Source organism: Chrysemys picta, chromosome 13, assembly GCF_011386835.1.
Source record: "Chrysemys picta bellii isolate R12L10 chromosome 13, ASM1138683v2, whole genome shotgun sequence".
NCBI lineage: Eukaryota > Metazoa > Chordata > Testudines > Emydidae > Chrysemys > Chrysemys picta.
Window position 1 is genome coordinate 9521700 of NC_088803.1, and position 69343 is coordinate 9591042.

The window sequence follows — 69343 nt, forward strand, 5'->3', positions numbered from 1 at the left end:
TTACAGCCAGCTCCCGCTTGTTACGGAAGACTTTGCAGAAAGTAGCTCGTCACAGCCATGAGGCCTCGTGGCTGAATTTCCTGTGCACACAGCTCTTATGGGCTGGTCAGACAGGAAGGGTTGGTCACTCTTCCTGGGAGGAGACCGGGTCAGTGGCTGAGGTGAGAACCCAGCTCAGAGCCCCAGGGAAGCAGCTCAGCATGGTGCTAACTCTCCTTCCGCCTGTTCTGGGTAAGTGACCTTCCCCTGGACAGCCTCTGTTTGCATCTCTTGTTGAGGAGAACAGAGGGGTTTGGGATCCAAGACTCTTGGGTTCTATCCCTGGCTATGGGATCTTGTGAGGTAGTGCCAGGAGGGCTGGGATTCAGGATCTTGGGTCCTATCCCTGGTTCTGTGAGGGCAGTGGGGTCTAGTGGGTTAGAGCAGGCAGGGAGCCAGGACTCCTGGGTTCTATTTGATGTTCTCTCTCTCTCCTTTTCTTTAGCAGCCCCATCCTCCCTTCATCCTGAGCCCCGGAACGCTCATGCCCTCCCTTCCCTTCTCTCTTACAGCCGCTCTGCAGAGTGTCCCTGATTACAGGTAATATCTCATGTTGCTCCACCCCCGCCCCAGCTCTTCCCGCCCAGTTCCGCCCCCTCTGCCAGGTGTGTCGCTTCCTTGCTCCTCTCCCTTACCCCTCAGCCTCCTGCATGCCACGAAACAGCTGATGACAGCAGTTGGGAGGTGCGGGAAGGGGGGGGGGCAACGATCTACGAGGCCTGCTGGTGGATGGGAGGCACTTAGGGAGCTGAGGGGGAGCTGATAAGGGGGCTGACAGTGGGTGCTCAGCACCCACCATTTTTTCTCCATGGGTGCTCCAGCCCCAGAGCACCCATGGACTTGGCGCCTATGCTGGCAGGGGAGTGGGGACTAGTGAGTTAGAGCTGGGGGACTGGGCACCAGGACTCCTGGGTTCCATCCCCAGATCTGGGAGGGAAGTGGGAACTCGTGGGTTAGAGCAGGGGAGGGTGGAAGTCAGGACTCCTGGCTTCTAGTCCCCTCGCTGGGCAGGTCACTGGCCATGGCTATGCCTCGGTTTCCCCTCTGCAGGCTTGTGGTGTTGTCATTTCACATGGGCTAAAGTCTCGGCCACCCTCCCATAACGGCAGGGTCCGGGGAAGGGTAAACACTGTTCTTATTATCCGGCAAACCCCTTGTTTGGCCCGACTAGCTCATCATTCTTGTGGTATCAACACCATCTTGCTGTCAGTGCACTGATGTTATCTACGGCTTCCTCTCTGTTTGTCGGCGTAGCTGTTTCACTCATTTCCCCCAACGTGTTTTCCATCATCGCTGATTAAACCTTCCCCCCATGGTGCCCGTGCTGTGACCCAAAGACCTCGTGATGCCAGCTGATAAAGGGATCCCCTGGGTTCACCAAAGAACCCTCCCGTAAGGTATCTAGTGAAAGCCTGTTGCACTGGTCATCGTAAGCATTGCGACACGTGTATGGAAAATATGGAGAGAGTTATGTAGCTGTGATGAAAATGATGTTCTCTGGGTCACTCCACATAGTTCTGGCAGGCAAGGAGATGCTTAGGTCACACTGGCTGATCACGCATACACGGAGTCTTGTATCGTTCATGCTGAAGGCCCATTGGCGGGCTGAACAAATCAGTGGATGACACAGGATGGAGGGGGAAAAAACGCCACCGGGGGTGAAGCAATGAACTTTTGGGGCTACAGCTGGGTACACATGAGCCTCCCAGGCGTTCCCTCAGTCTGTCAGGACAAGCTGCCAACAGCTGAGAAACTGGATCAAATCGGAATCAGTCCCTGGTTGAGCTAGGAAAACATCCCATCTTGATTGAACTGGTCTAGATTTGTTAAACCTGTATGCCAAGTACACTTCTACCCTGATATAACTCAACCCGCTATAACACAAATTCGGATAGAACATGGTAAAGCAGCACTCTGGGGGGGCGGGACTGCACGCTCCGGGGGATCAAAGCAAGTTCGATGTAATGTGGAGGGAGGGGTAGCTCAGTGGTTTGAGCATTGGCCTGCTATACCCAGGGTTGTCAGTTAGAAATTAATGGAGATATCCTATCTCCTAGAACTGGAAGGGACCCTGAAAGGTCATCAAGTCCAGCCCCCTGCCTTCACTAGCAGGACCAAGTACTGATTTTTGCCCCAGATCCCCAAGTGGCCCCCCTCAAGGATTGAACTCACAATCCTGGGTTTAGCAGGCTAATGCTCAAACCACTGAGCTATCCCTCCCCAAGTTCAATCCTTGAGGGGGCCATTTAGGGATCTGGGGCAAAAAATCTGTCTGGGGATTGGTCCTGCTTTGAGCGGTGGGTTGGACTAGATGACCTCCTGAGGTGCCTTCCAATCTATGATTCTATAACGCAGTAAGATTTGTTGGCTCCCGAGGACAGCGTTCTATCGAGGTAGAGGTGTATAAAAAGCTAAAGGGTAAAAACCTAGGGGCAGGTGTGGGATTAATTTGAACTGTAGCAGCCCCTTGGTATCAGATGTTGTCGGGGCAAGAAAGGAAGTTGGGGAAAAGGGAGGAGGTGTGTACCCGACAGGTAATGAAAACTGAGCAACTAAAAGCGCAAAGTATTAACCAGGCTGCAACCCAGGACAAGTTGCAGGACTTCCAGGCGGAAAAGGGCGGAACGCACTCGCCTGGAAGCAATGGCTAAACAAGTACCAGTCCTTCAATGGCAGTGTGTCCATAAAAAATAAATTAAACAGTTAAAACGTCAGTCGACCGTGAGTTCGGTCCGGGCGGCGAGCCTCACGGGGGAGGATTCGGGTGACTCTTGTGACTGGCTTTAATCTCTTCCTTTGTCAGGATCGTCAATTTTGTGCAAAACCCTGTTGCACCCCTATAGCGGCCCTCATTAAGACTGAGGAGAGGTCCAGCGGGTGAAGGGGGGGAGGTAGTATGTACAGCACCCCCATCTACGAGGAGAGCACCCTGTGGGGTGATTACAAAAAGGAAAGTGACCAGGAGGGGTGGGGCTAGTTAAAAAGCCCACCCTCCTTGCTAAATTGGTAGTAAAACGAAGCCTGTGCCCATAGAAAGAAACAGTGCAGCAAAAAAAAAAAAAAAAAAGAATTGGTCCCAGACAAGCAGGCAGGCAACAAATAAAAAAATTAAAAAACAGCCTTAAGGGCATAGTGGCAAAAGCAAAAAAAAAAAATAAATAAAAGGCAAACATCAAACATTTAAATCCCTAAAATAGTACTTAAAATGGTAAAATCTAAGTTAATTAAGGTGTCATTTAAAAAAATAAGCAACTAATTTAAAATAAAATAAAAAATTAACTCTGCAAAGGCTAAAAAAAACCAAAGCAGTAAAATGTTATAAAAGTATTAAAAAAAACAACACCTTAGTTTCTTTGCAGCTATTCTAAAGGAAAATGGGCCCTTTTCCAAAGAAATGTCTGTAAATAATCCAGGCAATTCATCTGACGAAGTGGGCATTCGCCCACGAAAGCTTATGCTCCAATACATCTGTTAGTCTCTAAGGTGCCACAGGACTCTTTGCCGCTTTTTACAGATCCAGACTAACACGGCTGGATACTTGATACCAGGCAAAGAGGTTATCTTAGTAAAATCATTGAACTATAAACAAGTTAGTCGAATCTGATAAAAAACCACTCCTGGTGTGTATAATCTTTGTGTCATAGGTTTAAAAAAAAATGGTGTTGTTTTAAATAACACCACTAAAATCCATTTAAATCTTCCATTCAAAACCGAGAAACACGTTTTGCCAAACACAGGTAACCAGTGTTGTTTAATTTTGGTATTTAGCATTTAACCCTTAAGGTAACTCAGTGCTTTACAATATTGAAAATGCTTTAAACTACAAACCAAAGTCGTGGCTGCAGCAGGACAGTCAAAGCCAGAAGAAGAATAAAAAAAATTAAATCTGTTTAAAAAAAAAAAGCAAATAAAAGTTGTAGTAAAATATAAATATATATATATGCCCCACACTCATCTTCAGGTGGCTCTGTGTAATCAAACTGTCACTTTGCCAAAGGGAGCCACAATAGGTTGTGGGTTTTTTTCAAATCACTGTGTGTTTTAAAAGCAAAAGTTAAAAGTTATAAATAATCAAAACTCTGGTAAAAGTTAATTGTGTCCCTTTTAAAACAAAGTCTCTAAGCTGCTAATAACCTTCAATCCAAAAGCAAGCTAAAAAGCATCTGTGTTAATGCAAACTACCATAAACTAATAAAGGTTAAAGCCATTAAAATCTGACCTGCCTATAAAACAAACATGGGAAAATATGGGGGTAATTCCTCTGTTTTGCCTGCAATCAGCAACGGTATTTGTAAAATATATATATATATTTTAAGCAAAAATCTGCCACCCCTAAAGGGGTAAAAACATGTTCTTTTTGTCTTCCAAAAAATCAAAAAAAGCTAATACCAGCTAAAATGCAACCCAAACAAATACCATAGATCTACTGTCACAATAAAAATTATGTTTTGTGTTCTGTGTTTTATCCTGGTTGTTTGTTTTTGTTGCTAGCATGGTTGTGTATCAAATGCTGCAAAAAAACATCCTCCGGCAGCAAACAACATATTAAAAAAAATTAGTTTTAAAGCAAGAATTATCCATACTGTAAATCTAAAGGTAATTAAAAATAAATGAAGCTCTTTGTCCCAGCTACAGAACAGCCTAATACAAAAACAAATAAAAATCAAAAACATACTGCTATAGCTAGAGAATGTACTAAAATGTAAATACTTGCTTTGTCCACCTTAAAACACAAAATGTTTTAAGCACTATCAAAAAACACTAAAGTTTTAATACACTTGTTAAAGCAAAGCAAAAAATTACTGTTTAATACTTATCAGTACAAATAAATGCAGTATGTTTCTAGCATAGTAAGGCCAAACCTTTTAATTAAAAAAAATTGTTGTTAAAATCGCAGACCAACAGGCTCTAAAAGCAAAAATATAAAAAGTTAGCCCACTCCCCATATTACACATAAAATCCTTCTGGATACCTCGGACCTCGAGCCAGTGGGCTGGGGAGGGGAAAAAGCTATTAAATACCAGAGGTTGTACCAAGTGGACTCCTCAAAAGTGGGTGTGCTTGTCCTTGCCTATTGCTCCAAAGCCCTGTAGTAAAAATATTTCACTAAAATCCTGTATGTAAAATCAATTAAATAATAAAACCAAAATATTGTATAATAAGTAATGTGTATGTATTAATTCCTAAAAAAAAGTTTTTAAAAATAAAAATGTTAGCAACCCGCTAGTAAATAAATGTAAATGTAATGTAACTAGACCTCTACCCCGATATAACTCTGTCCTCGGGAGCCAAAAAATCTTACCGCGTTATAGGTGAAACCGCGTTATATCGAACTTGCTTTGATCCACCGGAGTGCGCAGCCCCGCCCACCTGGAGCGCTGCTTTACTGCGTTATATCCGAATTCGTGTTATATCGGGTCGCGTTATATCGGGGTAGAGGTGGACCGTGTTTACCAATAATCACATTTATTGTTTACCACGACCCAAAAGTCTCAGCTTTGCCCAGTTAAAAAAAAAAGCTATGTAAAACCCATACGCTGTAAAGGCCGCTTTAAATTAAAAAAAAAGGCCAAGTGTAAAAGAATCATTATTAAAAACATAAGGGAAGGTGCCTTAAAAACACTGCATAGTCCAGATACACACAGCAGGGCCATAGCAAAATACCTGGTGGGTGGCCCCAAACCTCCCCTAAATCCCATAAAAACAAACCCTGTTCCTCCTGTTATAGCCTAAAGTAAAAGTCAAATAAAAAGCCCTTTAGCAAGCAATAGCAATTACTAATTTTGGAATGTAATATAGTTGTTGTAACCTCCTAAACCAGGCAAGCAACATTCATAACAAAAGCCAGGGAGGGCTGTAGTCAAACAGGGGAGGGATAGCTCAGTGGTTTAAGCATTGGCCTGCTAAACCCATGATTATGAGCTCAATCCTTGAGGGGGCCATTGAGGGATCTGGGGCAAAAATCTCTTTGGGGATTGGTCCTGCTTTGAGCAGCGGGCTGGACTAGATGATCTCTTGAGGTCCCTTCTAACTCTGGTATTCTATGATAACTTTAAAAATATTTCATCAGTGCCTCAGTTTCCCCAATAAGGTGCATGTATGTGGTTCTCTTTGTTTTCCTTTTGCTTTGTTAACAGGACAAGGCAGTAATAGCGAGAGCCCAGGGACACCCTGAAGAGGAGTGGTAAAACCGCTCTTGCTGGTGCAGGCCTGCAGAACCCTTCATTGTAATACAATGTATGTATGGTGGCAAATTTTATCAATCACCAAATGGGAGGCAGTCACCTAGCATTGGACAATCATTTGCCTTTAAAGCACTTCCAAGTCCCAACCTTCCTCCCCAATTGTACTGGGGGTGCCACCCTCCAACTTGCCCTCCTTACCCAAATGTGGTTCCCCCCCACCCCCCAGAAAAGGCAGACCCTAGTGGGCTCCTTGTAAAACAGGGCCAATACGTCAGCTAGTATTTAAAATATTCAGCAAGGGGCCATCAAAAACAAACGGTTGGAACAATTAAAAAAGGCCCTAAAACTGGTCACAAGTGCAAATCTCACCCACCCGCCCTCCACCACACTGCCAAATTGGGCCTCCACACGTGGGATACCGTGCGGGGATTAATTAAAACCAAAATTAAGGCCGAAAACCAACTAGCATGAAATTCGGTGTGCTCCCCGCTCCTACAATATTTAACCCAACAAATCCTTAGCCTCCAGAAGAATGTGCTCCATAAAGCCCAAATCATCCCCTGTAAAATCCATCCCCACTCAAAAATTCCCCCCAAACAATGGCCTTTTCGCCACTTCTGGAGGCTCCCTAATTGGCAGTGCACCGCACAGCCTGTTCCTTCACAGCTTTTGGCCCCATGAAAGACGTGCGGGCCCTGCCATGAAAATCAGCCGGGCCTCTGGGAAGGCTGCCTCTGCGAGTGGGTGGTCCATCGCGACGTGTGGGAGGTGGTGGCTCCCCCTAATGACAGGGCTAAGCGATATGGGCTGACTGCGTCCCCGGGCTATCAGCACATCTAAATTGCAAAGGGCAACACCTGGCAGCTCTGGCCTATAAAGCCCCCTCAAATGGTGTGTACCGAGAGGGCAGTGCCAGGCTGCTTTTATAAGGTAGGTCCAGTGGTGAGCTGGAGCCAGTTCGCAAGAACCGGTTATTACATTTAGAAGCCGGTGTAGAACCAGTTCTTAAAGGGGCGGGCGAGTGGGCAAACTCCGGTCCGCGGGCCCACCTGAGCTCCCAGCTGGGGAGGCTCCCCCGGCCCCTCCCCTGCTTCCCTCCCGCAGAGCCCCAGTGCACCGCGCTGCCGGTGCCGGCGCCAGCGCTCTGGGCAGCTCTGCAGCTCCTGCCACTTTGAGCAGCATGGTAAGGGGGTGGGGCTGTGAGCTTCAGCGGCTGTGCGGCATCCTTACATAGCAGCATGGTAAGGGGGCCGGGCCGGGGCTGGGAGGAGGGGTTGGATAAGGGGCAGGGAGCGGTTGGAGGGGGCGGAGGTTCTGGGGGGGCCGTCAGGGGAGGGGAACAGGTGGGACGATGGGTAGGCGTGGGAGTTCCGGGGGTCTGTCGGGGTGGTAGTGGATGGGGTCGGGGCAGTCAGGGGACAGGGAGCAGGGTGAGTTGGATAGGGGGTGGGGTCCTGGGAGGCAGTTAGGGTGGGGGGTCTTGGGAGGGGGTGGTCAGGGGACAAGGAGTGGGGGGTTGATGGGTTGTGGGTTCTGAGGGGGCAGTCGGGGTCAGGACATGGGTTGGGGTCAGATGGGGGGGGGAGACAGGCACGTGGGGCTCGTACTCACCGCGCGGTTCCCTACCGGGTCTTCGGCGGTACTTCGGCAACGAGGGGATGGGGTGTCTTCACTCACTCCGGGTGAAGTACCTGGAACCGAAAACCCGGAACGAGTGAAGACCCCCCCCCACCTCCCCGCCGCTGAAGTGCCGCCAAGGACCCGGTAGGGAACCAGTGCTTAGGATTTTGGGAGCTCGTCACTGGTAGGTCAACACCTCTGCTGGGACGGGGAGGCATCGAAATATGCCCCCGCTAAGGCCCATGTGTTTACCAATACCTCTGCCTGTGTTTGGAGAACCACCTACCCCAGTGTGCCTCTCTACTTACGATTAAAATCACAAACACAACAGTGTTTTTTTCAGTGCATTGGCCCACTGTTGTGCAACAAATTGTTAACATTTCTAACTATGTGGTGTTTAATTTTTCAGAAATTACACCCAATGTTTTCCTGCCCTTAATGCACACCCGGAAACGACTAACCGTATTCCAAACAGATGCCTCCTCCTTTACAATATTGAATCTAAAGAAAGCTGCCCTTGCCACAGCCATTCGAGTGGGGCAGCTATACCAGCAGGGGGACGTGTTATGCTGTGTTACTAATAAAGCCAAAAGCCATTATTGGCTAGTGTATGCAATTGTTGCTGTTTTAATAATTTGGTGCATGCTGTATTGCTGCTTATGTAGAAGACCAATAGTAACCCTGGCCACCGTATCGGAAATGCTGCTTCGTGGTCAAGGGGGGGGGGGGGGACTGTCACACCCCCAGGGCCCCCTCTCCGTAGGGAGCCCCCCGGGAAGGTAAATCAGCACGGTATATTGCTAACGCCGTGGCAAGCGGAGGGTTAAAGGGGTGTAAGTGGAGAGTGAAAGTTTCCTCTGTAAGTAGGAGAGGCCGAAGGGGGGGGAAACGAAAAGCAAAGAATGGGGTAAACTCAACACTGCCGCAGGTGAACTCAGCCCAAAAATAAAACGCTGGCTCCCGCCCAAGGTCACGGCCCACAGCCAAGAAAAATGAGGGCCCCATAAAAAAAAAATTCTCAACTAAACAACCACAAAGCTATAAATAACGGCAAAACCAGTAAAGGCCAAAACAAACGAAAAACACCCCAGTCTTCGAAGCCAAAATGTCTTAGAAACTGGGGAGGCCACAGGCCTGTGCAAACTGGTCAACAAAGCGCCGGAAAAGAGGGCCCAAAACAAAAACACCCCCAAAAACTCCCAAAACTTAAAACCCTCCTAAAAGCTAAAGCAATTTGGAGAACACAGCAGATTCTTAAACGCCCTGGGCCCAGGACAGCACGCCTGTCCACCTTCCCCTTCTTTTCTTCTGACGTTACACCCAGACCTGGCCAAGTCTGGGCAGTGCGTATATAAGTAGAAAAGTGGGTTAGGGCCTGGGGGCATTAACGCTTTCTTTCTTCCCCTGAGTGCCGTGGGAACGGTCCCAGCACTCTCTGCTGTCATTTTATTATTTTATCAATAAAGCTTTAACATGTAAACCCTTGGTGTGCCTGCCTCGTCATCTCCTCCCCCCAAAAAATCCTGCGGCATCAGCCTAATCAACTAACGTTCCAGGCAAATTAGTAACACAAATCTGTCACATTGGGTTCGATTGCAGCTCTGGGAAGGAGTAGGGACTAGTGGTTAGAGCAGAGGGCTGGGAGCCAGGACTCCTGGGTTCTATCCCCAGCTCCGGGAGGGGACTGGGGTCTAGTGGGTTAGGGGGAGGCTAGGAGCCAGGACTCCTGGGTTCTAATCTGATTCTGAGACATCCCTCACCTCAGTGCAGGGGCTGACCTTGGTGATCTCTCAAGGTCCCTCCCAGCCCTACATTTCTATTCATGCGCTGCAGGGCTGTCCTCAGGCTACCCAAGCAAACCAGGGTGAGGGAGGTCAGTGAACGCTATGGGAAGTGACGGAGCTGAGTCAGTGCTTGCCGGCAGTGCTGGCCCCAGGGCAGCACTAGGGGGGCGCTGTGCTGCTGGGAGTTGGGTGGGAGGCTCAGTAGGGGGCGTTTTCCCCTCGCAATCAGGGGATGCCATGATGCAGGGAGCAGGCGGGTGACTCAGCACCCTGGGAGCCTCTTTTCCAGCCTCAGTGCTGCAATCACATAACTCAACAGGAAGCCAGGACTCCTGGGTTTTATCCCCAGCTCTGAGTGGGGAGGAAAAGGGGTCTAGTGAGTTAGAGCTGAGGTCCGGGGCTGGGAGCCAGGACACCTGGGTTCTACTGCCGGTTCTGGGGGGGCAGTGGGGTCTAGTGAGTTAGAGCAAGGAGGGCTGGGAGCCAGGACTCCTGGGTTCTCTCCCCAGCTCAGGGTGTGGCAAAGATTTTAAGGATTAGATCAGGCCAGCAGGAATCCAGGGTTTTCTGCTATCTCAAGTCTCAGCACGCCTGGCAGGGGAGTTGACAAGGGAACAGACATTGCCTGAAGCACCCAACCCCAGCGGAGGACTGAGGCGTGTGTGGGTGGAATAGCCAGGTGTGGAGTCTCGTTCAGGAACATCGGTGGGCAGGCCACGGACTCTCCCGCCAGCACGTGCCAGCCGGGGCTCGTCGGTGTCCCAAAGAAGGAGCCTCAGTTTAATAATTACAGACGCAAATGTTCCACGGTGGCCTCATTACAAGGGGTCTCCCTTCTCTTTCCATCGCTGTGCAACAAGGTCGGGGGCTGCTGAGGGCTCCAAACAGCAGCAGGAAACACCCCTGGCGAATGTAGGTGAGTCCCGCTCATGAGTATTAACAATACTAATATCAGGAGGAGGGGTGGGTTGGGGGTGCTAGGAAAACAATCCCTTATTTTTGAAATACCATGTTGGCAGAGAGGCCTGAGATCTCTGAGAGAAACCTCTATAATAGGATCATTTTCCATGAGCTGGGAAGGGGAGCCCAGGACTGGGCTAGCAGGGGCTGCGGGTCGGGAGTGAGGGGCACCGGCAGGGCTGGGAGGGGCAGGGCTGGGCTAGCAGGGGGCTGCGGGTCGGGAGTGAGGGGCACCGGCAGAGCTGTGGGGGGCAGGGCTGGGCTAGCAGGGGGCTGCGGGTTGGGAGTGAGGGGCACCGGCAGGGCTGGGAGGGGCAAGGCTGGTCTAGCAGGGGGCTGCGGGTCAGAAGTGAGGGGCACCGGCAGGGCTGGGAGGGGTAAGGCTGGGCTAGCAGGGGCTGCGGGTCGGGAGTGAGGGGCACCGGCAGAGCTGTGGGGGGCAGGGCTGGGCTAGGAGGGGGCTGCGGTCGGGGAGTAAGGGGCACCGGCAGAGCTGGGGGGGCAGGGCAGGGCTAGCAGGGGCTGCGGGTCTGGAGTGAGGGGCAGAGGCGTGTGGAAGCTCTCAGAGCCCTCCAGTTTTTCTCTCTCAGAGGGCTGCAGGGGCCTTATCAGCCCCCAGCACCCATCCTGCGCTGTCATCTTTTCCCTGTGGGTGTCGGGAGCGGGCGGGGACAGGAGGAATGACAGTCTCCAGAAGCCACTTCTTCCAGCTCTGGGCGCTCCGAGGTGTGTCCCCACCCGCCCACCCCTCCCTGGGAGCCTACGGGATCGGCTGGGGGGATCCTGCCAACCCCGCCTGGCTGCTCCTCGGCCCAGCCCTGTGCTCCGGGGCCCCGTTACTCAGCGGCTCCAGTCCAGACGTGCCGAGCTTCCAGCCAGCCCCCACCCGCCTGGATTGGAGGCCTCTCAGTGGGGTACGTTGGGTTGGGAGTGAGGGGCACTGGCAGAGCTGGGCTGGCAGGGGGCTGTGGGTCGGGAGTAAGGGGCACTGGCAGAGTTGCGGGGGGGAGCCCAGAGCTGGGATAGAAGGGGGCTGCGTGTCAGGATTGAGGGGGCATTGGCCTATCTGCGGGTCTTTCTTTCTTTCTGGAAAATACACTTTCAGTTTCTAATCTGTCTTCTCATACAAACCTCCTGTGTTCTTCCATCTATCCATCAGTCTATCCCCATAAACACCAGTCTCTCTTTCTTACCATCCATCCATCCCCATACGCTCTATCTATCTATCTATCTATCTATCTATCTATCTATCTATCTATCTATCTATCTATCTATCTATCTATCTATCTATCACTAGATGCCACTCCCTCTGTTGCATCTCAGCCCTTCTAACTTCATCTCCTCCCTCCCCCACAGAGAAATCTGTCCTGGCCCCACGCCCGATGCCACCATGAACAACTGCCTGCACACCTCAAGCAATGTCACCCTCCTGACGTCCTCGGTCTCCAGCATGACCGGAATCGTTTTCCTTCTCCTGGCCGCTCTGATCGGACTGCCGGGCAACCTCTTTGTGGTGTGGAGTATCCTGTGGAAGATGAAACCCAGCAGCCGTTCGGTCACCTGCCTGCTGGTCCTCAACCTGGCCATGGCTGACGGAGCCGTCCTCCTGCTCACGCCCTTCTTCATCCTCTTCCTCACTTTTAAGACCTGGTTCTTCAGCCTCGCCGTCTGCAAAGGCGTCTACTACCTCTGTTGTGTCAACATGTATGCCAGCATCTTCATCATCATGCTCATGAGCGTGGACCGCTGCTTGGCCGTCAGCCGGCCCTACCTCTCCCAAGCCATCCGCAAGAAGCGCCTGGTGGTCAAGATCTTGGCCGCCCTCTGGGCAGCGGCCATCTTGTTGGCCGTCCCGGCCTTTGTGTATCGCCAGCTGCTGTCGGACCCATCCGGGTGGCAGATCTGTGAGCCGTGCCATGCCACGCCGGGCCTGGCTGTCTTCCACTTCACCATGGAGACAGTGGTGGCCTTTGTGGTGCCCTTTGCAGTCATTGTGGGCTGCTACTCCACCATCTTGGTGCGGCTGCGGGGGCGGCGGTGGCACCGCCGGGGAGCACGGACAGGGAAGCTCATCGCCGCCGTGGTGCTCTGCTTTGCCGCCCTCTGGGTGCCCTACCACGTGGTCAACGTGCTGCAGGTGGCCTCCAACATAGCCTCGGGGAGGGCAGCGGAGATCCTGGGCCATGCGTGGAAGGCTGGCCGGGCGGGGGCCACCGCCCTGGCCTTCCTCAGCAGCAGCATTAACCCCGTCCTCTACGTCTTCGCCGCCGGGGATCTGATCAAGACCTCAGGGGCCAAATTCATTGCCCAGTTCTTCGAGGGGGCCTCCGGGGAGGTGCACAAGAAGTCGCCCTCCCAGAGGGACCTGGACAAGGACACAGTGGCAGGGGAGGGCGTGGAGATAGGGCAGCTGCAGGCAGGAGGGGAGGGGGCCAAGCAGGACGGGGCCGTGGGGCAATTGACACCCCCTGGACAGGGTCCATACCAAGCTGCATCCCCTTAGCCCTCACTGATGCAGTACTACTTGTTTACTGCCCTTGTGGGTGCTTTCCCTTTAAGGGTGGAGTTTCTGTCTGCCAACATGGTTTCTCATGGATACTTGCTCTTTAAGAGCAGTGTTTTACTGTCAGACTCCTGCTCATGGACACTTTCCCTTTAAGAGCAGGTCCTCATGGACACCTCCCCTTTAATTTGCTCTTAAAGGAGAGTTTCTCGCTGCCAAACATTTCTCACTGCCAGATTCTGGTCTTTGTGGATTCTTCCCCTTTAAGAGCAGAGTTTCTCACTGCCAGACTTTGGTCCTCCTGGACACTACCCCTTTAATTTGCTCTTAAAGGGGACTTTTTCATTGCCAAACATTTCTCTCTGCCAGATTCTGGTCCTCATAGGTGCTTCCCCTTTAATTTGCTCTTAAAGGGGAATTTCTTACTGCCAAACACTGCTGCCTTGCATTCTTGTGCCCCTCCTGTGTCATGGGACATGCCCTTCACAGGTGCAGTTTATCCCTGCCAGACTCCATCCAGCATGGAGACTTGTCCTTTAAGAGTGGACTTTCTCATTGCCAGACTCTGATCCTTAGGGAAACATCCCCTTTAAGGATACTGTTTCTCACTGCCAGAGTCCAAATTTCAGGGTTATTTTCCCTTCAAAGGGCATTTAAAGGGGAATGTCTTCGTGCTGGACTCCCATTCCCATGCTGTATTAATGGGAGCAAACTGCTGCCTCCTTGTGGTGAAATGTGGGCATTGCGATTCCAGGTCATAAACAAGAAAGACATAGGAACTGCCCCATGGCCCCGCCGGGTGGGGCCCAGAGCACACGCCGCTGTCCCTTGCCCCATGGACTCATACGGTTACCAATTGTAGGTGCCGTGAATACAGAGCAGCACCAGATCTGCCCAATAACCGCCTCTTATCTCACAGGCAGTGCAGAAGATAGGCCAGGCCAGCTCCTCACCTGATGTAATACAAAGGTTGTTATATGGGTAGCACTACTCAGTCGATGTTCCTGGGGGTCTATCCCCGGCTCTGGGAGGGCAGTGGTGTCTAGTGGTTAGAGCAGGGGGGCTGGGTGCCAGGATTCCTGGGTTCTATCCCTGACTCTGCCACTGATCTGCCATGAGTCCTTAGGTAAGAAACTTCCTCGCTCTGTGCCTCAGTTTCTCCTCCCATCCCTTGTCCATTTAGTTTGTAAATAAGGCAGGGGTTGGCTGTCATTCTGAGTCTGAGCAGCACCCGACACAAAGGAGGGCCCCTGATCTCGGCCGGGGTCTGTGCAGCACCTGACACAATCTGGGCCCCGATCTCGGCCGGGGTCTGTGCAGCACCTGACACAATCTGGGCCCCGATCTCGGCCGGGGTCTGTGCAGCACCTGACACAATCTGGGCCTCGATCTCGGCCGGGCTCTGTGCAGCACCTGACACAATCTGGGCCCCGATCTCGGCCGGGCTCTGTGCAGCACCTGACACAATCTGGGCCCCGATCTCGGCCGGGGTCTGTGCAGCACCTGACACAATCTGGGCCTCGATCTCGGCCGGGCTCTGTGCAGCACCTGACACAATCTGGGCCTCGATCTCGGTCAGGGTCTGTGCAGCACCTGACACACCAGGGAGGCCTGATCTGACTCAGGTTTATGCTGGTAGTACTAAAAATATCATCCTTTGAATTCGTGGCCTGATACCATCTTGTCTCTCAACCGCAGGGCAACAAGATCTTTGCTCAAAAAACACCCGCATGAGGCGATGGGTTGAGGGTTACATACCATCAAACTCATTCTTTAGTCGGTAGATCTGTAGATAAATCAATCGTTGGTGTGTTAACAGCCCATGACTATGTTACATGGAACTAGTTGCAATAAACCACATCATAGGTGTGGAAAATTCATTTGACACCCAGAGTTTCTGTTCAACTTCAGGAAGTCATGAAAAGCTTTCAAATGTTTATTAGTTGGGTTGGGACAATGAAAGGTAGATTCGATCCCTGCCTCTGGGAGAGAGGTGGGGGTCTAGTGGGTTGGGGGGAGGGCTGGAAGCCAGGACTCCTGGGTTCTATTGTGGCTCGGGGAGTGGGGTCTAGTGGTTAGAGCGGGGAAGGGGGGGCTGGGAACCAGGACTCCTGGGTTCTATCCTGGCTCGCTTGGGGAGTTGGGTCTAGAGGTTGGGGGTGGGGGAGGCTGGGAGGCAGGACTCCGGGGTGCCAATCTGCTTTTGAGGCATCACAAACTTGAATGCAGCGGCTGGATTCGGTGACCTCTCAAGGTCCCTCCCCACCCCACATTTCTACTCTTCTAGAAATGTGCAGGGCTGGGCCCTCCTCAGCCCACACGAGCAAACAAGGTGAAGTAGGTCAGTGAGTGCTATGGGAAGTGACAGAGCTGATGCATGTGAAGAAGTGGGTTTTTTACCCACAAAAGCTTATGCCCCAAAAAATCTGTTAGACTTTAAGGTGCCACCAGACTCCTCGTTGAGCTGATTCAGAGCTCGCAGTCAGTGTTAACCCCAGTGCGTCGCTGGGGGCGCTGTGCTGCAGGGAGCAGGGTTGGGGGCTCACTAGGGGGCGCTCTCCCCTGGCCGTCAGTGCTGGCCACAATGCACCAGTGTGGCAGTAGAGCCGCTGTGCTGCAGGGATTGAGGAGGGGTGGGGCTCATTAGGGGGCTCTCTCCCTCACAATCAGTGCGGCACTAGGGGGCGCTGTGCTGCGGGGAGGGGGCTCAGTAGGGGGCGCTCTCCCCTGGCAGTCAGTGCCGACACCTGTGCAGCACTAGGGGGTGCTGTGCTGTGAGGAAGAGGCTCATTAGGGGGCGCTCTCCCCCACAATCAGTGCGGCTCTAGGGGGCGCTGTGCTGCAGGGAGGGGGCTCAATAGGGGGCGCTCTCCCACACAATCAGTGCGGCACTAGGGGGCGCTGTGCTGCAGGGAAGGGGCTCAATAGGGGGCGCTGTACTGCAGGGAGGGGGCTCTCCCCCCACAGTCATTGCAGGGTGTGTGACTCAACAAAAAGTGTGATCATCATGTGGGAACCTGTTCTCCAGAATCAGGGCTGAGGTCACTTCACTCCCTGATCCAGGCCAGGGCTCCGGGGAGGTGGAGGGGGAAGGGGGACAGAGGTTTCCAGCTTCCCTTTCACCTCCCTCCCAATGGGCTCCACTCTGGGGAAGTGGGGAGGGGAAGCAGAGCCAGACGCCTGGGTCCCAAGAAGCCTGGTCCCTTCTCCCTTCCCCCTAGGGTGACCCAACGTCCTGCTAGTAGGGGGCTTTGTCTTCTACAAGCAACTACCCCCTCCCAACCCTGAAAACAAAGTGTCCCCATTTCTCCCACTTGCTTTTAGGTCACCTCCCCCGAGACACCCAGCGGGGCGGATCTGCCTGTGGGTTACCCAACGCTGCTGAAGCTTCCGCTGGATGCTTGTACCCGCTGACTCAGCCCCCTCGGAGCAGCCAGACAGCTGGGGTGGCTCTGAGAGACGCCCGACAGCTGACCCGGCTGGAGGAAGCTTGGACTAGAGCAAGAAGGTCCTAAGGATTAACTGTAAGCATCGGTTCATGCCAAGCTGGGGGGGGCAGGGCTGGGCCAGCAGGGGGCTGTGGTTCGGGAGTGAAGGGCACCGGCAGAGCTGGGGGGCAGGGCCGGGCTAGCAGGGGCTGTGGGTCAGGAGTGAGGGGCACCTGCCAGAGCTGGGGAGGGGAGCACAGGGTTGGGCTAGCAGGGGGCTGTGGGTCGGGAGTGAGGGGCACCTGCCAGAGCTGGGGAGGGGAGCCCGGGGCTGGGCTAGCAAGAGGCTGCAGGTTGGGAGTGAGGGGCACTGGCAGTGCTGGGGGGTGGGGCAGGGCTGGGCCAGCAGAGAGCTGTGGGTCGGGAGTGAGGGGCACTGGCAGAGCTGGGGGGAGCCCAGGACTGGGCCAATAGGGGCTGCGGGTCGGCGGCAGAGCTGGGGGGTGTATTTGGGGGAATCACATCATCTAAATCAGTGGAGGTCAGCTGGGTCACTGGGTCCTGTGGTGCTGCCAAACTCCTGCCAGCCCCATTGCCCTCCAGACCCCTGTCGGCTCTTTCACTGGGAGGTGTCTCCCTCTCCCCCCTTCCCGCAATCTCCCCCCCCCCCCTTTCCTGTGAAATGACGGGTGGAATTAGTGCCGAACGGTGCAAGCGCAGGGAGGAAGTTGCCCCATCAGCAACCCACATTGTCCTCAGGAAACCATACACCTCTTCCCGCCTTGAGAGCCACCCCTCCATCCCCCTGCCAAGGGGAACTCAGGACGGATAGATAGATAGATAGATAGAGGGGGTGGATATATATGGGGATAAATAGATGAGTGGGGGTGGATGGAGGGGGGTGGATAGAGGTGGATAGATGTACACGAGGATGGACAGACAACGGGGTGGGGTGGATGTGGAGATAGACAGGGGGTATGTGGGGATGGATATGTATGGAGTAGATGGCGTTGTGGATGGATGTGCATAGGGATGGATAAGCAGAGGAGTGAGGGAATGGAGGGGTGTGAATGGGGATGGATAGACAGAGGCATGGGGGGGATGGAGGGGTATAGGTGGGGAATGGAGGGATGTGAATAGGGATGGATAGACAGAAAAATTGGGGGGAAGGAGGGGTGTGAATAGGGATGGATAAACAGGAGTGAGGGAATGGAGGGGTGTAGTTGGGGGAGAGTGTGAATGGGGATGACTAGACAGAAGAATGAGGAGGTTGAGGGGTGTATAGGGGGATGGAGGGGTGTGAATGGGGATGGATAGACAGAGGAGGGGGATGGAAGGGTGTAGGTGGGGGATGGAGGGGTGTGGATGGGGATGGATAGACAGAGGAGTGGGGGGGGTCAAAGGGGTGTATAGTGGATGGAGGGGTGTGAATGGGGATGATAGACAGAGGAGGGGGTATAGAGGGGTGCTTATGGGGATAGATAGGCAGAGGAGTGGGGGGATGGAGGGGTGTGTACGGTGTATAGAGGGGTGCTTATGGGGATGGATAGACAGAGGAGTGGGGATAGAGCGGTGTATGTGGGGGGATGGAGGGGTGTATAGGGTATAGAGGGGTGCTTATGGGGATGGATAGACAGAGGAGTGGGGATAGAGCGGTGTATGTGGGGGGATGGAGGGGATGCATATGGGAATGGGTAGAGCGGTGTGGGGGGGAGGCAGGGCTGTATTTTGGATTATGGAAACTGAGGCAGGAGAAGCACTATAAAGTCCTTACTGTAGTTCTCACTAACCTTCCTGTCCTCCAGGCCCTTCTCTCACCCTGATGACCAACGCCACCTTCAACACCACTGCCCAGCCAGGCGCGCTGCCCCCGTTGCCTGGCGCCAAGCTGGGGCTGACCGTGCTCTCCTTGGCCTTCATCCTGGGCTTCCCCGGCAACATCTTCGTGGTGTGGAGCGCTCTCTGGCGTGTCCAGAAGCGTACGATCACCTGCCTCCTCATCCTCCACCTGGCCTTGGCCGACTGCGCCGTGCTGCTCACTTCCCCTTTCTTCCTTCGGCTCCTAAGCGCCGGGAAGTGGGAGTTCGGCTCCGTGGTCTGCCAGCTGTGCCACTATGTCTGCGGCGTCAGCATGTACGCCAGCATCTCCCTCATCACCCTCATGAGCCTGGACCGCTGCTTAGCTGTCACTAAGCCCTTCATCTCCCAGAAGATCCGGACTGCCATGGTGGTCAGGTCCTTGGTCTTGGCCATCTGGATGGTCTCTTTCCTCCTTGCCGTGCCGGTCATTTTCTACCGCAAGCTGGTGCTTAGGGGCAGGCACCTTCTCTGTGACCTGTCCCATCCCACCATTGGCCACCTCGTCTTCCACAACCTTTTTGAGACCCTGACCGGCTTTGTGCTGCCCTTCACTGCTATCATCTGGAGCTACTGTGTCATCGGGCGCAGGCTGCAGGAGACCCGCTTCCGGCGGAAGCGCCGCACCAACCGGCTCATTGTGCTGATTGTGGCCGCCTTCGCCCTCTTCTGGCTACCCTTCCACGTGGTGAACATCCTAGACGTGGCTGGGGCACTGAGCCACTCCAAGAGACTCATCATGGCTGGGAAGATGGCCCGGCCCACCCTGACGGCCCTGGCTTTCTTCAGCAGCAGCGTCAACCCCATCCTCTATGCCTTTACCGGTGGTGCCTTGATCAAGTCGGCTGGCATAGGCTTCATGGCCAAGCTCTTTGAGGGGACGGCCTCAGAGATGTCCAGCACGCGGGTGGGGACGGGGCGGACCATCCAGCGGCGCGAGGAGGCCAAGTTGGAGATGGTGCAGGATGGGAACCCAGAGAGTATCACCCTTTCCACCAACCCACTGGAGTAGCCCTCAGCCTTGTGGGACAGGCACTCCGACAATCCCACTGCATCCACCAACACCCTGGACTAGCACTAGGGCATGTGGGACAGGAGCTGCAACAATCCCACCGCATCCATCAACATCCTGGGCTTACCCTGTGTCCGTGTGGAACAAGGATTGGAAAAATCTTCCTGGGAAGCCCAGAAGACGATGGTGCAAGGCCCCAACTGACTCCTTCATGGAGTGATGGTGAAACTATTAAGAATTTGCTTCTTATTTGGGGGTTGTCCTGGTCTGAACAACCTGCCCACAACACCCATTTTTCCCTTCCTCACCGGCTGTGACTTTGCAGGAACAAACCCAGGCTCCAATATCTCCACCCTGACACCAACGGGGACTGGCCCAGCTACACAAGGAAAATAATTGGACTTTGTGTAAATATGGAAAAGGGACTCAAGCCTGAATGGGGACAGATGATTTAGGGAGTCAAGGCGCTACCATTGTACTGTGGAGAGGAAGTGGCCTGTCTGCTCAGGTGGTGGGGAAGTGAAAGTTGGAGGGGTAGAGAACGGTTGCGGGTCAGAGGCAGATGGTGGGGGAAGAGATGGAGAGAAACAGAGTGAGGGCGAGAGGGGTGGAGAGAACGTTGAGAGGCTGAGGCTGGGTGAGTCCATGTCTTCAGGAAGTTACAAGAGGTGCTTGAGGCTGCACTGACCTCATCCGAGAGCAGGACCCCTGTTGTGCCAGGCTCTGCACAAACCCACAGTGAGACACCCCCTGCTTCTAGGAACTTGCAGTCTAAATGGGCAAAGACAGGATTATTATCCCTATTTTGCAAATGGGGAAACTGAGGCACGTGGGAGGTGCAGCGACTTGTCAAAGGGGATATAGGGAGTCTGTGGCAGAGCAAGGAACAGCATGGGGGTGTCTAGGGACCCAGTCCAGGGGTCTGAACCACAAGACCATCCTTCCCCTAAGTCTATTTTCACAGCCAGATAAAAAGGGAATCTGGGATTTCACCAGGGAGCTTTTGTACCTCCCATCTGAGCTGTGTGGTTGGCTGCTCCCAGTGGCCAGCTAGGGTACTGCAAGCCGTCGTTCCATAGTGATGCCACTAGGAGCAGCTATTTTAAGCTCAGGCACCTGCTTAGACCCAGGGTAGTAAGTATGTGAGTCATCCCTGCTAGGGGGCGCCAGCTCAGAGCCAGCCCCGACTTGGCGGGGGGGACGACCGGCTGGCTTAGCGGGTGGGGAATGGGACACACGGCCTATCCCTGCTAGGGGGCGCTGGCTCCAACCCAGCCCTCAGCGTGCGAATTCACCCTCTGTGTTATCTTGCTTAATTAAAGGAAAGTTTCTTTGTAGCCTGTTACCATCGCTGGCCCAGAGAAGCTGTGAATCCTTCATACCCGCGGTAGCGTTCTGGTTGGTTCTGTTGTCGTTAGCCCTTAGACCCACTAGCCCCTGCTGCTGCCCCCTGCTGGAGGAAATGAGCCCTGCTGTGTGATGTGTGTGTGTGTCCCTGCTGCAGGGGATCAGACCTGCAGAGAGAGAGAGAGAGAGAGAGTGTGTGTGTGTGTGTGTGTGTCCCTGCCCGGGGGAGGGGGGGGAGAAACCTGCTCAGTTTGTGTGCGGCGAGTAACAGATAGCCACAGAGACGCCGGTTACAAATCAGTAATGCTGTGTATTCCTACATGACCTTAAATAGAATAATTACATCCACAAAAAAACTACGTGAAAAGACCATTACCAAAGTCCGTTTTGCACAGGCCCCCCTGAATTTGGGCATTTCCTCCCTTGGGCATGCTCAGCTTTGTAACCTTAATAATATTCTTTTAATGTAGCTTTTGTGGGTGATTTCCTGGGTTTTTACAAAAGCAAACTGAAAAAACAAAACCCTACACAGAAATCCCCCCATGTGGCATCATATTGACACCCACATGGCTCCTCAGCAGGGCTGGAATCACTGGATCCACCACACAGAGATCTGCAGAATAACTGGTAGCAGTAGTAGGTTGTCATCCTCTATGTGGCCCTGCACTAGAGGGGAACAAGCGTCGGTTGCACAGCTGTTTGCTCCTGTACCAGTGCCTCGTCTGCACTCAGTCTCCCCACCCCAGCACCTCCTGGCTCCCAGCCCCCCTCACCCCACTTTCCATTTCTCTCCCTGGCTTCCAATCCCAGGCTCCTTGTCCAGCCAGACCCAGTGTCCTCTGAGGTCAGACTAAATGATCTATTGTCCACTTCTGGCCTAAAAATCCCCCACCCCAGCAGCTCCCAGCCCCACTGTCTCTTCTTAGCTCCCAGTCTCCTTCCCCAGCCAGTCCCAGGCTCCCTGCCCAGACAGCCCTAGTCTCGTTGTCCAGACAGCCCCAGTCTCTTCTTGGTCCCAGCCAGTCCCAGTCCCTTCTCAGCTCCTAGTGCCATACTCTGCCCACGTCCAAGCTGTGCCCCCTCCCCTGCCCTCCCAGGCTCCTCATTCCCCTTGCCTAATTCCCCCCACCCAATTTTCTCCCCTCTTCATTCAAATCAGGCAGCGTCCGTCTCCTGGGCCCGGCAGAGGGGCATTGAGAGCAGAAATGAGCCAAGAGCCCTGCTCCCAGTGCTTGTCCTCAGCATCATCTCGGCCCAGTGCTGCAACTGCAGGGAAAGCCCTGCTGAGCCTCAGGTACGGAGCGAATCTTCAGAGGCTCTTAGCTGCCAAATTGCCAAGTTCCTGCTCGGATGCAAGGGGCCACTGGGGCTGCTGAAAGAGAAGCTCGCCAGAAGTCCACCTGGGCAAAACAGTGGATTTTTCACTAGCCTCGCCCTCCGAAACGGCTGAACGTATTCGTCTCAAACTTTCCAGAAAAAAACAATCAGTCTGAGGCAGATACCTGGCGTGGGAAATTTCAGCCTGAGTTCAGCAAGATTATCAGAAAACAGGGTCTTATAATGGGAGCTGCCAGGCAATCAGTAGGCTGACTAATGGCCCTGCCTATATTAAAACTATAGGGAATTCCCCCTACACACACACACACACACACACACACACACACACACACACACACACACACCTCTCTCCCTCCCTACTCTGCACACACAATCCCCCCTTCAACATCCCCCCCCAGGCTCTGGCACACCCTGGGGAAGGATGATCTTCCCGGGGAAGCCAGTTCTGGTCTCTCCGGAAACTGCGGTTTCCTGCCACTGATCTTGGGTAACAGGAAGCACATAAACACATGAGGCTGAGAAAACAGCACATCCGGGGCCTGGAGGCTGGGGGGGTGGGCGGCCTTCAAGGAAGAGGGATTAAAGGGGAAGAGGGGGGACTCTCCTTATCTAGCTCCCCCAGACCCTCACTGAGGGAGATCATGTTATTCCGAGCTCTCCATGTACCCCCATATTAACTCACCCATCCTGACTCACCCAGCTCTTCAGGGGTGTCATTCCCCTCTGAACCCCATCCACCTCAAACCAGCCCCCCCTTCCATGCCTCCTTCAGATGGGGGTCATCACCCTCTGAGCCACCCCCCAAAATCTCCCCCAGCCCTTTGCTTGTCCCATTGTAAAAGACTGAATCTAGGCATCAAGTCGTGACATGAGTGGATGAATGCAAAGCCATCAGTCTCCTGTGCCGGCTCCCCCGAGTGCTGGAGAGGAAGTACTGCAGTGGGACGGAAGGAGACCAGCCCTCTGTAGGCTGGGCTGTGTCCATTTGTCCAGGGGGGAGCTCTCAGCTGAGCATGGGGGCCTGCAGGCCACAGCGGGACAGGTCAGTGCAGACGTAGTAGGTCCGTAGCTGGCCTTTGCCCTTTACCTTGATAACCCCACGGAGATAGCAGGTGTAACCCAGGGTCTCCAGGGCCCTGGCTGTCTCCTCTGTGACCTGGGGGGAGGAGGAGTAAAGGAGAGAAGGGAGAAAATTAACCTTGTAATTTCAGCAGCCCTCCTAGCTCCCAGGTTGGGGGGATTCTGGTGCTGCAAGCTTCCCACAGCGATGCCATGGTCCCTGAGTAGGTCGTGACAGGTAGGGCCGAGGTGAGGTTGGGGACCACACTTCCACCCTGCTCCCCCCACTTCCTTCCCTCCAGTGTGAGCTGTGAGCTTCCCCACTGCATGCCCAGCGAGGGACCCAAGTGCTGTGAGATACCCCACAACAACGCCCCCACGACAGTGCTGCCAACTCCACATAGCAGGAAGTCACCAGACTACCCCTGAAAAGTTGCTAGATGTAGGTGTTTAAGCACTCAAAAGGAGTCAAAAATGTCACCGAACAAAATTTCCAGAGAATTCAAGAGAGAACTATACACACACACACACACACACGAATTACACACACACACGTATCACACACACACGAATTACACACGCACACAAATCACACACACACACGAATTACACACACACACACACGAATTACACACACACGAGAATTACATACACACACACACAAATTACACACACACACGAATCACACACACACAAATCTCACACACACACACAAATCTCACACACACATGCACGAATTACACACACACACGAATTACACACACACACGAATTACACACACACAAATTACACACACACGAATCACACACACACACACACACACAAATCACACACACATGAATTACACACACACACATGAATTACACACACACACGAGAATTACATACACACACACACACGAATCACACACACACACACATGAATTACACACACACACGAATCACACACACACACGAATTACACACACACACAAATCTCACACACACACACACAGGCGAGTATAGTCACAAAATCATTCACAAGCAGCTCAATAGTGTTAATCAAATCCATTCCGTGCTCTTCTTACTATGTTCTGCCGCACACCAGCAGCACTACACCAGTACATTCTCATCATCAGGAGGGTGCCCCCTGCTCCTTGGGAAGGAAACTGCAGCCCTCTGCTCCTTGGGAAGGGCGCTCTGCACAGGGCAGCCCAGGTCGGTTGGGGTTGGTTCATTTCAGCTGAGCCTTGTCTTGCCAGCCTGGATTTGAGCCGACAGGTGAGTGAAAGGGAGAGCCCAGAACCAGGGGGAAGAGGACATTCGCCTGACCTGACCTCAGCGCTGCAGGGAGCCAAGAAAGTAGATTTAAAAACAAAAGTCTGCTAGCCAGACCCCTTCCCCCCGCTGCCAGGGTTCCACTTCTGAAACCATCTGGGCAGCTAACCCCAGGCCACGCCAGGGGAAGGAGTAAAGAGGAACCAAAATTAAGCCAGTTCCACTTTTGATCCTGTAGTAAGGGCTTCATCCCTGAAGGCAACGGAGCTCCCTCGCCCTATTGGGGCACATGGCCCCATCCCATCCCACCCCATCTTCCATCCGTGCGGCTCTCCTCACTGGCTGCCCCACCCTGCTCACTTCATCAGCCGGCTTTCTCTGCACCCCAGGGTGCGCTACCTACGACGGAGCAGCGAGAAAGAACACGTTGGATACAAACAGGGCCTGGCTAATGTGCTGCTGTCACCAAAGTGCACCTGGCTTTAGCTAAGGATTTAATTAGCTCCACAAACTTCTTTTCCTCGCCTGCAGATTATAGTGATCTCAGCCCAAGAAGCCCTGGAATGCGATTCCTTCCGAGGACGTGCTCAGTTGAGACATGATGACATTGACGGGGTGTGCAACAGAATGTAGTAAGAAGAGCACGGAATGGATTTGATTAACACTACTGCTTGTGAATGATTTTGTGACTGTACACATTGGTGACGTCTTTCTCTGAATGCCACTGCAATTGGCAGTGAAAGTCACTAGATTTGTCACTGGTCACTTGGACACTTATTTTCTCGCTAGCGAAACCAAAAAGTCACTAAATCTGGTGACAAAGTCGCTAAGTTGGCAACATGGCGTCATTCCTCATACCTGGATCTTCCCCAGCACCCCAGTGCTCTCCATGCGACTCGCCACATTCACCGTGTTTCCCCAAATGTCATATTGGGGTTTCTGGGCTCCGATCACACCAGCCACCACGGGGCCATGGTTTATACCTGGAAAGGAGGTGGGAAGGTGGGAGAGAGACAAATGTAGGAGGATGGGGGACACAGCTAGTAAGATTTCTGCAGGGTGAGACCATGTGAACATTTCATGAGAGCCTCAGAAATGACCTGGCATGACATAGTCTGTTGGAACAGCCCTGAAATCCCAGCATCGAACATCAACATCCCAGCTCGGCACCCCCAGAATTCCAGCACCCAGCGTTGAAATCCTGACACCCAAATACCAGACACATTCCCCCAAATCCCTACATTGCTCCTCCCCAATCCTAATCACATATCCCCAAATCAGTCATCTGAGCAGGGTCAACACTGCTCACTGCGCATGTGGTCAAGCGGGTGGGGTCATCACTGGAAATTGGGGAAGCACGGCCAGTCGGGTGAGGTCAACGTTGGCCATAGTTGGTGTGCCCAATCTGCAAGGCCAATGTTGGCCATTGGCCATGGCCAACCAGCAGGCCCTGCATTGGCTGTCAGCCATGGTCAACCAGCAGTATCAACAATGCTGGCCACATCCAATGGACAGCAAAGGTTGCAGAGCCTGGGGGTGATTGTTCCTGCATCTAGGTTGGAGGGAACTCACCCACACGGAGTTTGAAGGTGTTGAAGGAGTGTTTGTTGATGATATCCAGCTTGGCTATCAGGGCCACCGCGAACTCCACCATGATGCCCAGGTGGGTGTAGCTCCTCTCGGCATCCTGAAGGGTAAACCCCACCACCACCACAATGGGAGAGGAGGAAAATCCACCAGTCACAATCAGGGAACCAATGTCTAATCCCACCCACAACCAATGAGAAAGCAGTCAACCCACCATCAGGGCATATGTCCAGGAGATGAGCAAGGGTCTGAGAGAGATGGGACACAGGGTAAGCTCAGGAGCTGTCACCCAGCCCCAAGGGGTTCTGGGAAACTGGGAAACACTTGGCTGGAGCTCCAGCAAGCAGAGAGAAAGGAGGTACCTGCTGGTTGTCCTGGCCAGAAGTGGCATTTAATCCCGTAGCTGCCATGTAGGTGCTGCCAATGGTCTTGATCTTCTCCACGCCACTGAATTTTGGCTTCGAGAGCAGCTGCAGGATGAGAAATAACCAAGTCATTGGTCCATTCAGCCCCTTCTCACTCCCCCTACTTGCCCTGGATTGGATCCTCAGCCCAACCAGCTCTATTGAGACAGCCCCCCTCTGCCCCAGATCAGCCCCATGACCCATTAACAATGTGCTGAGATGCTGCCCGCTTTCCAGTGCCCCGATCTCATCTGAACCCCCTCAGACCTCGTCAAAATCCGCAATGATCTCATTGAGCAGCCGCAGACACTCCAGCCCTTCGTGGTTGACGTTGGACTCGGAATAGAACTCCTTGAAGTCGGGGATGGAGGCGAAGAGGACACAGACACAGTCATAGGATTGATGGTAAAGGTCCTGGATGGGAGGGTGGGGGGGAGAGAGAGACAGCGCGTCACTTTCTGATAACTTCACACAGAGTGTGGACACGGCAGATAGACGCAAATCAAACCACAGCCAAAACCCACCTACCACAGCCAACCCTACCACCAACCAAACCCAACCACCCCCAACCAACACCAAACCTGTCCAACCACCACAATCAATACAGACACCCGAGCCAGCCAGATCCCACCACAATCAGTCAACTCCAAACAGCACAGCCATCAGCACAGCCATACAAACCCAACCACTGCCAAACAATACAACCTACCAAACCACATTCCCACAGTCCAGTATAGACCCCACCTCCAACTAACACACATATCCAAACCCAACCAACGTATTGATCAGCACAACCAATCAAAGCCAAATATCCCCAACTAACACAGCCATCACACACTTACCCAACCACCCCAGTCAACACAACCCACCACAGTCAGCCAACTCCAGCAACACCCCCCTCACCACAGCCCGCCAAACCCAAACACCCCCAACTAACACAGGCATCACCGTAGCCAACCAAACCTAAACATTTTCAACCAACATAGCAGTCATGAAACCCATCTAACTAACCCAAACACAGCCCACCCCAGTCAGCCAGCAGAGCCCACTCCAGCGAACCAGCTCCAGCGAACACACCTACCATCACAACCAACTAACACAGTGCACTGAAGCCAACCAACACAGTCAGTGAAATCCAACCAGCCCCCAACCAACACTACCCCCCAAACCCAGACAACCCACCCATCACTAAACCCAACCACCAACCAACCAGCCCCAGCTACACCACAACCCAAAGCAAAACCCCATCAGACCACCATGATTTATCCCAACCACCACATCCTCCTGAACCCATCCATCACCTTGCATGTAACAAAACCCAACACAATCAATATTACAATCCACCGAACCCAACCACTTCCCCATTCCACAACATCACACCAAAAAGATTCCACTACACCATCACACACAGACCCCACAAGAGCAATTCAACAGCAGCTGTTGAGATGCTCAAACCAGCCAATGTGATTCGGTAGCTCAAACTCATTCAAGTTAGACCAGATGCAAAGAAGGGCTGCAAGGATGATTGGGGGAATGGAGAGCCAGTCTGACAAGAGGAAAAAGAGCTGGGCTTATTTAGCTTGAAACCACAGGCTGACTGCTCTCTGTAAATACATCGGGGGAAACACCAGGGACAGGGAAGAGCTCATGAAACTAGAGGACAATGCTGGCACGAGAACAAATGGGATAAACTAACCAGGGAGCAACTGAGGCTGGAGAAGGTAAGAAGGTTTCTGACCATCAGACAAAGGAAGTTCTGGAACAGCCTCTAATAGGAGTGGTGGCGGTGGGAAAACCCTATAGTAGAGTGAGGATGGTGCTCGATAGAGAATACAGGGCTATCTGAGGTAACAGGACCCACATTTGGTGACCCAGGAGGCCTTTTCCAGTCCTACGGTCCTAAATCCCAATGATTTCAATGGGAACTGAGTGTCCATATGTTGGCAATCTTAGTAAACTTATATGGACACACGCCATGTCAGGATCTCAAGAATGAGACCCAGGCATCCAGGAGAGTTCTCCTAGGGGCCCTGCTGTTCTCAGCACCACAGGTGAGGGAGTAGCATGGGGAATGGGACCCATGATCTGCGGGACAACATCCCCATGGGTCCCGCAGCTCTCAGCCCCACAGGGGGAGTGGGATGGAGAATGGGACCCAGACATCCACAATGACATCTCCATGGGTCCTGCAGCTCTCAGCCCCACAGGGGGAGTGGGATGGAGAATGGGACCCAGACATCCACACTGACATCCCTATGGGACCCACAGCTCTCAGCCCCAGCGAGACGGGACCAGGATGGGGAATGCAGAGGTCACCGATTCTTTTCCCCCTCAATGCATAATTGGCCAGATGCATTCCATGGTATTTTTTCACCTTCCTCTGAAGTATCAGGGATTGGCCACAGCTGGAGATGGGACATTGGATGGGGTGGACCAGGGCTCTGAGGTGGTTCAGAGAACCCTCCGTCTAGATGCCTGGCTGGTCAGTCTGGAGCACATGCTCTGGGTCATCAGATTTGTGGTGGGGAAGGAACCTCCCCCAGGTCAGATTGGCAAGGATCTGGGGCGAGTTTCCACCTTCCTCTGAGGCATGGGGTGTGGGACGCCTGCTGGAATCACCTGGGCTCGTGTCACCCAATAAATTCCTGGCGTTGCCGGGTCCTTGGGCATCAGCAGCACCTCAATCTCTCCAGTGGTCACAACAGTTTAGCCTCCCAAGGACTGAAACGCTTTGGTCTAACCCAAGCTGGGCTCAGTACAGGGGTACTTGGGTGAAGATCCATGGCTTGTGCTCCACGGGAAGTCAGACTAGCTAACCTAACAGTCCCTTCTGGCCTTAAACTCAGGGAAATTCTATGAATCATTAGCCCACTTCCTTCTGGCTGCAGTCCCCAGCTTGGCCACCGGGTGGCAGCATTGGAGAGTTGAATGGCGGCAGTCAGAAATTCCCCTGTTAAAGGGGAGGCACGCAGCTGGGCTGACCTCGTTACGCCGGTTCTGGCCGATGAATTGCTGCGCCACGTCGGCCGGGAGCACATTCTCCAGCAGGACACGGTTCAGGTTCTCCATGGTCTCGATCTCCTCGCGCTCCTTCTTGAACTTCTTCTTCCACAAGAAGTCAAGGCGGCAATAATACTCATTCTTCGAGAGAGACATAGAGGGGCCCAGCCCATTAGGACCCCCCAGTAATGGAGAGGGGCAGTTCTCACCCTAGTGGGCCCTGCACTTCCCAGCATCCAGTAGGAGTGACTGGGATGGGACCCAGGCATCCAGGATAGCATGCAACTCCCAGCACCTGGGGGGAGAGCCTGGGACAAGGAATGGGACCCGGGACCCAGGCCCCTGGGATGGAAGTGCAGGGCACTCACCTGTAGGGGCACTGCAGCTCCCAGCACCAGGGAGAGAGTGGGACCCAGGTGTTCGGGACAGCAGCGCAGGACACTTTCTTCTAGGGGGCTTGCACCACAACAGACTGGAATGGGATATTGAACCCAGGTGTCCTGGATAGCAGTACAAGGTGCTCACCCCCAGGGGCACCGCAGCAGGACAGACTAGGATGGAGAAGGGACCCCAAGGGAAGTCCCCAGTGGGCCTTGCAGCTCTCAGCCCCACAGGGGGAGGAACTAGGAGGGGGAATAGGACCCAGGTGTCTGGGATGGCAGTGCCTCACCCCTAGGGGGCCCTGTGACTCACTTGTCTAGCCAGGGCCAGCAGAGTGAAGAAAAAGACAAAGAAGGAAACGGCTCCCATCAGCTTGGGTTCCTTCAGGACCCCCGGCCTGCGGACAGAAGGAGAGAGACCAGGTAGCAGAGAGAGGGTTGCCAACTTTCCAATTGTTGACAACCAATACCCCATGCCCCGCCTCTTCCCTCGAGGCCCTGACCCTCCTCCATGTGTTTCCTTGAAACCCCGCCCATGCCCCTGCAAGCTTTTTCCCTCGAGGCCCTGCGCACTTCTCTGTCTCTTCCCCCAAGGCCCTGCTCCCTGCTCGCTCCCCTCTCCCCTCCACTTCCTCCTAGCTGGATCATCTCCACTGCCTCCCCTCCCTGGGCTCCCTCTGCTCCGGAGCTGCAGTCTGACGCGGAGCCTGCCTGCCTGCCTGCTCACAAGACATAGGAGGTGGCCCTGGCTGAGCAGGGGCTGGCACGGATTGATGACCTGGCACCTCCTCTCCCGGCCGCCCGCCAGGGCTAACCGGACTTGTAGTGTCCAGTCAGTACATCTTTCCGGTAGAAAACTGGGCATCTGGTAACCCTAAGCGGAGAGCAGACCTGGGCCTAGCTCGGACCTGCTAAGCAGGACTGCGTTGTGTTTGAGTCGGAGACTTCTGGGTTCTGCTGGGGCAGGGGCTAAGCAGGGGGCGCTCTACCCTGGCAGTCAGTGCTGGCCCCAGTGCGACACTAGGGGGCGCTGTGCTGCAAGGACCCAGGCGGGGGCTCAGCAGTCAGTGCTGTCCCTAGGGGGCGCTGCAGGGGCACCTCCCCAGCGGTTACCTGAGCACGGTCTGGTTGGGGTAGAGGCGCCCGACGTAGCAGTCGGAGAGCCAGGCGTGGCTGCGGAGGAAGAGGACATTGTAGATCACCAGGCAAAGCGTCAGCATCAGGAATTTGAGTTCAAAATTCATGTGGAGGAAGAGTGAGCAGGAGAGGAGTCCCAGGATGCAACAGTAAACGTAGTACTGGGGAGGCAAGGGGGAGGGGCATGTGGGGAAGGGGCGGGGCATAGGGGAAGGGGGCAGGGCAAGGGAGAAAGGGGGCAGTGAGTTAAAGACCTTCCCAAGTCCACCTTCAACACCAACACCATCCTACTGGTGCGTAAAGCTTACCGGAATGCTGAATAAGGAATCGGTCGAGGGAGATTCTCGTGTGGCATTCACTGGCACCGTGGGATTATGGGATGGTGGAGGACACCAGGGCGTGGGTATGAAGAACTGCTCAAAGAGGAGGATGGTAATCGTAAGCAGCAAGAAGGATACAGCTGGGGATAGAATCCAGGAGTCCTGGTTCCTAGTCCCCTCTGCTCCAACCACTAGACCCCACTCCCCTCCTAGAGCTGGGGATAGAACCCAGGAGTCCTGGCTCCCAGCCTCCCCAGTCTAACCACTAGACCAGAGGTGGGAAAACTATGGCCCACGGGCCACATCCAGCCCGTGGGACCCTCCTGCCCGGCCCCTGAGCTCCTGCCCCAGGAGGCTACCCCCAGCCCCTCCCCTGCTGTTCCCCCTCCCCCACAATGCTCTGGGCGGCGGGGCTGTGAGCTCCTGGGGCCGCACAGCTGCAGAGCCCAGCCTGACCCGGTGCTCTGTGCTGCACGGTGCGTGGCTGGCTCCAGCCGGGCGGCGCGGCTGCCTGTCCTGGTGCTGTGGGCAGCGCGGTGGCATGGCTGGAGCCACTGGTGCTCCAGGCAGTGCGGTAAGGGGGCAGGGAGCAAGGGGGGTTGGATAGAGGGCAGGGGAGTTCGGGGTGGTGGACAGGAGGCGGGGGTGTGGATAAGAGTCGGGGCAGTCAGAGGGCGGGGAACAGGGGCAGAGGTCCCAGGGGGGCAGTCAGGAAGGAGGGGGGGGTGGATGGGGCGGCGGGGGGCAGTCAGGGGCAGGGGTTCTGGGGGTGGTCAGGGAGAAGGGGTGGTTGGATGGGACAGGGGTCCCAGGAGGGCAGTCAAGAAGGAGAGGGGGGGGTTGGATGGGGCAGGAGTCCCGGGGGGGGCTGTCAGGGGGCAAGAAGCAGGGGGGAATAGGATAGGGGGTGGGGGCTGGGCCACGCCTGGCTGTTTGGGGAGGCACAGCCTCCCCTAACCGGCCCTCCAGACAATTTTGGAAACCCGATGTAGCCTTCAGGCCAAGAAGTTTGCCCGCCCCTGCACTAGACCCTACTCCCCTCCCAGAGCCAGGGATAGAACCCAGGAGCCCTGGAGCCCAGCCCCTCTGCTCTACGAGACCCCCCTCCTCTCCCTGGGCTGGGGAGAGAACCCAGGAGCCCTGGAGCCCAGCCCCTCTGCTCTACTAGACCCCCCTCCCCTCCCAGGGCTGGGAAGAGAACGCCCCCTCCTTTGATTACTCACGAAGTTGAACATCGCCATGGTGAGGACAACCAGGATGGTGGTGACGCCCAGGGTGACCCGGAGCCAGGGCTGGGTGCAGACGGCCGTGGAGAGGGAGGGCACCCAGTACAGCATCTTGGGGCCTTTCTGGAAGCACTTCTGGGAGAGCAGGCAGATGGCAGAGTGCGGGTGGGGGGAGGGGAGGGTTAGATTGCCCCCAGCCAGGGGTTGCAGGGACAAGAGCTTCCCCTAGCTGGGGCATATTCGGGGGGTGGGGGGGAAATACAAGAGCAACTCTGGAGCTGTGAGCTTCCCCACAGCAGTGACCTGCCCATCTCACTTACCGCCAGGTTCCCAGCGAAGCAGATGAAGAGGAGGAGGATGAAGAGGAAGAAGGAGATGCCGTAGGAGATTCCTAGAGCTGGGGTCCTGGAGGAGAACAGAAGGCAAATTAGAAATAATAGGGACCCCCGGGCTGGGATAGCAGTGGACTGTGGGTTGGGACTGAGGGGCACCGGCAGAGCTGGGGGTAGGGGGAGCCCAGGGCTGGGCTATGAGGGGCTGCGGGTTGGGAGTGAGGGGCACTGGCAGAGATGTGGAGTGGGGAGCCCAGGGCTGGGCTATCAGGGGGTCTGGGTTGGGACTGAGGGGCACCAGCAGAGCAGTAGAGCAGGGCTGCCCAGAGGGGGAGGCAAGTGGGGCAATTTGCCCCAGGCCCCACAGGGCCCCCCACAAGAATATAGTGTTCTATAGTATTGCAACTTTTTTTATGGAAGGGGCCCCCGAAATTGCTTTGCCCCAGGCCCCCTGAATCCTCTGGGCGGCACTGCTGCGGAGGGGGGAGCCCAGGGGTTGGCTATCAGGGGACTCTGGGTTGGCACTGAGGGGCACCAGCAGAGCTGTGGAGAGGGGAGCCCAGGGCTGGCCTATCAGGGGGTTCTGGGTTGGGACTGAGGGGCACCGGCAGAGCTGTGGAGGGGGGAGCCCAGGGCTGGCCTATCAGGGGGCTGTGGGTGAGGAGTGAGGGGCACCAGCAGAGCTGTGGAGGGGGGAGCCCAGGGCTGTCCTATCAGGGGGCTGTGGGTGAGGAGTGAGGGGCACCAGCAGAGCTGTGGAGGGGGGAGCCCAGGGCTGGACTATCAGGGGGCTGTGGGTGAGGAGTGAGGGGCACCAGCAGAGCTGCGGAGGGGGGAGCCCAGGGGTTGGCTATCAGGGGACTCTGGGTTGGCACTGAGGGGCACCAGCAGAGCTGTGGAGAGGGGAGCCCGGGGCTGGACTGGCAGGGGGTCTGGGTTAGGACTGAGGGGCACCGGCAGACCTGTGGAGGGGGGAGCCCAGGGCTGGGCTGGCAGGGAGTCTGGGTTGGGACTGAGTGGCACTGGCAGAGCTGTGGAGGGGGGAGCGGGGAGCGAAGCCCAGGGGATGACGAGTTCAGGAGACGTTTCTGCCCCATCAGCACCAGTTGCATGATTTATGACTCTGCTGAGCCTTGGCTCAGGGCTGGGACATGACTCAGGTTGTCTCATAAAATCCATGTGCCGTGGTGGGGTGGTGGGAGCCCAGGCTGCGGGTCAGGACTGAGAGGTACCAGCAGAGCTGGGGTCGGGGAGGGAGGGGATCCCAACCCCTCTCTCATCCTCACTTGTGGGCCACCAGCATCTGGATGAGGAAGTTGGAGAGGAAGACCAGGAAGGTGCAGGCCGTGTAGTACTTGAAGGCAGGCAGAGCGGAGAGTCGATACTACATGGTGAGACAGAGAGAGCTGCAATGAGGGACCGTGTCCACCAGGGGGCCCCATGCAGCAGAACGTCCCGAGTCAGCCGTCAGACCCATGAACTGATTCCAGGGGGTCGGTGCCTGCTCGCCCTGGGGCTGCGAGCTTCCCCCCAGCAGTGCCCCCTCGCCCACCGGGGAGCCCAGCTCACCTCCTTCTCCATGAGTTTCTCCTTGAAGTACAGGGTGATGCGGTTAAAATCCTCCGACTTCTTCCACTGTCTGAAACAGGGGGGAGAGAGGGAGTGGACGGGATCTGGGACCCCCCCCCCATACACACGTACCCCGGCCCCACTGCCCAACCCCAGCTCTGCCTCCCTCCTCTTCCTCGCTGCTCCTCTCTTGCCTCCCCCCCCTGCACCCTTCCCCTCTGCCTTGCCCCTGCCCTGATTCCTCACCCTGTGTCCTGCCCCCCATGGCACCTTCACTTACATCCCACCCGCTTCCTGGGACCCCTCTCTCTTTCTTCCCCCATGCTCTTCCCCAATACCCCAGACCCCCATTCCCCAGCCCCTCTTCTGCATTTACTCCCAGACCCTGCTCCCTCTCCCCTCCGCACCCTTTTCTCCCCATCTATCTCCAGCCCCCCATGCCCCCCTCCCCCCACACCCAGGACCCTACTTCTGGGAGTTGAGCTGTTCCAACACCTGGAAGAATTTCTCATCCACCCCATCAAGCTCCTCATCCGGCCCCTTGGGGGAACGAACCCTGAAAATGGAACGGGGGGGGGGGGTGAGATGTGGGGGATGGGAGAGAGCACCCTATAAGGCAGCAGTTCTCAACAGGGGTCCGCGGGGCCCTGCAGCTAAACCCCAGAGCCCAAGCCCCCCAGGGCTGGAGCCAGGAGCCGTGGGGATGGAGGTGGGAGCAGCTGAGCTGAATTCCGGAGCCCTGAGCCCCACAGAAGCCCTGAGCCCATGGGCAGAGTTGGGGAGACACAGGGGTGTTGCCCCCCCCCGCCAGGCAGTCCCAGAGCAGCTCCACACCCCTGGTCCACCTCCTTCTCTTCCCGCTCCCTGGCCGGTGGGAGGCGGGAAGCCAGAGCTGGGCAGTGCGGGGCAGCTGGTGCCATGGGGCAGGCGGCCGCGTTCCCTCAGCTCCCGTTGCCGCTGGGCTCTGAAGCTGCTCCTCAGCTCCCAGCCCCCTTTGCTCCTACAGCCCGTAAGAGCCACCTGGGTGGGGGACCCGGCTCCCTGGCTGGCAGAGCCCTCGGGGAACAGGGACCGCAGGGGAGCCCTCCCGGCACACAGCCCCGAGCTACCGCCTCTCTGCACCCTGAGCTACCCCCTGCCCACACAGAGCCCCGAGATACCCCCTCCCTGCACCCTGAGCTACCCCCCTCTCTTCACCCTGAGCTACCCCCCTGCCCACACACAGCCCCTAGATACCCCCTCTCTTCACCCTGAGCTACCCCCCTGCCCACACACAGCCCCGAGATACCCCCTCCCTGCACCCTGAGCTACCCCCTGCCCACACACAGCCCCTAGATACCCCTCTCTTCACCCTGAGCTACCCCTTGCCCACACACAGCCCCAAGCTACCGCCTCCCTGCACCCTGAGTTACCCCCCTCTCTTCACCCTGAGCTACCCCCTGCTCACTCACAGCCCCTAGCTACTCCCTGCCTGCACCCTGAGCTACCCGTGTGACGTTATCAGATTAGAATATGACCATATAAATCATTGTTGCAACCGCTGTTCTATAGTTGCAGCAAATCTTGTACAACGGTTGTTGCGTGAGGTGTCTATGAAAAGGTTATGATTTGCTGGTTACGATTATGCAATCTGTATGTGTGTGTCATTTTGGTATGTGAAGTTATAAGTATTGGACTATCCCCCAGTTTTATGGGGATTATCTGCCCCATACTTTGCAGTTCACCCTAATTGAGTGACCATAGCTAGCGCCCACTGGAACACCAGTCACAGCTGGATATGCCATGTAAGATATCTGCAAAAATGTTATGATTTCCCAGATATGATCATCTTGTTTATATGTTTGTATCACCTTTGTACGATAAGTTATAGATCTGTATGTCTGTCTGTATTTCAAACTTGTGCTATGCTTCTGGGTGACACCCCAGACAGTTTGGCATCAGCTCTGCCTAGCCTGCTTGATGGCCCATTAAGGACCATGAGCTGTACAATTGAGCCATTGAGAGAAGGCAGATACACCTTGTGACTCAGCAAGGCCTGCAGGGGACATGTCCATGGAGAGAACCCTAAGGGCTTCTAAGCTTAAGGGAGCACTGGCTAGGGTTTACCATACGTCCGGATTTTTCCCGGACATGTCCGGCTTTTTTGTGGCTCAAATCCCCGTCCGGGGGGAAATCCCCAAAAGCCGGACATGTCCGGGAAAATCGGGAGGGCTCGGCAGTGCTCGGACGGGGCCTCTGGGGCTGGGGTCGGCGGTGTGGGGCCGGGCCGGGGCCGGCGGTGCTCGGCAGGAGCTGGGGATGCGGGGCCGGGGGCACGGGGCCGGGCCGGGAGCCGGGCCGGGAGCCAGGGGCGCGGTGCCGGGCCGGGGTCCAGGAGCCGGGCGCGCAGTGCCGGGCCAGGAACCGGGGGCGCGGTGCCGGGCCGGGGGCCAGGAGCCGGGGGCGCGGTGCCGGGCCGGGGTCCAGGAGCCGGGCGCGCAGTGCCGGGCCAGGAGCTGGGGTCGCAGTGCCGGGCTGGGGTCCGGGGTCCGGGGTCGCGGGGCCGGGCCAGGAGCCGGGGTCGCGGGGCCGGGAGCCAGGGTCGCGGGGCCGGGCCGGGAGCCGGGGTCGCGGGTCGGGCCAGGAGCCAGTGCCCCAGGGCCCGAGCCAAGCTGAGCGGGAGACGCCGGGGCCAGAGCCTCTTGGCCTGGGCCGGCCAGCCGGCCGCCGAAGGGAGCCGCTCCGCCAAGAGGGCCAGACGGAGCCGCGCCGCGCACCGCACCCCGCCCCAGCCTACCTGCTGCCTCCCTGTTTCAGGCTTCCCGCGAACATTTGATTCGCGGGAAGCAGGGGAGGGGGAGGAGCAGGGGGCGGAGCGTTCAGGGGAGGGGGCAGAGTTGGGGCGGGGCTGAGGGCAGGGAAGGGGCGGGGTTGGGGCGGGGCCGGGTCCCCATGGAGTGTCCTCCTTTTTAAAAACTAAAAGATGGTAACCCTAGCACTGGCCCCAGGGTAAAAGACTATAAAAGTAGATGCATCTTCTCCATTTTGTCTTCAATCCTGCTTCTTACCTCTGGAGGAACCTTGCTACAAACTATCTTACAACAGAAAACTTCAAAAACAGACTCCAAGGAGAGACTGCTGAGCTGGAATTGATATGCAAACTAGATACAATCAACTCCGGATTGAATAAGGACTGGGAATGGCTGAGCCATTACAAACATTGAATCTATCTCCCCTTGTAAGTATTCTCACACTTCTTATCAAACTGTCTGTACTGGGCTAGCTTGATTATCACTTCAAATGTTTTTTTTTCCACTTACTTAATTGGCCTCTCACAGGTGGTAAGACAACTCCCACTTGTTCATGTTCTCTGTAGGTGTATATACATCTCCTCACTATATGTTCCATTCTATGTATCCGATGAAGTGGGCTGTAGCCCACGAAAGCTTATGCTCTAATAAATTTGTTAGTCTCTGAGGCTACATCTACACTACAGGGGGGGGTCGATTTAAGATACGCAAATTCAGCTACGCAAATAGCGTTGCTGAATTCGACGTATCGCAGCCGACTTACCCGCTGTAGGGACGGCGGCAAAATCGACCTCTGCGACTTTCTGTCGACGGCGCTTACTCCCACCTCCGCTGGTGGAGTAAGAGCGTCGATTCGGGGATCAATTGTCGCGTCCCAATGGGACGTGATAAATCGATCCCCGAGAGGTCGATTTCTACCCGCCGATTCAGGGGTAGTGTAGACCCAGCCTAAGGTGCCACAAGTACTCCTGTTCTTTTTGCGGATTCAGACTAACACGGCTGCTACTCTGAAACTTGCTACAAACTGAAGCTCTGAACAAAGAACTGAATGACCCATCCAAGCTGGGGACCTACTCCAGAGACTTGACTCAAGCCAGCAGTTTATTCCATCACGGCTACAAGCCTGAACCAAGAATTTTGCCATTACTGGATGTAATTGATTCCTTTAACCTTCCTTCCTTCCTTTTTTTGAATAAACCTTTAGGTACTAAAGGATTGGCACCAGCGTGATTTTTGTGTAAGATCTAAGTTATATATTGACCTGGGTGTGTGGCTGGTCGTTTGGGATCAGAAGAAGCTATTATTTGATGAGACTGGTTGTAAAGAACCACTCATCTCTGAATCTAGTGGTTGTGGTGGTGATATAAGAACTGGGATGCCTGAGGAAACTGTCTTTATGTTTGTTTTCTTGTTAGCCAGTGTGGTGAACCAGGAGTTTACTTCTGTGGCTGGTTTGGTAAATCTTATAAACGAATAACCACCAGTTTTGGGTTCTGTTTGCCCTATTTCTCAGCAGTTCGTCCTGAATTTGGCATCCTCAGTTGTGACCCACTAAGGCCCGGTTACACCCTAGCTCGCCGCTCCCTACACCCTGAGCTACCCCGCCACCCACACAGCCCCTAACTACCCCCTCCCTGCACCCTGAGCTACCCCCGACCCACACAGCCCCTAACTACCCCCTCCCTGCACCCTGAGCTACCCCCCCCACCCACACAGCCCCTAACTACCCCCTCCCTGCACCCTGAGCTACCCCCCACCCACACAGCCCCTAACTACCCCCTCCCTACACCCTGAGCTACCCCCCCCACCCACACAGCCCCTAACTACCCCCTCCCTGCACCCTGAGCTACCCCCCCCACCCACACAGCCCCTAACTACCCCCTCCCTGCACCCTGAGCTACCCTCCCCCACCCACACAGCCCCTAACTACCCCCTCCCTGCACCCTGAGCTACCCTCCCCCACCCACACAGCCCCTAACTACCCCCTCCCTACACCCTGAGCTACCCTCCCCCACCCACACAGCCCCTAACTACCCCCTCCCTGCACCCTGAGCTACCCCCCCACCCACACAGCACCTAACTACCCCCTCCCTACACCCTGAGCTACCCCCCCCACCCACACAGCCCCTAACTACCCCTTCTCTGCACCCTGAGCTACCCTGCCCCACCCACACAGCCCCTAACTACCCCCTCCCTACATCCTGAGCTACCCCCCACCCACCCACACAGCCCCTAACTACCCCTTCCCTGCACCCTGAGCTACCCCTCCCCCACCCACACAGCCCCTAACTACCCCCTCCCTACACCCTGAGCAACCCTCCCCCACCCACACAGCCCCCACCCACACAGCTCCTAACTACCCCTTCCCTGCACCCTGAGCTACCCCTCCCCCACCCACACAGCCCCCACCCACACAGCTCCTAACTACCCCTTCCCTGCACCCTGAGCTACCCCCCCCACCCACACAGCCCCTAACTACCCCTTCCCTGCACCCTGAGCTACCCCTCCCCCACCCACACAGCCCCTAACTACCCCCTCCCTACACCCTGAGCAACCCTCCCCCACCCACACAGCCCCCACCCACACAGCTCCTAACTACCCCTTCCCTGCACCCTGAGCTACCCCCCACCCACACAGCTCCTAACTACCCCCTCCCTACACCCTGAGCTACCCCCCCACCCACACAGCCCCTAACTACCCCCTCCCTACACCCTGAGCTACCCTCCCACCCACACAGCTCCTAACTACCCCCTCCCTACACCCTGAGCTACCCCCCCACCCACACAGCTCCTAACTACCCCCTCCCTACACCCTGAGCTACCCCCCCACCCACACAGCTCCTAACTACCCCCTCCCTACACCCTGAGCTACCCCCCCACCCACACAGCTCCTAACTACCCCCTCCCTACATCCTGAGCTACCCCCACCCACCCACACAGCTCCTAACTACCCCTTCCCTGCACCCTGAGCTACCCCCCCACCCACACAGCCCCTAACTACCCCTTCCCTGCACCCTGAGCTACCCCTCCCCCACCCACACAGCCCCTAACTACCCCCTCCCTACACCCTGAGCAACCCTCCCCCACCCACACAGCCCCCACCCACACAGCTCCTAACTACCCCCTCCCTACACCCTGAGCTACCCCCCACCCACACAGCTCCTAACTACCCCCTCCCTACACCCTGAGCTACCCCCCCACCCACACAGCTCCTAACTACCCCCTCCCTACACCCTGAGCTACCCCCCCACCCACACAGCCCCTAACTACCCCCTCCCTACACCCTGAGCTACCCCCCCCACCCACACAGCCCCTAACTACCCCCTCCCTACACCCTGAGCTACCCCCCCCACCCACACAGCCCCTAACTACCCCCTCCCTACACCCTGAGCTATTTTCAAACTTTTTGAGCTGAGCCCCCCACCTTTCAGTTATAATTTTTGGTTGCATCCCCACCCCACCCCACCCCAGACAGGCTGGGTGGCCTGCTGAGGTGAGTCGGGGGGGTGGAGGTGGCGCTCCCTTCCCAGACCCCGCCAGGTGGAGCTGGCTTGAGCCCCGCTGGTCCCTACCCCCCCCCCCCGCCCAAACAGAAGTCAAACTACACCTATGCCCGAGCCGCCCCACCCCAGAGTCCCCCCTCCCCCACTGGGCCCTGGAGTTTTTATAACATGTGGGGGGCTCAGAACATTGAGAACCGCTGTTATAGGGTCAGTGACCCCAGGAGGCAGTAGTGGGGGGCGCCCCAATACGACCATAGGGGACCAGTGCCAGGGAACCCCCAAATGCAGCCCACTACTCCAAAATCACCTCCCACACTGACCCCCTAAAAATCCCCACTGTGCCCCCAGCCTCAACCCCTTAATATCTCCCCCACATTGCTGCAATTCGCCAGCTTCCCCCAGCCTGACCCCCCAAAAATCACCCCACACTGACCCCCAATTCATCATTTCCCCACAGCCTGACCCCCAAAGTGACCCCCCAACTGACCCTCCAAACCCCACTGAACCCGACACCCTCAAGCCCCCCACAGCCACCCCCATTTCTACCCCTTGGAACAAAGACCCCCAAATCCACCAAGGCGAGGAAAGAAGAATGAGCATCACAATTTGGGATTCGCTGATTCATAGGGGGAGGGGTCTACGGGCCAAGCAAGGATCCCATCCCTCATTGCCTCCCCCAAAGATATTCATGCCCCCCTGACATTGTAAGGGACAGGGAGGGGATACACCTCACCGCTCCATGGTCTTTGCCTGGTTCAGGGACCCCAGAGAGCTATCCTGTGGAGAGAAAAGGGAAGGGGGGGTCTGATTTATGGGGTGTTGTGCTGCCCCGATTGGGGGACTCAGGGAAAGACAGCTCCCACTTGTGGGTGGCTGTGCTACCCCTTTAAAGCACGGCATGTGTCAGTCTGTGCTGCTGCCCCCTAGTGATGTGTGAAGGAACTGAGAACTGGGGCTCGGTTGATTAAATAGTGTGGGGGAAGGGCTCGGCAGGGGGCGCCGTGCTGCGGGGAGTGTGGGGGGAGGCTCAGCAGGGGGCGCCGTGCTGCAGGGAGTGGCACCAAGGGGCTTGCTGGGGGGTGCCGTGCCGCAGAGAGTAGGGCTGGGGTTTGGGGGGGGCTCGGCACGGGGGCGCCGTGCTGCGGGGAGTAGGGCTGGGGTCTGGAAGGGGCTCGGCAGGGCCATGTCAAACGTCTCCCCCTGCTGGACACACCGAATGGTTGTTCCTGGTGAATCCTGGCTGATCAGCTGGGATGGTATCGAGGTGCTTGAGGTTGGCAAAGGGCTTGGCGGCCCCCCAGGACTCCAGGTAGCGGGTCATACGGACCGACGCCCTCATCTTCGGGCCCTCCCCAGGCACCGGGGACAGGGTATTGCAGCTTTCCGCTCTCGCCTGGTGCCATGGAGAACAGCAGAACAGCCAGAGAGAGAGAGACACTCACCCCCTATCCCATTCCCTGCCCCCCTGAGCCAGTCTGTCCCCATCCTAGGGGCTGGATGGGAACCAGTGCCCCCTAGAGGAGAAAGGCCCCATCCCATTTCCCACCCCCCACCCCCACCATTAACCCTTTGTGCGCTGAATCTTTGCATCAGCACCAGTTAAGTGTCCTGTTGGCACCATAAACTCACCCAGGGGTCAATGACCAGGAACGTCTTTACTTTGTTCTCCTTCAGGAAGGGGTCACGCTGCCAGCGACAGGTTTCCTCCACAGCATAGACCCCTCCCAAGTGAGACAGGGTGGCCTCTGTTATATGCACCCTCCTGTGGAAAAGAGGGCATGCAATTCCTCTGTGCACCAGTAGAGGGCAGTCCGCCACATAAATGTTCAATTCCTCTATGCACCAGTAGGGGGCAGCCCTCCACACACACATATGCAGGCTGTGATGTTCCAAGCTGATGCCCCGTTTCTCCTGGAGAGGCTTTGAAAATTCCAGGCATAATTCCTTCTTTTCCCTGCAGGGGGCAGCACCCCCCTCAGAGACACCGGATAGTCCTTCCATCATCAGAGAGGGCAGCAGCACAAAGGCATATAATTCCTCCACATGCCACTTGGGGGCAGTGCCACATGGATATGCAGTTCCTCCATGAACCATTAGGTGTCAGCACAACATAACACAACACACTACATGGATTTTCTCCATTCCTCATAAGGAGGCAGCACAACACAACATACACAGATATGCAGTTCCTCCATTCACCATCGGGGGATTAAACACACACACAAATACTCGCACATACTATATGGAGTACCTCCATGCACCATCCGGTGGTGGCCCAACACACACAAACACCCATGAATCATGCACCATTGGGGGCACCCCCACGCCCTTCTCTCACCCTGGCACTCCTCCAGCCTCCATGTGGTTAGCCAGCGTCACATCATGGGACCAGACATCGTACTGCCACTTCTGGAGCCCTATGACCCCGCACAGCACGTTCCCCGAGTGCACCCCGACCCGCATGTTGATGTCCACACCGGTGGCATCCCGTAGCTTCCTGGGGGAGGATAAGAGGTGGGGGACACAGCCCATTAGAGCAGGCTCTGAAGCCCGTCATGGCAACCCAAGGCTGGGCCACCTGCGTCAAGTACTCCCAGAGGTGTGGGTCTCTCTTGGCAGCCATCCGCACTCACTTGATAGCCCGGCACATGTCCAGACCCATCTTGACACAGTTGCGTGCGTGGTTGGGGAGTGAGACTGGCAGGCCCGAGACACAGTAGTAGCAGTCACCCAAGATCTTGATGCGCATGCACTCATTGTCCTAGAGAGAGAGAGGGAAGAGAGGGTCCATCCTTCGTGACAAGGCCATTCTGGTCCTCTCCTCCCATATTCAGAGTTCAAAGCGAGAAGCGACCATAGGATAACCCAGTCTGACCTCCTGTATACCCAGGGATCTTCACTCAGTTCCCCCTGTAGTGACCCAGTCACTTGGGTTTGGCCAAAACAGAGTGACGTCCAGCCTGGATCTGAAGCCTTTAAGAGATGGGGAAGCCCCTCACCACCTCCCTTGGGCGTTTGTTCCATTGGTTAATCACCTCCACTCTTAGAAATTCAGACCTTATTTCTCCATCTTTAACTTCCAGCCATGGGTTCTTGTTCCTTCTCTGGTAGATGAAACAGGGTTTTAGTGCCCAGCATTTTCTCCCCAGGGAGGTCCTTGCACATCTCTCAGTCTTCTTGTTGACAAGCTCAACAGAACGAGCTCTTTAAGTCTCAGGCATTTTCTCCAGCCCCCAAATTATTTTTGTGGCTCTTTTCTACCCGTGCTCCAAGCTCCCAATGTTCTTTGTAAGAGGTGGCACCAGAACTGGATGCGGTGTCCCAGTGGCACTCTCCCCAGTGAGGTAAAAATCACCTCCATTCCCCCGCTCACCGCTCTGCTGATCTATGTCCAAGGATCGTGTTCGCCTGTTTTGCCCCAACATTGCACTGGGAGCTTGTGTTGAGTTGCTGGTCTGCTCGGTCAGCGCTCATGAGAGAGAGAGATAAACACCAGGTGAGGGAGAGGTGTTATTGACATTCAGGACCAAAGCTGGCATGAATGGATCTAAACTGTCCATCAACAAGGTTAGGCTTGAAATTAGATGAAGGTTTCTCACCATCAGAGGAGTGAAATTCTGGAACAGCCTCCCAAGGGGAGAAGTGGGGGCGAAAAAAACCTAACTGGCTTCAAGATTGAGCTGGATACGTTTCTGGAGGGGATGGTGTCACGGACTCACAGATGGTCTGATGAGGTTGCGTCCGATGGCATACGGCCTCATCCATGTCAGCTACTGGCAATATCTCCAATGTCTGGAGATGGGGAGGGCTCTGAGCCACTACAGAGATGTGCAGGAGGTCAGACTAGATGATCACAATGGTCTCGTTAGGTCTATGACAGAGATATGAAATCCCTCCCTCCTGCGACCTCTGGCCGATCCTTGGAGATCTGGGCTTCGGGCAGGGGAGAGGGGGTTCCCTGGAAGCCCCCAGGAGAAAGTAGGAGGTCTTTGGGCTAGAGGGGGCATGGGATCCCTAAGGGGTCTCAGTCTGAGACAGTGGGTCTCTGGAAGGCAGGGGTCCTCATCTCCCCCTGGGGGGAGGGAGCGGAGGGGTTCCCATGGGGGTACAAGGGCACCCTGTGGAATGAAAGGGGGTAGGGATGGCACAGAAGGGGGCTGACCTCTGGGACGGTATAGAGGTGGATCCCTGTGGAGTTTGGGGGGTGTCTCTGGAGGTACTGGGGGTGGGGGTCCCACAGGATGCAGGAGGGGGTCCCCAGTGGGATGGAGATGTCCCAGGGAGGTGCTGGGGGCAGGGGCCTCCTGATGAGGGGTGCAGAGATGTAAGGAGCTTCTGGGAGGCTGGAGGGGTTTTTTTTGGGGGGGGAGATCCGGCTCGTACCTTGGCAATCTGGTCAAACTTGCCAAAAAGCTCGTTGAGCATCAGGACCAGCTCTTTCGGGGAGCACTCGCTGGCCAGCCTTGTGAACCCCACGATGTCGGCGTACAGGATGCTGTGGGGGGGTTAGGAAGGGGGGGAGACAGCATCAGGGGTGAGAGTCGGGGAGACACCCCCTAACCCTGCTCCACCGCCCTGGCAGCCCTCAGCAAATAGGATGCTTATAAAAGGGGATCATGGGTTCACAACACTCACCCCCCTACCCCCCCATGCCCTGCTGCCCCCTCACGGCGTGGGGTGGAGATGGGGGTTCGGTACCTGACGTTCTTGTGGTGCTTGACGTAGAGGTTGTGGAAATTGTTTGGACTTTCCTGATGACCCCCATCCCGCAGCCGCTCGATGATCTCGGCCTTCATCTCCATGGCGATGTACGCGGGCAGGATGGAGAGAAGGAGGTGCTCCTGGGGGGGAGGGAGGGTGTAGAGAGTGAGTGAGAGGCATCAGGGGTGGGTGGGGATGGACGGATGGATGGATGGATGGATGGATGGATGGATGGATGGATGGACGGATGGGTGTTTAGGGGATGGATGGATGGATGTTTATGGGGATGGATGGACAGATGGGTGTTTATGGGGATGGGGTTGGATGGACAGATAGGTGTGTATATGGATGGATGGATGGATGGATGGATGGATGGATGGATGGATGGATGAAAGAGAAAGAAAGGTATGGGTGGGTGGATGAATGGGCATGGGAATGGGAAGGGATGGATGGGAGCGTGGGTGAGTGGATATGGGGAGGAACGGCAGGAGGGATGTGTATGGGCTGGACAAGGGAGGGAGGGGTATGTATGGAGATTAGATAGACAGATGTGTATGGGTATGGATGGACAGAAGGAAAGCTATGGGTGGGTGGGTCCATGGATGGGGGTGGGGAGGAAGGGCAGTATATGGAAGCTGGAAGTATGGATGCACAGATATGACTCTGAGAAGGATTTAGGGGTTGTGGTGGATAGTCAAAAGAGCTAATGCGATCCTGGAATGCATAAACAGGGGAATCTCGAGTAGGAGTAGAGAGGTTATTTTACCTCGGGATTTGGCCCTGGTGCAACCGTTACTAGGATCCTGTGTCAGGTTCTGATGCCCACCATTCAAGAAGGACAGTGGTAAGTCAGAGAGGCCTCAGAGAAGAGCCACAAGAATGATTCAAAGGTTGGAAAACCTGCCATTGAGTGATAGACTCAAGGAGCTCAATCTATTGAGTTTAACAAAGAGAAGGTTTAGGGGTGACACGGTTACAGTCTATCAGTACCTACATGGGGAACAAACACTTAATAACGGGCTCTTCAGACTAGCAGACAAAGGTCTAACATGATCCAATGTCTGGATGTTGAAGCTAGATAAATTCAGACTGGAAATAAGGCATAGATTTTAAAAGGTAAGAGTAATTAACCACTGGAACAACTGACCAAGGGGCAAGGGGGACTTCCATCAGTGACTATTTTTAGATCGAGATGGGATGTTTTTTCTATATGATCTGCTCTAGGAATTATTTTGGGGCAGGTCTCTGGCCTGTGTTGAACAGAAGTTCAAACAAGATGGTCACAATGGTCCCTTCTGGCCTTGCAAGGTATGAATCTACGAATCTGGAGATGGGATGGATGAAGAAGGGGAGAGATGGAAGGGCTGTGTCTGGCATATTGGTGGATGGATGGATGGAGGGAGGGATTATGTGGAAATCAGATAGATGGAAGGACAGAGTGGGTATGCGAAGGTGAGACAAAGGGACAAATATCCAGGTGTCCCCCTCCTCACCTGGTGCCGTTTCTCAGACTCCAGCTTGACTCGGGACTGGATGAGTTTGAAGGTCTCCTGGAAGGTCTCCTGCAAAGCCACCTCCATCAGGTGCTTGTGATAGGCTCCCACCAGGTTGCCACAGATGAAGATCACCGTGTTGGCCAGCAGCTGTGGGGGGCGGGAGGTAGAGAGGACGATGAGATGGGGCTCTGAGGGGGGCATGAAAAGGGAGATGGCATTGGGGAATCTATGGGGCAACTGGGGGTGGATGAATGGGAGAGGCAATGGATGAGGGGATGAGGGTGGGGGGGCAGCCTCTACAGGACAATTGGGGGGGATAGGGGATTGGACGCAGCTAGGGAAAGGGGTCATTATGGGGAGCTAGAAGGAGGGGGTCGGGAGACAAGGGGGTTTCTGGGAAATGCAGGACATCAATAGGACACGGGCTGGGTAGGAACAGGGCTAAGGGTCAGCAGGGGGCAGTGAAGAATCAAGGCAAGGGGGCAGCAGGGCAGAGAGGGAAGGTGTTGCTGTGGGGGAACAAAGGACCCCAGGGGGGCAGCAGGGAGGGAGGGTCTCACCTGCACAGCCAGCTCAGCCCGTGACCCCCTCCCGGCTGACAGGTAGACGCCCAAAACAATGATGTGGGAGAGGGAGGAGGCAAGGCCAGCGACCACGGCATCCCGCATGCACACGGGCAGCATGGTGTACACGGTAAAGATGATGAAGAGGAAGAATGAGACCTAGAAGGGGAGTCAGGCCAGGCAGGTCTCAGCACGGAGCATTATTTCCATATAACAGCCCCTTCCCCACCCTCTGCTGACCCCAGTGCCCATTATACAGTATAGCCGCCCCTTCCACGCCCCTCACCCTCTGCTGCCCCCTAGTGCCCATCATACAGTACAGCCGCCCCTTCCCCGCCCCCACCCTCTGCTGCCCCCTAGTGCCCATTATACAGTACAGCCGCCCCTTCCCTACCCCCACCCTCTGCTGCCCCTAGTGCCCATTATACAGTATAGCCGCCCCTTCCCCGCCCCCACCCTCTGCTGCCCCTAGTGCCCATTATACAGTATAGCTGCCCCTTCCCCACCCCCACCCTCTGCTGCCCCTAGTGCCCATCATACAGTATAGCCGCCCCTTCCCCGCCCCCATCCTCTGCTGCCCCTAGTGCCCATCATACAGTATAGCCGCCCCTAGGTCTCACCTGGTCCCAGGCACTGACCACTCCACTGGTGAATACAAAGATGTAGCCCATGGCTAGGAGACAAGCCCAGATGATGACCGAGAAGACCCTTGTGCATTCCTGGAAGATGCTCTCGATGCAGACCAGGATGAGGATGAGGGAGAAAACAGCCAGGGCCACAAATAAGGTGATGAGGAAGCTGAGGTTGGAGGAGAATTCCTGGTGATCAAAAACATGGCGGAGTGAAAGTCCAATCACCGCAACGCCCCTTTGAGGCACCGAGCCGCAGGGTGTGTAGCTGCAGTCTTTGGCCACTGGGTGGCGGTGTTGATCTCTTAACTCTTTGGGGAGCAGCTAAAGATCTCTGGGGGCTGGCCAGGTTTAACCAGCCTGACCAGGTCATCTGGCTCCCTCTCCCCGAGTCCCCCTCATCCTCTGCCTCCCCCGGCCTCCACAAGCTCAGAGGATGGACTGGGGTGGGAGGTGTGGTTGGGGGTCAGAGGATGGGGGAGTGGGGCGGGAGGTGTGGTTGGGGATCAGGGGATGGGGAGAAGAGGTGTGGAAGGGATGGGGATTGTGGAGGATGTCTCAGAGGTCTGGGGACAGCAGGGGGACGGGTCATGGGCTGGGACAGTGTTGGGATGGGTTGGGAGTTAGGGACAGCAGGGGGATGGGGAGGAGGAGTCTGGGGCCAAGGGACCACCAGGGCTTAGATTGGAGAAAGGGTTGGTGGGAGGGGGCTGAGTGGGGGAGCGGGGAGAACATGGTGGGGCAGTGGGGAAAGAGGGTAGAGGGGAGGGAGTTGTGGGGAGGGGGCAGTGGGAATGAAAGCGGAGGGGGCAGGAGCAACATATCCCAGAGGGGCAGCAAAAGGGAGGGGGTCATGAATGGGGCCTGGTAGCTGTCATAAGACCCCTGGCAGTAGATTCCACTATGGGTCACTAGGGGGCAGTGACCCGTCCTTTCCCAGTGCCCCTCTTCCTGCTCCCTCCCCCACGTGCCAGCCCCCCAGCACCTCCTGGGCCCCTCCTCTCCCAGTGCCCTCCACACACACCAGCCCCCCAGCTCTCCAGGCCCGTCCCCACATGCCAGCCCCCCAGCACCTCCCCGGGCCGCTCCTCTCCCAGTTCCCTCCACACACACCAGCCCCCCAGCACCTCGCCGGGCCGCTCCTCTCCCAGTGCCCTCCACACACACCAGCCCCCAAGCTCTCCAGCCCCTCCCCACATGCCAGCCCCCCAGCACCTCCCCAGGCCGCTCCTGTCCCAGTGCCCTCCACACACACCAGCCCCCCCCAGCTCTCCAGCCCCTCCCCACATGCCAGCCCCCCAGCACCTCCCCGGGCCACTCCTCTCCCAGTGCCCTCCACACACACCAGCCCCCCAGCTCTCCAGCCCCTCCCCACATGCCAGCCCCCCAGCACCTCCCCGGGCCACTCCTCTCCCAGTGCCCTCCACACACACCAGCCCCCCCCAGCTCTCCAGCCCCTCCACACACACCAGCCCCCCAGCACCTCCCCGGGCCGCTCCTCTCCCAGTGCCCTCCACACACACCAGCCCCCCAGCTCTCCAGGCCCCTCCCCACATGCCAGCCCCCCAGCACCTCCCCGGGCTGCTCCTCTCCCAGTGCCCTCCCCACACACCAGCCCCCCAGCACCTCCCCGGGCCCCTCCTCTCCCAGTGCCCTCCACACACACCAGCCCCCCAGCTCTCCAGCCCCTCCCCACACACCAGCCCCCCAGCACCTCGCCGGGCCGCTCCTCTCCCAGTGCCCTCCCCACACACCAGCCCCCCAGCTCTCCAGCCCCTCCCCACACACCAGCCCCCCAGCACCTCCCCGGGCCGCTCCTCTCCCAGTGCCCTCCCCACACACCAGCCCCCCAGCTCTCCAGCCCCTCCCCACACACCAGCCCCCCAGCACCTCCCCAGGCCGCTCCTCTCCCAGTGCCCTCCCCACACACCAGCCCCCCAGCACCTCGCCGGGCCCCTCCTCTCCCAGTGCTCTCCCCACACACCAGCCCCCCAGCACCTCCCCGGGCGCTCACCCTCCCGCCGGCCAGGTGGATGGTGAGCAGGGCCAGGCAGGTGCCCAGCACGATGAGCAGCAGCAGCAGCAGCAGCGGGTACAGCTGGCTCAGGCTGTAGTAGGTCTCGTAGAACAAATCTTCCCGCTGGGCCGGGGGGCGCCGGCGACAGCCCATCCTGTCCCGGGGAGACCCCCCTTCCCCAGCCCACGGGCTCCCCCCGACCCCCCTCTGGGATACCCCACCCTCACCCCCCTTCACATCCGCCTAGGGATCACCCCTTAACTGGCCCTTCCCTCCCTGTTGGGTTCCCCGACCCTCTTTCCCTCCCTCGGGGATCCCCTTTGGGGTCCCCCCTCTTCACCCCTTCCCTGGCTCCCCTGCCCGTGTGTGAAAGGGTTAACTGGCTCCCCTCCCTCTATCCAGGGGGCCAATGTCACCCTTTAGGGACTACGCTCAGAAAGTCCTGAAGGCAAAGGGGGAAGGGCCCCTCCTAGAGAATTTTGGGGGTGCTGAAGGGGGGGATCTTCAGGAAATTAGGTGAGGGGGAGGGGTTCTTCGCCAGTCTGGGGAAGGAAAGGAAAAAGTTAATGTCAAGCCTGACCCGCAGCCTAAACCCCACACATGCCAGCCTAGCCCTGGGCTCCCTCCCCCCCAGCTCTGCCAGTGCCCCTCACTCCTGACCCGCAGCCCCCTGCTAGCCCAGCCCTGCCAGTGCCCCTCACTCCTGACCCGCAGCCCCCTGCTAGCCCAGCCCTGCCAGTGCCCCTCACGCCCAACCCACAGCCCCCTGCTAGCCCAGCCCTGCCAGTCCCCCTCACTCCCAACCCACAGCCCCCTGCTAGCCCAGCCCTGCCAGTGCCCCTCACGCCCAACCCACAGCCCCCTGCTAGCCCAGCCCTGCCAGTGCCCCTCAATCCCGACCCGCAGGCCCCTGCTAGCCCAGCCCTGCCAGTGCCCCTCAATCCCGACCCACAGCCCCCTGCCAGCCCAGCCCTGCCAGTGCCCCTCACTCCCAACCCGCAGCCCCCTGCTAGCCCAGCCCTGCCAGTGCCCCTCAATCCCGACCCGCAGGCCCCTGCTAGCCCATCCCTGCCCCCCCCAGCCCTGCCGATGCCCCTCACTCCCGACCCACAGCCCCCTGCTAGTCCAGCCCTGCCCCCCTCAGCCCTGCCGATGCCCCTCACTCCCGACCCGCAGCCCCCTGCTAGCCCAGCTCTGCCGATGCCCCTCACTCCCGACCTGCAGCCCCTGCTAGCCCAGCCCTCCCTATGCTCCCCCCCTCATGCCCCACCATGTCTCTCTAAAGCCCTAGGAGGCAGACAGATATCCCCATTTTCGCTACACGCACCGCTCTATCTATGTGTCCATCCCTACACCCGTCTGTCTGTCTCTCTGTCTAAGACGAAGGATGGCCCAGTGGTTAGGAGGCAGTGACCTGGCTTCAGTTCCCAGCTCCGCCCCCCCCATGCCTCAGTTTCCCCACCTGCACAATGGAGACCGTTGGACCCTTCTCTGCCTCCTCGGGAGGCTGCCCAGATTGGGGGGGGGGTTACGCTTGGGGGTGCATAGGGTCTGGGGGCCCCAGCCCCCCTATTTAAGGAGACATCCCCCCATGGATTACACCCACACCCCCGCCCCTGCTCCCCTATGGGCACCCCGGCCCGGATCTCCTGCCCCCTCACCTGGCGGCTCCAGCTCGGGGAAGACCGAGATTGTAGCTTCTCCGCCCTGGTGCCTGGCCGCCGCAGCCGGGATCCCCTCCCACCCCCCCGCTCCCTCCCCCCCCCCCCCCCATCCCTCAGCCTTAACGCTTTCACGGCCGGGGCGGAGAGACCGGCACGGGGACGGGGACCCAGGCGTCCGGGTAAGCTGGGGAAGACACCGGCATGGGGAAGGGGACCCAGGCGTCCGGGAGTGAGCCCCCAGAACTTCCTCAGATGTTACGGTGGAGAAAGGAAGATCGGGAAGAGGACCCAGGTGTCCGGTTTCTCTGGGGAAGAAACCAGGAGGGGGAAGGGGCCCCAGGAGTCCGGGAGGGGCCCCATCGCTCTCGGCTCCCAGCAGGAATTGGACCCAGGTGTCCAGGAGGGAGCCCCCGGAACCCCCTCAGATCTTGGGGGGGGGGAACGAAGATGGGGAATTGGACCCAGGAGTCCGGAGTGGCAGTGCCCACCCCACCTCCGCTTGGGGCGGCTCGCTGTGACTCAGGCTCCGTGGGGTTAACTGACTGGGGGAGGGGCGGAAATCATCTGCCCCTCCCCCCAACTGGCTGTTCCCTGCAGGACCAAGAGTCAGGTGTGTGTGGGGGGGTGCTAGTCCCAGCGACCTCCCCAGCCCTGCTGGTGCCCCTCACTCCCGACCCGCAGCCCCTCCTAGCCCAGCCCTGGGTCCACTCTAGGGCACTCTAGAGTGGGGTCTAGTGCTTAGAGCAGGGGGGCTGGGAGCCAGGACTCCTGGGTTCTAGCCCCAGCTCTGGAAGGAGAGTGGGGTCTAGTGGTTGGGGAGTGGGCACTGGAGACTCTGTCACACTGGGCCAGTTGCTACCGCTCTAAGTGCCTCTGTTTCCCTCTATGGATTATGGGGATAAAAGGCCTTAGGGGAACCAGAAATCAAAATCTCATTACAATAAATGGGAGCCTGGTGCCTAAACCCCTTGGGCCCCACAGCCCCTCCAGCCCAAATGGGGCTGGGAGATGGGCACTGGGAAGAGTCACCGTGGGAAGAGAAAGTGCTGGGATGGGTTGTGTCAGCTAATGACCTACAGCCTCAATCCCCAGGGGGAACATCAGCTCCCCGCAAGCCCAGCTCTGCCGGTGCCCCTCACTCCCGACGCGCAGCCCATCCCAGCCGGATTCTCCCATCCTCCAGCAAGTTGGCAGAGGCCCAGCAGACTCATTTGTCTCTCTGCGGCTCGGAGTAGATTAGCCCATTCAGAGCGATCGACTCCCCACTTAGGGGAGGCAGCCACTGGGCTAGAATGGTTTCCTGGAAATTCACCGTCCCATTGGGAGTCCTCTAATGGAGTCCAATTTGTGACTCAGGCTAGGCAGAGCGCCTCTTCTCCATTTAACTCCCAGGGGGCGTCTTTGTTCACCCAGGCCCAGCCCCCTACATGGGGACAAGGCCACTGTACTGGGTAGACCAATTGGCTGGGTAAACTGGCCAGGAGTGGGGTCTAGTGGTTAGAGCAGAGGGGCCAGGACTCCTGAGTTCTATCCCTGGCTCTGGTGATTAGAGCGGGGGAGGTGGAGCTGGGCACCAGAACTCCTGGGTTCTATCTCTGGCTCTGGGAGGGGAGTGGGGTCTAGTGGTTAGAGTGGAGGAGGGGCTGGGTGCCAGGACTCCTGGGTTCTAGTCCCATTGCTGAGCAGGGCGCTGGGTTCAGAAAATCCAGCCCAGGCCTGATGGGCAGAATGAGGAAGGTCCTGGGGAGGAGCGAGGCTGAGAGGAAGCTGTTCCGGAGCTGAAAAGCTGGTTGGGCTGGTTTCTCTTAGCTCAGCGCCCGGGGCAATCCCCCTTCCCTGCCGCCCATGGGCCCATCCTCCGCTTCCTTGCATCCCCTTTTGCAGAGGGATCTGGGTCCCCCAGAACTCCCTCCCCCACTGCCCTTCCTGGCCCTCATCTGCCATGCCCACTCTCTCACTAGACCCCCAGGGAATCCCAGCCAGTGTCTGCCAAGCCGCTGAGGCTGGTAATGAGCTGCCAGCCAGGGCTGGCATTGTTCCCACTAGCAGGGGGCTGCAGGTCGGGAGTGAGGGGCACCGGCAGAGCTGGACTAGCAGGGGGCTGTGGGTCGGGACTGAGGGTCCCACCCGGTCCCTGATTCCCCTGCCAGTTTCCCGTACGTCACAGGAAGGGCCTGGCTGGCCGATAAGCGCCCGCGCCCCGAGCTGGCGCAGACCCATGGCTCCAGATTTCCTTCCTGCTGCTGAGCCCTGCACCGGCTGCTCCCTGACCCCAGGGCCCCGCCAAGGAGCAGGGCAGAGCTCGCCTTCGGCAGAGCAGGGCGGGGCCAGGCCGGGGAGGATCCCTCCAACCTCCTTGGGCTTCGCTCCTGTTCTCCCCCATCTCCACCGAGGGGCTGAAATGCTGCCTGGTGGGGGAAGAGGGGATTAGCAGAGCTGCTGACCCCCCTCTCCCTGCTCTGCTCCAGATGTGCACGGTATCCAGAGGTGCACAGCTGCCAGAGGCAGAAGGGGTCCCAGATAGGTCTGTCCCCAGCTGTGCCTCGCCTCAGAGCAGGCAGCCCCCAGATGGGCAGGGCTCTGGGGGGCAGAGCTGGGGGGTGGGGGGCGTGACCCAGCTGGGCCTGATCATCCCCCCCACACTGTGTGGGGTGGGGTTTCCAGGAACGGAGATGGCCACATCACATCCCCCAACCCCCATCTCTGCTCCGCCGCTGGCACCTGACTCAGCCCTAGCCCCACACCCCACCAGGCAAGTGCATGGAGCGGGGGGAGGAGGGGCTCAGCTCCACCCCAGATGTGCACGGCCAGGCGGGGCCAGTGCCCAGATGTGCCCCAGCTGTGGAGGGCGCCTGGCTGCAGAGGAACCTGCCTCCTGCTCTTTCGCCTGGGCGGGAGGGGGGCGGGGGGGGCGTTGCTTTGCCGGACAGCAGGCCAGCGAGTCTGTGAGTCTGGGGCTTGTGAAGAGACACACTGAGATGAGGCCGGATTAACCTCAGCCTGGGCCCCTCCTCTGAGCGTCTGAGCTACTTCCCCCGCTCAGCAGGGCTGCAGGGCACTGCCCAGGGTGAGCGCAGCCCTGCAATGCCCCACAAGGATGGACTCAGCGCCTGATGGGCCCCAGATGGTGACTCCCCTTTTCCACCCTCCTCCCCGGCTGGCGTGGTGGGCGGCCCCTGAGACGGCAGGTCCCCCACTCCTGAGCGCATGGCCCTGAGGTTTCCTGCCTTGCATCCCCGCTGCACAGCCAGGCCTGGAACCCACCTCCCAGGCAGATGCCCCCCCCCACTTCCAACTGGGCCCTGACAGTGCTGCTCCTACTGCTCCCTGGGGCTGGTGGGGGGGGAAGGGGGCATCAGTGCTCCAAATGTGCCCAGCCCCTGGGGCCCTGATCTCGGTCACCAGCTGGCTGGATCAGGGGTCTGAACTATCTCCTCTTGGGGGCTCTGCCAGGGGAGATCATCGGGGGATGGGAAGCCCGGCCTCACTCCAGACCCTACATGGCCTTCGTGAGCAGAGAGATAAGACGAAATCGAGGAAGCAGGTGTGGAGGGTTCCTGATCCGGGAGGACGTGGTGGTGCATGCGGCTCATTGTAACTGCAACCTGCCCTAAGAAATGCAAGATCCCCTGTCCCTGAGCCAGCCAGTTCCACACCCTGGGGCCAGGTCAAAGCCGGCGCCCCTGCAGGGGAAAGATCCTGGGGTGCTGGCTTCTGTACATGGAGCCTGAGTGCCAGGCAGCGTCTACACCCACCCACTTTAGCGAGGTTAACGACCTGTGACGAAGCGGGGGATTTTCTTAGTGTTTTGCAGGAACACCGTATGTGCCTCAGTTTCCCCATGTGCTGCGTGTGTAACGAGGGGGTGGGAGAGGGGGTTTGTTGTTGCCGAGGACCAGGCCCAGCAGCTAGGACCCTGGACAATGGCCAGGAGATTGGGTACCCCGGCAATTGGTGACCGAGAGGCCCAGCCCAACTTGGAAGGCAGCCGGTCCTGGCTAGTGGGAGGACAATGGGCTGAGGAGACAGGACCCCAGCGACCTGACCAGCCGGTTCCCGCCAGGGACTTTGCTAATGCTTTGTATGTAACCTGTTCTAAAACTAGGCAAAGATCTAGATGAGTTGATGCCCCCCCAGGAGAGCTCTGCGTACCCCCACGGTATGTGAGCCCCTAGTTGAGAACCACTGAGATAGGATGATCGGCAGGAAGGAGGGGGCAGCTGGAGTGGAGAGACAAAGCAGCCAGAGCCCCCCTGGATGCGGGAGAGAGCGAGATGAACTGGGCTGAGGGTTGCTAGGCCCGAGGGCCTGGAGAGTTTCCTGTGCTGGGTTCAGCCGTTCGCTAAACCTCCTGCTTGATGCTGGCGGAGAGTCGCTCGGGTCTAGGGATCAGGGTTGCATTATTCCCTCAGGGCAAGGAGGCCCTGGGGGGCCAGAGCGAATGGATGCCCTGAGGGGGCCCATGGCGAGCGACAGGCGTGCTAAGGCTCAGAGGTACGGCCCCAGGAAGCGGCAGGGCCAAAGGGCCTAACCCCAGCGAGAGGGAGTGCTGCCTTCATGCAAGGCGGTCACGCCGAGGGAGGGTTACTCCCAGGGGCCCTGCGAAGCCGAGGAGCATGAACCCTGAGTCTGGGACAACTTGGTGGCAGAAGATGGCTGGCGGATGCACCCTGTAGGCAGTTGGCTGTGAGCGGAGGGGCTCTGCAGCGAGTGGCTGCCAGCGATAAAACAAGGGAATTAAAGGACCCAGCAAGGAAATGGCCTAGAACCAGCTCCCTAACAGGCACCCTGCCCCTCTGTGCAGGGAGAGAGGGCTGAGCCTCTTCGCACAGCTCACCCGGGGCAGCCGATTGCCCGGCTGGTAGAGAGTGACCCGTCCGAGGAGCAAGTTCCAGATCCCAGCGGGGCACCTGGAGAGCCTGGGAATAACAGGGGGGCCACCGGACCCGATTCCCCAGCCAGGAGGGGGACAACCTGGGTCTCCCCACCCCCGGTGGAGGTGAAGAGATGGAAACTGGAGCTGAGAGTGACGGAGCTGGAGCCAGAGGAGTTGGAGGCTAGCAGACCGCTTGGAGCAGCAAAAACACAAACTGGAGTTGGAGGAGAGGCGGCCAAGGGGACCTGTCATGGAGTAAGTGGGAAAGGACCCCCATACATAGGCGCCAACTCCGTAGATGCTCCGGGGCTGGATCACCCACAGAAAAAACTTGGTGGGTGGTCAGCACCCACCAGCAGCTCCCCATGGCCCTGCCCCACCCCCCTGCTCCAGCTCACCTCCACCTCCGCCTCCTCCGCGAGCGCGCTGCCGTGTCCTGCTTCTCCCCCTCCCTCCCAGCGCTTGCGCCGCGAAACAGCTGATTCGTGGGGCAGGAGGGGGAACGCGGCACGCTGGGGGAAGAGGCAGGGCCGGGACGGGGATTTGGGGAAGGGATCCAATAGGGACAGGGAGGGGGCGGAGTTAGGGCGGGGACTTTGGGGATAGGGTTGGAATCGGTGCGGGGGCGGAGAAAGGGGCGGGAGGGTGCGGGCACCCACCGGCGCCAGGGAAAGTTGGCGCCTATGCCCCCAGATGCCAATTCTGCAGGGAACCTAAATCCTAAAGTGTTCCCCGGAGTGACAGTGATGCCGACCTCACTGTCTGTGAGAAGGCCTGGGACCTGAGCTGGGTTGACCCCACGGACAGGCTCCGCTGTCCAACCCCCGGCTTGGTCCCAAGGCCATAGGGGTGTTGAGCCAAATGGACAGTGGAGAGACTTTGCCGCTTAAGTCTGAATGGACCCCGGAGGCAGATAGGAAAAGATTCCGGGGTGTACGAGCAGCTCCCAGGCATCACGTACAAGGAGGTCACCACCCAGCTGGGGGGAGTAGCTCTGCAAGGGGGGGCACTAGCAAGCCCCATGCAGGGGGCCCATGAATGTCAGAGCAGGCAGACCCGCTCCATGGGACCTGAGATGTAATTACAGCCGGCAAATGGACACCAGGCGGTGCATTACCCAAAGACACAGGGAATCTTCGCCCAGGAGAACCTCGAAGGGTTAATGTGGCCAAGGGAAGACAGCCTGTAAGGCAGGCTCAGAGAGGGGCTGTGTGTTTATCCCTTGGGAGAAGCAGCCACCCAGCCAGGGTCTGGTTGCAGAGCTGGCCAGGGAGGGGAGGAGAGCCAGACGGGCGTCCACCCCAAGCCCAGCAGTATTCTCCTGGGCGCAGGCCCCTGTGATCCCCAGTGGGAGCGGAAGGTGGGGGTCAACGGGGAGACAGTCAGGGGTGGAGAGATTCTGGGAGCAAGAGACCCTTGTCAGTGTGGGGCAACCCCACTGGCTGCTGAGGGGCCGTGTAACTTGGGGGAAGGCTCCCAACTATAAACCATTTGCCTTGCCTATGGCTCAGATGCCTGTGCAGACACGGGGAGGATTGGGGAGGGCTCCGCCAGCAGGGGGAGTGCAGGGCGGAGCCCGATGGGGCAATCGCCACCTCATCCCCCCAAGAAGTAGATGGGGGGGAAATCCAGGGGCAATGGGACACGGACGCTGAGGTGACGCTGGCATGGCCCAAGGGGTGGGCCCGGACCAGGGAGTGGCCATTGCAAACCTAACTCTAAAGGGGGTGCTCGGATCCCCCGGGTTAAAGTGCCTGTAGCGAGGATACAGCTAAGATGGGCGCCCAAAAGAGGCTGGGGTGCCCAATCAGTGGAGGTGCTGATGGGGGATGGGTTGGAGAACTGGCCGGACGGCACCAGCGATCTCCCTTACAGGGGATGTCACACCTCCAACAAGGGGGAGTGAGTTAGCAGGGACAGGGCTTAATAGGGCTCAGACCAAGGCCTTATCCCAAGCGGGGGCTGGGCCCCGAACCCAGCAGCTGAATTCCAGACCGAGCAGCAGAAAGATCCCTCCTGGAAGAAGCTGAGGGCCCTTGTGGAACATGGGGGGAACAAGAAGACTTTTTATCAATATATTAGAAGCAAGAGGAAGACCAAAGACAGGGTAGGCCCACTGCTCAGTGAAGAGGGACGAACAGTAACAGGAAACTTGGAAATGGCAGAGATGCTTAATGACTTCTTTGTTTCGGTCTTCACCGAGAAGTCTGAAGGAATGACTAACATAGTGAATGCTAATGGGAAGGGGGTAGGTTTAGCAGATAAAATAAAAAAAGAACAGGTTAAAAATCACTTAGAAAAGTTAGATGCCTGCAAGTCACCAGGGCCTGATGAAATGCATCCTAGAATACTCAAGGAGCTAATAGAGGAGGTATCTGAGCCTCTAGCTATTACCTTTGGAAAATCATGGGAGACGGGAGAGATTCCAGAAGACTGGAAAAGGGCAAATATAGTGCCCATCTATAAAAAGGGAAATAAAAACAACCCAGGAAACTACAGACCAGTTTGTTTAACTTCTGTTCCAGGGAAGATAATGAAGCAAGTAATTAAGGAAATCATCTGCAAACACTTGGAAGGTGGTAAGGTGATCGGGAATAGCCAGCATGGATTTGTAAAGAACAAATCGTGTCAAACCAATCTGATAGCTTTCTTTGATAGGATAACAAGTCTTGTGGATAAGGGAGAAGCTGTGGATGTGGTATACCTAGACTTTAGTAAGGCATTTGATACGGTCTCGCATGATATTCTTATCGATAAACTAGGCAAATACAATTTAGATGGGGCTACTATAAGGTGGGTGCATAACTGGCTGGATAACCGTACTCAGAGAGTTGTTATTAATGGTTCCCAATCCTGCTGGAAAGGCATAACTAGTGGGGTTCCGCAGGGGTCTGTTTTGGGACTGGCTCTGTTCAATATCTTCATTAACGACTTAGATATTGGCATAGAAAGTACGCTTATTAAGTTTGTGGATGATACCAAACTGGGAGGGATTGCAACTGCTTTGGAGGACAGGGTCATAATTCAAAATGATCTGGACAAATTGGAGAAATGGTCTGAGGTAAACAGGATGAAGTTTAACAAAGACAAATGCAAAGTACTCCACTTAGGAAGGAAAAATCAGTTTCACACATACAGAATGGGAAGAGACTGTCTAGGAAGGAGTACGGCAGAAAGGGATCTAGGGGTTATAGTGGACCACAAGCTAAATATGAGTCAAGAGTGTGATGCTGTTGCAAAAAAAGCAAACATGATTCTGGGATGTATTAACAGGTGTGTTGTGAGCAAGACACGAGAAGTCATTCTTCCGCTCTACTCTGCGCTGGTTAGGCCTCAGCTGGAGTATTGTGTCCAGTTCTGGGCACCGCATTTCAAGAAAGATGTGGAGAAATTGGAGAGGATCCAGAGAAGAGCAACAAGAATGATTAAAGGTCTTGAGAACATGACCTATGAAGGAAGGCTGAAAGAACTGGGTTTGTTTAGTTTGGAAAAGAGAAGACTGAGAGGGGATATGATAGCAGTTTTCAGGTATCTAAAAGGGTGTCATAAGGAGGAGGGAGAAAACTTGTTCACTTTAGCCTCTAAGGATAGAACAAGAAGCAATGGGCTTAAACTGCAACAAAGGAGGTTTAGGTTGGACATTAGGAAAAAGTTCCTAACTGTCAGGGTGGTTAAACACTGGAATAAATTGCCTAGGGAGGTTGTGGAATCTCCGTCTCTGGAGATATTTAAGAGTAGGTTAGATAAATGTCTATCAGGGATGGTCTAGACAGTATTTGGTCCTGCCATGAGGGCAGGGGACTGGACTCGATGACCACTCGAGGTCCCTTCCAGTCCTAGAATCTATAAATCTATGAATCTATAAATCTATGGTGTTGCAAGACCCTGAGGAAAGATCGCAGAGAAAGATCCATGTGAGAGAAGGGACCCAGTATCAGGAAAGGGCTCCCTGAGGAAAAACTGAACCTTGTGGTATTAGAGGGCAGCTGGTGGTCCCCCAGAAGTATCTAGGGTGAGCAGATGTCCTGCTTTTATAGGGACAGTCCTGATATTTGGGGCTTTTCCTTATATAGGCACCTAGTACCCCCCACCCCTTGTCCCAGTTTTTCACACTTGCTGTCTGGTCACCCTAGAAGTACCGCCAGTGGCGATGTCCCTTTCTCTAAATATCAGGGGGTCAAGTGCATCAGGTGAGGTTTTCTGCAGAACTTTTACTGCCCCAGGAATTCACGGGGGTCCACCCTTTTGAGTTGTTGTATGGAAGGAGGGTGAGGGGACTGCCTAGGAAGGAGTACTGCGGAAAGGGATCTGGGGATCATAGTGGACCCCAAGCTAAATATGAGTCAACAGTGTAACACTGTTGTAAAAAAGGCAAACATCATTGTGGGATGTATTAGAAGGAGTGTTGTGAGCGAGACGCGAGAAGTAATTCTTCTGCTCTACTCCGCGCTGATATGGCCTCAACTGGAGTATTGTGTCCAGTTCTGGGCGCCACATTTCAGGAAAGATGTGGACAAATTGGAGAAAGTCCAGAGAAGAGCAACAAAAATGATTAAAGGTCTAGAATATATGACCTTTGCGGGAAGATTGAAAAAATTGTGTTTGTTTAGTCTGGAAAAGAGAAGACTGAGCGGGAACACGATAACAATTTTCAAGTACATAAAAGGTTGTTACAAGGAGGAGGGAGACATAATTGTTCTTCTTAACCTTTGAGGATAGGACAAGAAGCAATGGGCTTAAATTGCAGCAAGGGAGGTTCAGGTTGGACATTAGGAAAAAGTTCCTGACTGTCAGGGTGGTTAAGCACTGGAATAAATTGCCCAGGGAGGTTGTGGAATCTCCATTCTTAGGGGTTTTTAAAGCCAAAGGACTGATACAACAGCCTGCCAGCTCCTATGGCACTGGGGAGCAGGAGAAGGGATCTCAGCTCAGTGTCAAGGGCGCCTGGGAGGGGCCCTGTGAACTCATCAGCCAGTGCAAGGAGGTGAGTCGTGTGCTGGAGCTGCCCAATTGGGCAAGTGCACCAGGTCCACATGATGAAGTCATGTGCCGTGTGTGTGGGCAGGGGAAGGAGAAGGGGAAGTGAACCTCTGCCCTAAGCCAGGGGCTGGCCTCCTGCTGGCATCAATTCCCCTCTCTGACCAGCTAACTCCTGTCTGCAGGCAGAGATCAGAGGGGCTGCGTTCGTCCCCGCAGCTGGGCCCCAGCCAGCCAGCCTGGGCTCACTAATCACGCTGTCTATGTCGGGAGGGGAGGCGTTCCCCGTTCACAGTCACCAGGAAAACAACCCAGGACGCAGAGAGAGGGGTCAGAGACATGCTGGCTTTAGGGGTGATCCAGCCATCCTCCAGCCCTGAGCCTCGCCCTGGTGCTGGTCCCCCAGAAAGATGTATCGATCTGACTCTGTGTGGACTATCGGAAGCTCAATGCCATCACCTCGTTCAATTCCTTCCCCATGCCTAGGACTGACGAGATCCTAGACAAGTTGGGGAGTGTTGTATATTTGGTTGTAATAGAATCTTGTGTTGCTATGGCAACTGAATTAGACTATTAGGGGATAGCCCAGCCAGTTTGGGTGGTTTTTGGTTAGTTCAGTGTGTGGCAATAAATGGCTGCTTTTCAAGGTTTACAGCTCTCTGCATCTCAAGTGATTTCTTCCTAAAACTGTTGCCCCCAAGGATACAACAACGTGGCGACGAGGATGGGATCCCTGTGCTGCCCCAGCAACAGAAGAAAGTAGAAGTCAAGGTTAAAAAAAAAAAAAATAATAGAATAAAATAAAACCTTTTTTGCTGCTGGAAGGGGGTGAGAACTGGCTTGTTTGCACTGACTGCAAACTGAAATGAAAACCATGGCTTCACTTACGGGGCCGCTGGAACCTTTCAAGGAGACTATAGTGCAGTGGCCTGTATATACTGAGTGTTTTGAGCTTTTTGTTATTGCAAATGACATTACGGAAGAGAAGAAGGTGCCAATATTCTTACGTGTTGTAGGGCTAAGACCTACTCCCTGCTACGCAGCTTACTCCACCCTGTTAAGCCAGAGACCAAATCTTACAGTGACATTGTGGAAATCCTGGGGTACCATTTTTCTCCCAAACCACTGGTAATTGCTGAACGATCTAGGTTCCACAAAAGAGACTAAAAAGAAGACGAAACAGTTGTACAATTTGTAGTAACTTTGAGAAAGCTTGCGGAACACTGTGAATTTAAGGAGATGTTAAATGATGCCTACGTGACAGGTTAGTGTGTGGCCTGCACAGTGAAGCTATACGGAAGCGCCTATTGACAGAGGCTCAGCTTACCTTACAGAAGGCTGTTGATATTGCGTCTCCATGGAACTGGTTACAAAGGAGGCACAATCCATCGGTGCATCCCCTAGGATGCATAAGGTGTCACAAGAACCTACCCACAAAACTGTGGGGAGTCAGGAATGTTATCGCTGTGGTAAGCCGGGTCACCAGGCATCAGAATGCTGGTGTAAGGACCTGGTGTGTCGACACTGTGGCAAAAAGGGACACATTGCGTGTGCCTGTAAACAAAAGAAAAAGAGGCCTGTGGTCTTGCCGACCAAAAAGGGAACCCTGCATACCCTAGAGCAGACCCAGGATGACCAAGGAGATACCTTCTCACAAGAAGAAGAGCCACTCCACGTTTTGTCTTTGGCAGTGGGCTCACATGAATACTGGGTAACCCCGTTGATGGATGGCAAACCTATATGCATGGAACTGGACACCGGTGCAGCCGCCTCGCTGGTCTCAGAGACTGTGTATAAAGAAAAGCTACAACATCTTCCACTTCAAGCAACAAAAACTGTTCTGAAGACATACATGGGAGAAGCTGTGCCCATGTTGGGCACTATTGATGTTAAGGTGGTGCTCAATGGACAGGCTGCTAAATTGCCACTGTTTGTGGTGAGAGGTAATTACCCAGCCTTAATGGGTAGGTCTTGGCTTGGGAAGATCCAGCTGAACTGGGCAGAAGTGCAGCGAATGACTAAAGAAGAAACCGGTCTGAGCACAGGACTAAGGAAACGTGCTGCTGTTTTTGGAGAGGATCTGGGAAGTATGAAGGGAATCACTGTGACATTGAACATTAAACCTGACAGTCCACCAAAATATCTGAAACTCAGAACTGTGCCATATGCCATCAGGACGAAGGTTGAAGCGGACCTGGAGAGCCTGGTCACAAATGGAGTCCTAATAGCAGTTACCCATAGCCCATGGGCCACTCCTATCGTTCCAATAGTGAAGAAAGATGGCTCCCTCCGGATTTGCGAAGATTTTAAAGTCACTGTCAACCCAGTGTTGTGTGCAGAGCAATACCCACTTCCCCGCATCGATGACCTCTTCACAGGCCTGGCTGGGGGACAAAAGTTCAGTGAGATTGATCTGAGTCAAGCGTATTTACAGATGCACGTTGATGAAAAGTCCCAAGCGCTGTTGACTATTGTGACGCATAAGGGGCTTTATCGATACTGTCGCCCACCCTTCGGAATAACATCTGCTCCCACCCTGTTCCAGAGGGCTATGGACCAGATCTTGTGTGGCTTGCCAGGAGTCCAATGCTATCTGGATGACATCCTGGTCACTGGAAGGAATGAGGAAGATCACCTAAAGAATTTAGAGGCTACCCTACAAAGACTGGAAGAGTATGGCCTACGAGTTCGCAAAGACAAGTGTGAATTCTTCCAGCCCTCTGTTAAATATTTGAGACACATCATTGATGCTACGGGTCTTCATAAGGCCCCTGCAAAAGTTAAGGCTATTGTGGAGGCTTCCCCTCCTCAAAATGTTAGCCAGCTTTGCTCATTTCTAGGACTATTGAACTACTATGGAAAGTTCATCTCACAGTTAGCCACACGGCTAAAACCACTTCACGAACTCCTTGGGCAGAACAAGGCCTGGAAGTGGACTGAAGCCTGTGATGTTGCATTTAAGAAAGCTAAGGATGCATTGCTAAATTCTGAAGTTCTGACACACTTTGATCCATCCTTACCCCTACAGTTGGCCTGCGATACCTCCCCTTATGGAGTGGGAGCAGTCGTGTCACACATTATGCCTTCAGAAGAAGAGAGACCTATTGCTTTTGCTTCACGCACACTGAGCAAAGCAGAAACTAACAATGCCCAAATCGAACGTGAGGCATTAGGAATCGTTTTCGGAATTTGGAAGTTTCATCTTTACCTGTTCGGACGGAAGTTTACACTTCTCACAGACCATCAATCTCTGACTTCAATTTTTGGACCACACACAGGCATTCCTCATTAGCTGCTAGACATATGCAACGGTGGGCATTGTTGCTTTCCGCGCACACATATGGAATCCAATATCGTAAATCCACTCTGCATGGCAGTGCGGATGGTCTCTCAAGGCTGCCTTTGCTAGTCAAACATTGAGATATTGCCCAGAAGGAAATCTTTTTCTTTGAACAGGTAGAGAACACACCCATCATTGCTACTCAGGTAAAGAAGGCAACTCATGTTGACCCAGTATTGTCCCAAGTTATGGACCTGGTGATGCATGGAATATCTCAACGAACCTCTCCGGTCTCACCCGACCTTGTTACCTACATATCCAGGAGAACGGAGTTATCGGTCCATTCTGGTGGTTTGTTGTGGGGGAGACGTGTCATTATCTCACCACCACTGAGATGACAGATATTAGAACAGCTCCATTCCGGTCACTGTGGAATAGTGCGCATGAAGGAAATGGCACAAAGCTGTTTCTGGTGGCCTGGATTGGACAGCTATTGAAGAGAAGGCAAGAGCTTGTATGTCATGTCAGGGTGTGAGGAATGCACCCCAGTGGGCACCCCTACACCCATGGGACTGGCCTGAAAACCTGTGGCAACGTATTCACATTGACTTCGCTGGCCCACTTGAAGGAAACATGTTCTTAATGGTGGTAGATGCCCATTCTAAATGGCCAGAAGTCTCTATAATGCAGTCCACTACTGCAGAGAGTACTATCCAAAAACTATGGGGTCTCTTTAGTTGTTTCAGTCTGCCAGATCAACTGGTGAGCGACAACAGATTGCAGTTTATCTCTCAGGAGTTTGGAAATTTTATGAAGGCAAATGGGATACACCACATCACTTCAGCACCATATTGTCCATCCACCAATGGATTAGCTGAAAGATTGTACAGACAATGAAACAAGCTTTGAAATCAGTAAGGGGACAATTATCCATTCAAAAGCGTCTGGACACCTTCTTACTATCCTACAGAAACACACCTCATGCTACAACCAAGGCATCCCCAGGCTTACTAATGATGGGACAACAGCTGCGCACTTGCTTTGATCTGCTAAAACCTTCTGAACCTCAACAAATTGTGCAACATCAGCAGCAAGATCAAGTCATCAGGCGTGCACCCAGAGCAAAAGGCCGAATCTTTAGCCCGGGACAGCCGCCCCATCCCATCCCTCTGCCCCCAGTGACCTCACAGCTGCAGCTACCACCCCCATCCCAGTGAGCACATGACATCACAGTGTTGCACAGTTTTCATGGGGATGCCCCATCTGGTCCCATCTGGACCCATCCCCGCGGGGCAGATCCATCCCCCAAGAGAAGTTTGAGTTCCCTTCTCTCTCTCCCCCATCATAGCTGAGGCACAAGGCCGAGCTGACGCTGGCTGTGGGCACCATCCCCCTGCCCCAGCGAGAGGTGAGGGTGTGCTGCATGGCCAGCTGGGGCCTGACTAATACCAAGGCAAATGCCCGGCCCACCCCAACCCTGCAGGGGGTGAAACTGAAGGTTATGGGCAAGGTTATGTGTCTGCCTCAGCCGTATCTGCACTATGCCCCGTCCAGGATGCCGTGCGTGGGGGGCCCCCAGGAGAGGAAGGCGTCGTTCCGGGTGAGTGTGGGACAGGGGCACACAGTGCCCAGGACAAGGTGCTGCTAGAACAGGAGACTGACGGGGCTGAGCAGAATGGGGAGAGCCAGGATCCATGGTAAGTCAGGCAGATCCTGGGAGCCAGGTACCAGAACTGACTAGAGCCTAGGACCCAAAGATGGAGGGTAGAAATGAGGAACTAGAACTGGCCAGATCCTAGAAATCAGGGATAGGGGCCAGCTGAGTCCCTGGACTGTGGGGTGAGAGTTCTGAGCAGGTCCCGGGAGTGACTTGACTGTGAGTCCCCAGGAAGTGGGGTACAGAGGTGGATTTCAGTAACTTGAATACAGAAAGCAGCCCTCCCTTTGCTTGGACATGTGTAACCCCGCGCCTGCTGTTTGCGTCTCAGGGTGAGTCTAGGGCCCCCCTGGTCCAGGGTATTGTCTCCCATGGTCGTGCTGATGGGTCAGCACCCAGGGTGTTCACCAGAGTCTCCAAATACATATGCTGGGTCAAGAAAACTCTGCACAAGCTGAGGCCTTAGAGGGGAGTATCCATCTCCTCTAGTGTGACTGGAGCAATACATGGGTATTGCAGAGGGACAGCTGACTGGCTGGCTTGGTATTATGAATGGATGGGTGTTGGACATTGCAGAAGGGAGGATGGATGGATGGATGATGGACATTGCAGAAGGGAGAATGGATGGATGAATGGATGGATGATGGACATTGCAGAAGGGAGGGTGGATGGATGGATGGAGGATGGACATTGCAGAAGGGAGGATGGATGGATGGATGGATGAGGGACATTGCAGAAGGGAGGATGGATGGATGGATGGACATTGCAGAAGGGAGGATGGATGGATGGATGGATGATCGACGTTGCAGAAGGGAGGATGGATGGATGATGGTTGATGGACATTGCAGAAGGGAGGATGGATAGATGGATGATGGACATTGCAGAAGGGAGGATGGATGGATAGATGGATGATGGACATTGCAGAAGGGAGGATGGATGAATGGATGATGGACATTGCAGAAGGGAGGATGGATGGATGATGGATGATGGACATTGCAGAAGGGAGGATGGATGAATGGATGATGGACATTGCAGAAGGGAGGATGGATGGATGATGGATGATGGACATTGCAGAAGGGAGGATGGATGGATGATGGATGATGGACATTGCAGAAGGGTGGATAGATAGATAGATGGATGGATGGATGATGGACATTGCAGAAGGGAGGATGGATAGATGGATGATGGACATTGCAGAAGGGAGGATAGATAGATAGATGGATAGATGGATGATGGACATTGCAGAAGGGAGGATGGATAGATGGATGATGGACATTGCAGAAGGGAGGATGGATGGATGGATGGATGATCGACGTTGCAGAAGGGAGGATGGATGGATGATGGTTGATGGACATTGCAGAAGGGAGGATGGATAGATGGATGATGGACGTTACAGAAGGGAGGATAGATAGATAGATGGATAGATGGATGATGGACATTGCAGAAGGGAGGATGGATAGATGGATGATGGACATTGCAGAAGGGAGGATGGATGGATGGATGGATGATCGACGTTGCAGAAGGGAGGATGGATGGATGATGGATGATGGACATTGCAGAAGGGAGGATGGATAGATGGATGATGGATGATCGACGTTGCAGAAGGGAGGATGGATGGATGATGGTTGATGGACATTGCAGAAGGGAGGATGGATGGATGATGGATGATGGACATTGCAGAAGGGAGGTTGGATGATGGATGATGGACATTGCAGAATGGAGGATGGATGAATGGATGATGGACATTGCAGAAGGGAGGATGGATGATGGATGATGGACATTGCAGAATGGAGGATGGATGAATGGATGATGGACATTGCAGAAGGGTGGATAGATAGATAGATGGATGATGGACATTGCAGAAGGGAGGATGGATGGATGGATGATGGACATTGCAGAAGGGAGGATGGATGGATGGATGATGGACATTGCAGAAGGGAGGATGAATAGATGGATGATGGACATTGCAGAAGGGAGGATGGATAGATAGATGGATGATGGACATTGCAGAAGGGAGGATGGATGGATAGATGGATGATGGACATTGCAGAAGGGAGGATGGATGATGGATGATGGACATTGCAGAATGGAGGATGGATGAATGGATGATGGACATTGCAGAAGGGAGGATGGATGAATGGATGATGGACATTGCAGAAGGGAGGATGGATGGATGATGGACATTGCAGAAGGGAGGATGGATGATGGATGATGGACATTGCAGAAGGGTGGATGGATGATGGATGATGGACTTTGCAGAAGGGTGGATGGATGATGGATGATGGACATTGCAGAATGGAGGATGGATGGTGGATGATGGACATTGCAGAAGGGTGGATAGATAGATAGATGGATGATGGACATTGCAGAATGGAGGATGGATGAATGGATGATGGACATTGCAGAAGGGAGGATGGATGGATAGATGGATGATGGACATTGCAGAAGGGAGGATGGATGGATGAATGGATGATGGACATTGCAGAAGGGAGGATGGATGATGGATGATGGACATTGCAGAAGGGAGGATGGATGGATGATGGATGATGGACATTGCAGAAGGGTGGATGGATGAATGGATGATGGACATTGCAGAAGGGAGGATGGATGATGGATGATGGACATTGCAGAAGGGAGGATAGATAGATAGATAGATGGATAGATGGATGATGGACATTGCAGAAGGGAGGATGGATGATGGATGATGGACATTGCAGAAGGGTGGATAGATAGATAGATGGATGGATGGATGATGGACATTGCAGAAGGGAGGATGGATAGATGGATGATGGACATTGCAGAAGGGAGGATAGATAGATAGATGGATAGATGGATGATGGACATTGCAG

At 55.7% G+C, this 69343-nt stretch overlaps 3 protein-coding genes and 1 long non-coding RNA gene across 8 annotated transcripts; 3 read left to right on the top strand and 1 right to left on the bottom strand.

The window, feature by feature from the left end:
• Window positions 1-136: 136 nt before the first annotated feature.
• LOC101937261 (uncharacterized) lies at window positions 137-7491 on the top strand. Its single transcript, XR_255501.3, has 3 exons — window positions 137-231; window positions 485-579; window positions 6177-7491. It is a non-coding gene; the product is annotated as an uncharacterized LOC101937261 (long non-coding RNA).
• A 2910-nt stretch (window positions 7492-10401) lies between these two features.
• Window positions 10402-14971, top strand: LOC101948665 (leukotriene B4 receptor 2). Of its 3 annotated transcripts, none has more exons than XM_024110991.3 (2): window positions 10402-10540; window positions 11945-14971. In XM_024110991.3, exons 1-2 carry the CDS (start codon window positions 10428-10430, stop codon window positions 13089-13091), a joined length of 1260 nt encoding a protein of 419 aa, XP_023966759.1. In that variant the 5' UTR covers window positions 10402-10427; the 3' UTR covers window positions 13092-14971. The 3 variants fall into 3 exon arrangements, with proteins under 3 accessions (XP_023966759.1, XP_023966760.1, XP_023966761.1); XM_024110992.3 differs by having other exon boundaries at window positions 10405-10544; XM_024110993.3 differs by lacking the exon at window positions 10402-10540 and adding an exon at window positions 11179-11502.
• Window positions 10415-20774, top strand: LOC101936979 (leukotriene B4 receptor 1). Of its 2 annotated transcripts, none has more exons than XM_065565394.1 (3): window positions 10415-10544; window positions 16416-16615; window positions 18325-20774. In XM_065565394.1, exon 3 carries the CDS (start codon window positions 18342-18344, stop codon window positions 19386-19388), a length of 1047 nt encoding a protein of 348 aa, XP_065421466.1. In that variant the 5' UTR covers window positions 10415-10544; window positions 16416-16615; window positions 18325-18341; the 3' UTR covers window positions 19389-20774. The 2 variants fall into 2 exon arrangements, with proteins under 2 accessions (XP_065421466.1, XP_023966762.1); XM_024110994.3 differs by lacking the exon at window positions 10415-10544 and adding an exon at window positions 14084-14217.
• Window positions 20775-21025: 251 nt separating this feature from the next.
• On the bottom strand, window positions 21026-50270 carry ADCY4 (adenylate cyclase 4). 2 transcript variants are annotated; one of them, XM_065565393.1, is made up of 25 exons: window positions 50038-50270; window positions 48015-48212; window positions 47392-47553; window positions 46829-46978; window positions 45333-45475; window positions 45018-45129; window positions 43268-43395; window positions 42973-43131; window positions 42264-42396; window positions 41848-42027; window positions 41368-41411; window positions 34813-34899; window positions 34344-34413; window positions 34061-34158; window positions 32763-32847; window positions 32440-32574; window positions 31205-31309; window positions 30873-31057; window positions 30073-30157; window positions 29362-29520; window positions 26647-26793; window positions 26338-26445; window positions 25961-26075; window positions 25247-25371; window positions 21026-23229 (listed from the first exon to the last, which is right to left on the bottom strand). In XM_065565393.1, exons 1-25 carry the CDS (start codon window positions 50191-50193, stop codon window positions 23077-23079), a joined length of 3222 nt encoding a protein of 1073 aa, XP_065421465.1. In that variant the 5' UTR covers window positions 50194-50270; the 3' UTR covers window positions 21026-23076. The 2 variants fall into 2 exon arrangements, with proteins under 2 accessions (XP_065421465.1, XP_065421464.1); XM_065565392.1 differs by having other exon boundaries at window positions 32440-32577.
• Between the last annotated feature and the right edge of the window lie 19073 nt (window positions 50271-69343).

Coding starts and splice junctions, on each gene's coding strand:
- LOC101936979 (XM_065565394.1), top strand. CDS start 18,342: ATGACCAACGCCACCTTCAACACCACTGCCCAGCCAGGCGCGCTGCCC.
- ADCY4 (XM_065565392.1), bottom strand. CDS start 50,193: ATGGGCTGTCGCCGGCGCCCCCCGGCCCAGCGGGAAGATTTGTTCTAC. Junction 43,132..43,267: donor GACATGTGCCGGGCTATCAA/GTGAGTGCGGAT, acceptor ATCCTCCCCCAG/GAAGCTACGGGATGCCACCG. Junction 34,900..41,367: donor CAGGCAAAGACCATGGAGCG/GTGAGGTGTATC, acceptor TTCCATTTTCAG/GGTTCGTTCCCCCAAGGGGC.
- LOC101948665 (XM_024110991.3), top strand. CDS start 10,428: ATGTTCCACGGTGGCCTCATTACAAGGGGTCTCCCTTCTCTTTCCATC. Junction 10,541..11,944: donor AGGAAACACCCCTGGCGAAT/GTAGGTGAGTCC, acceptor CCTCCCCCACAG/AGAAATCTGTCCTGGCCCCA.